This window comes from Nicotiana sylvestris, chromosome 1 (genome assembly GCF_000393655.2).
Source record: "Nicotiana sylvestris chromosome 1, ASM39365v2, whole genome shotgun sequence".
In the NCBI taxonomy this organism is placed as follows: Eukaryota; Viridiplantae; Streptophyta; class Magnoliopsida; order Solanales; family Solanaceae; genus Nicotiana; species Nicotiana sylvestris.
In genome coordinates this window covers 162,100,260-162,172,042 of record NC_091057.1, presented here as the reverse complement: position 1 = coordinate 162,172,042, position 71,783 = coordinate 162,100,260, and the positions used below count along the sequence as shown (strand labels likewise).

General features: G+C 36.5%; 6 protein-coding genes across 10 annotated transcripts in view; 3 read left to right on the top strand and 3 right to left on the bottom strand.

Moving 5' to 3' along the window:
- LOC104233750 (polygalacturonate 4-alpha-galacturonosyltransferase-like) overlaps positions 1–4,132 on the top strand; it is a 9,709-nt gene extending 5,577 nt beyond the window's left edge. For 3 of the 4 annotated variants that reach the window (XM_009787193.2, XM_070170424.1, XM_009787201.2), the window contains exon 11: positions 3,510–4,132. In XM_009787193.2, coding sequence (XP_009785495.1) covers positions 3,510–3,785 — 276 coding nt within the window. In that variant the 3' untranslated portion in view covers positions 3,786–4,132. Of the gene's footprint in view, positions 1–1,253; positions 1,495–3,509 lie in introns of all 4 variants that reach the window. The other variant, XR_011405975.1, reaches the window with a different exon arrangement.
- Positions 4,133–18,672: 14,540 nt separating this feature from the next.
- On the top strand, positions 18,673–21,222 carry LOC104222127 (gibberellin 20 oxidase 1-D-like). Its single transcript, XM_009773318.2, has 3 exons — positions 18,673–19,239; positions 19,568–19,889; positions 20,659–21,222. Exons 1-3 carry the CDS (start codon positions 18,692–18,694, stop codon positions 20,920–20,922), a joined length of 1,134 nt encoding a protein of 377 aa, XP_009771620.1. The 5' UTR covers positions 18,673–18,691; the 3' UTR covers positions 20,923–21,222.
- A 27,607-nt stretch (positions 21,223–48,829) lies between these two features.
- LOC104229909 (glyoxylate/hydroxypyruvate reductase HPR3-like) lies at positions 48,830–52,952 on the bottom strand. The gene is made up of 2 exons (XM_009782638.2): positions 52,186–52,952; positions 48,830–49,702 (listed from the first exon to the last, which is right to left on the bottom strand). Exons 1-2 carry the CDS (start codon positions 52,642–52,644, stop codon positions 49,181–49,183), a joined length of 981 nt encoding a protein of 326 aa, XP_009780940.1. The 5' UTR covers positions 52,645–52,952; the 3' UTR covers positions 48,830–49,180.
- Positions 52,953–53,107: 155 nt separating this feature from the next.
- On the bottom strand, positions 53,108–56,665 carry LOC104229908 (glyoxylate/hydroxypyruvate reductase HPR3). 2 transcript variants are annotated; one of them, XM_009782637.2, is made up of 3 exons: positions 55,367–56,665; positions 53,547–54,098; positions 53,108–53,431 (listed from the first exon to the last, which is right to left on the bottom strand). In XM_009782637.2, exons 1-2 carry the CDS (start codon positions 55,814–55,816, stop codon positions 53,577–53,579), a joined length of 972 nt encoding a protein of 323 aa, XP_009780939.1. In that variant the 5' UTR covers positions 55,817–56,665; the 3' UTR covers positions 53,108–53,431; positions 53,547–53,576. The 2 variants fall into 2 exon arrangements, with proteins under 2 accessions (XP_009780939.1, XP_009780938.1); XM_009782636.2 differs by having other exon boundaries at positions 53,108–54,098.
- On the top strand, positions 56,007–62,048 carry LOC104245355 (glyoxylate/hydroxypyruvate reductase HPR3). Its single transcript, XM_070170411.1, has 2 exons — positions 56,007–56,445; positions 61,531–62,048. The coding sequence occupies exons 1-2, from the start codon at positions 56,007–56,009 to the stop codon at positions 62,046–62,048; spliced, it is 957 nt and encodes a 318-aa protein (XP_070026512.1).
- A 197-nt stretch (positions 62,049–62,245) lies between these two features.
- On the bottom strand, positions 62,246–71,380 carry LOC104245354 (UTP:RNA uridylyltransferase 1). The gene is made up of 6 exons (XM_009800945.2): positions 70,451–71,380; positions 66,199–66,567; positions 64,761–64,984; positions 64,615–64,678; positions 62,838–63,034; positions 62,246–62,702 (listed from the first exon to the last, which is right to left on the bottom strand). Exons 1-6 carry the CDS (start codon positions 71,297–71,299, stop codon positions 62,492–62,494), a joined length of 1,914 nt encoding a protein of 637 aa, XP_009799247.2. The 5' UTR covers positions 71,300–71,380; the 3' UTR covers positions 62,246–62,491.
- Positions 71,381–71,783: the final 403 nt, after the last annotated feature.

Genomic DNA, 71,783 nt, shown 5'->3' with positions numbered 1-71,783 from the left:
AAGAGTAGATTCTGATGGACCTTTTTCAAAGCCTAGGCCAAGCAAATGGTCATCTATTCGACCATACCAGGCCCCAAGGGCCTGTTTAAGACCATAAAGTGCTTTTCTTAGCCTATAAACTTTGTCCTCTTTTCCTTTCACCGGCAAAGCCCTCGGGTTGCTCCACGTAAATTTATTCCTGAAGAAAACCATTGAGAAATGCCGATTTGACATCCATCTGGTACAATTTCCAGCCCAGTTGTGCAGCAAGAGCAAGAAGTAACCTGATTGTGTCAAGCCTAGCAACTGGTGCAAATGTATCAAAGTAATCTACACCAAAAATTTGTGCATATCCCTTAACTACAAGTCTTGCTTTATGCTTGTTGACTGTACCATCAGGATTTAGCTTGGTTCTAAAGACCCATTTCAACCCAATTACCTTTCTGTCTTGAGGTTGATCAACAAGCTCCCAAGTCTTGTTCTTCTCAATCATAAACAACTCTTCTTTCATTGCAGCTACCCAATTTTCATCATTCTTGGCCTCACTGTATCCAACAGGTTCACATACTGCCACATTACATCTCTGATATATATCAGAGAGCAATCGAGTTTGAACTGGTGAATGATCAACCATCTCATCCTGCCATGAGGCTGATGTTTGCTTTTCAGGAACCTTTCGTGTTGAGTCAAGAGAATTCAGGATAGGTTTCTTTGAGTCTTCCCAACACCACTCTTCATTCTCCATAAAATACACATCTCTACTGAAGATTATTGTCTCAGTTTGTGGTTGGAAGACTTTATATGCCTTTGAAACTGTACTATATCCAATAAAAATGCCTGGAGCAGATTTTTTGTCTAACTTATCTCGTTTAACCTGAGGAACATAGGAAAAACAGAGACAACCAAACACTTTAAGAAAATTTATTGATGGTTTAAATCCATGCCAAGCTTCAAAAGGAGTTCGATCCTTCACTGCTTTTGTAGGAAGCCTATTTTGGAGAAACACTGCTGTACTTGCTGCATCTGCCCAGAATTTCTTTGGCAAGTTCTTGCCGTGTAACATGCGTCTGGTCATTTCCATAATGTATCGATTCCTTCTCTCACTTACTCCATTTTGCTGTGGAGTATAAGGAGTAGTAAGCTGATGATTGATCCCTGCTTCCTCACATAACATGTTGAATTGTTGAGAAGTATATTCCTTTCCATTATCTGATCTTACCGACTGAATTTTACAACCGCTCTCATTTTTTACTTTTGTTTTGAACGTCTGAAAGACATTAGCAGCCTCTGACTTGTATTTGAGAAAGTAAATCCAACACATGCGGGTTAGATCATCAACAAAAATGATATAGTAAAGGCTACCTTTTAGTGAGGAAGTCCTTTGAGGTCCTGCTGTGTCGGTATGAATCAATTGTAATTTCTTTGAGGCTCTCCAAGTTGTCTTTGGAAATGGAAGTCTGCTTTGCTTCCCATATTGACAAGCACTACAGTTTGAAGAATTCATTTCCAACACAGGTAAGTCCTCAACTATTTTCAATTTCTGCATTTTGAGCAGCCCTTCATAGTGAAAATGTCTAAGTCTCTTGTGCCATATTTCCGTAGCACTTTCTTTGGCTGAAAAAACGACATGCTCCTCAAATGGATCTAATGAGAAACTTTTGCCTCTCATTTTTACTTTAAACAATTCTTGATTTGAAACATGCTTGATCAAGCAATGTTTATCTTCAAAAATTAATTTGTAGCCTTTTTCCATCAACTGACCAACACTTAGCAAGTTTTGGTCTATGTCAGGTACATAAAGCACATCAGAAATTGTTTTAATACCTGAATGACCTGGAATAGCAATTGATCATTTTCCTCTGACAGCAATATGTTCGCCACTACCTATTCTGACTTTAGTAATGGTCGTGGGCTTTAATTCCTTGAAGAGGGCCTTGTCATTTGTCATGTGGTTAGTGCATCCACTGTCAATCAGCCAACAGTCGCTCGACGATCTGCTTGAAAAACATGTAGCGACAAAGAGTTGATCTTCCTCCTCTCCATCAACAATCTTAGCGTCTGCTTCTTGCTGCTGACCGTTCTTGCAAATAACAGCTTCATGCCCAAGTTGATTGCATTTACTACACCTGGCATCAGGTCTTTTCCAACACTTGTATGGTGGATGGCCTTTTTTGCCACAATGCTTACAAGGAGGATAACTTCTCTTTGAGTTTCCTGCTTTACCTTTGGTGGTATTTGCTGAAATGCCATCATCATTTGTTGGTTGATTCTTCTTGTTCTTCTTTTTGTTTCTGCCACCATCTTGGTGTTTGGCTGGCAATGCTCCCTCATTATTTCCTTCTTCTCGCATAACCCTTCGTTGTTCTTGAGCCTGCAAAGCATTCAACAATTCTCCCAAAGTGATCTTGGATAGATCCTTGGTATTCTCCAAAGTAGTTATGGTTGCTTCAAATCTCTCCGGCACAGTTACGAGAATTTTTTCAACAATACGAGAATCATTAAACTCGGAACCAAGCAATCTTACCCTGTTTGCTATGTTTAGGAGTCTCTCAGGGTAATCTTTGATGGTTTCATTTTCTTTCATCTTCTGCATCTCGAAGTCTCTGATGAGATTTAGAACTTGCAATCCCAGATGGCTTTGGCTGACTTTAGAGACATAATTCGAGTGAAAATTGTAGAAGATACTGCTGAAAATAGACAAGCCTTTGCCTTTGATTTTCTGGTTTTCCGTCTTTATGGTTCTTAATCTGGGCCATAGTTGGATTGTTGGGCAGCGGAGGAACTTCATAATCCTCTTCGACTGCCTCCCAGATATCCAAGGCATCCAGATAAGTTTCCATCCTTACAGCCCAAATTTGATAATTTTCACCATTGAAAACAGGAGGTGCCATTGTTGAGAAATTTGATTCTGCTTCCATGCTTGCAAATCTGTCTTGTTGAGAGTGAGTTTAATGAACACCCACAGATCCCTTAAGAAAAGAAAAGCTCTGATACCAATTGTAGGTTTTGCAGAGAATGAAGAATAGGAAAATCTGATTCACTAGTAATTAAACAAGTTGAACATGAGTTTGAAGAACTTTGAATGAAAAATCAGGAATCTGATAATGAAAGCAAACTTACATCTTCATTAGAAACTTTAGACAAATTTATAGAGTTTACAAACTCAACTGAAAATAAAAACCAACTCCTACACATTAGGGATAACATAGAAACTAAATAATTGTTATGCAGTAAATAACTGCTACACAGTTTTAAGACACTTGGACTGCTGCAGTTCTTATTGCAGTTTTCTAACATCATCTATGTATTTCTATTTTTTATTCTATTTTTTAAGTTAAAATATGTAAAGTAATGTATGGACTACATAATAGTGTTTCTCCTTCCTAAAATGTTTTTACACCATGTAGATATTTATTCCCAAAAGAAAAATTGAAACACTGCTAGAACACAATATTCAGCCTAATATAGTATTGTACTTGATATGATTTCTTGCTAAGTTGGATTTTGGTTCTCTTCTGCCTTTGCATTAGAATGAAGAGAGGGTCCTCTGGAAGCTGGGAACTCTACCTCCAGGGCTGATCACATTTTACGGCCTTACACATCCACTAGAGAAGTCGTGGCATGTGCTAGGTTTGGGATACAATCCAAGCATTGACCGGTCAGAAATTGAGAATGCAGCTGTGATACATTACAATGGTAACATGAAACCATGGCTAGAGTTGGCAATGACAAAGTACAGGTCATACTGGACCAAATATATAAAGTTTGACCATCCATACATTCGCAGCTGTAAGCTTAGTGAATGAAGCATTGATGAGAGCTATAGTACAGTTGATCTACTCATTTAGCTCGTCTTCTATGCGACAGACTGGTCACATTTTCTATAATTTGGTTGTGACCAATGAGCTCTTCTATGCAGCAATTTTCTTGTCTCCTTCATGCGATGTGACCCAATTCTTTATTCTTCCCTATGAATCTGTGAGTCAAATGTATTCATCGTTCAGTTTCTGATGCCTTGTTCACCTGTAACGAGTCCCCTCTGCTTGGAGCTAAGCTCAACTGGGGTAACAAAGAGTTTGTAATTTTATTTACTCCAGTGTATTCTTTGAACAGCAACTAACTTATATTCTAGAATTAAATCCAAGTTTAACCACTTGAGCGGGTATTTTCCCTTTTTAGGGTCTAATGAAATATAGCCTCTTCATCATGTTTCATGATTCTTTAGGAGATAACCTTATATTGTAGGGGTGTTCATAGGGCAGTTTGGTACGGTGTTGTCACTTTTCGGTTTCGGTTTGTACAATTCGGTAACTTTTTAGAGTTATATTTTATTAACCAAACTTATAATCGTGATTCATGAAAATGATTTTTCTGCTTCAAGTTAAAAGAAGAAAAAAACTACATCAGAGAACAAATTGAACCAAAATGGTAGTGGTGTTTCATTTTAAAACAAGACTCTCAGTCTTTGGTTGAGAAAAAAGTAAAGAAAAGCAATATTATTAGAAGCCAAATGTCATGAACTTTATACAACAAAATGCAAAGTCTCTGTACACGCACACTTAGACTCTCTGTCTCTCTCCCTCTTTCTGAATTCTTCTTATGGTGCATCCACATGGTAGAGTTATAATCTCGCAATTTCGACACAGCGTAAAATTCTTTTTTTCCCCCCTCTTCTGTTTGATCACTTGAAAGGCAAAATTATATATAGTTACCCACAATAAGTGGAACTAGTAATTTAAAAAATAAGGCAAGTAACTTTTATGGGGACATTGCAAAACTTCACTTAATTTACGAGGCCTATGAGCTTCTTGTAGAGTAGAATACATGCTTTGAAATGTGGCCACCGAACAGGGATTCTTTTTTCAGTTTTGATCTGTTAGTTGGTTAATAAATAATACAATTATGGTTCTTTTGCAACCTTAACACAGCCAAATGTGATCATCATCATGTGGGGATAAGATAAGACTAAAGGTTAGGCAACTATGTTGTTATCCTTCGAAGTAGCGATACAAATGATTATATCTTGTGTTTTCGTGGTGAACAAAATGCAAGACAAATCAGTCTATTTCTTTGAAAGCCAAATTTTCCCTACCAAATAATCCCTAGTGCAAATCGAGTTTTGCGAAAATGAGCATGTGTCTATATTATATATTTGCAGATGTCACATCTTCTATATGGCTCAGAAAAGTTAACAAGAAAAACAGAAAGCAAACGTGATGGAACATGGGCTGTTGCCCTCTTTCTGTTTGGTACGAGCCACTCATATATCTTCCCCATCAAAATTTACTGCTCTATCCTTAACACACACACTTGTTTGACTCAAAAGATATCGAAACTTTTTTGATCAAATCAATCAAAGAAGTTGAAAGGGTAAATCTTAGTCAGACATAATAAATTCCAGATCAAAGAGCTAATAGTATGGATTGTATATAGAACGATATGGATATAAATGATCTTATTGAAAATTCAACATTGTGACTCCCATCGATCGATGGGGGAATAGCTTTACATCTTTTTCTCTCGATTACTTCTTTCTTCTCAGGATTACAAGAAGGGAGCTTCCCAGAGAGAAAAAGGGAAGAGAACCCCCTTGTTGGAGGGTTTTTCCACTTTATATAGGAGACATCGTTACAGTTTGCTTGGTCCGATGTTCTCTCACTCCAAGTATGCCTTGGTCGTCCTTCAGACGTTGCTTCTTCTGATTTGACGGGTGTCGAGGACGTCGGATGTAGAGCAGACCATGTCATCTTTTGTTACTCTATCGCTTGGGCGGGATGTTGGTCGACACGGCCGTGACAGTCAGATTTTGACCAATACAATACTAAAACAGTAACATACAAAGTTTTTTGTTGTCATTGGCAGAGCAGATGTGTAACAATGGCACATTTCATAGATATATTTCAAGAAGAACTGCGTCGTTTCCTCTTTAAGGTTTAATTTGTTTGCTCTTACGAAATGACGTATAGTGCAGATGGGTTTCAAATAATATCCTCTAGAATCAATGGCGGAGCTACGTTGGTGACCAATAACCTTTTACTGTTTTACATTACACACATATATATAACGAGGCCTGCACAAGCGGTGGAGCATGTGATTTAATTCGATACAACGCGCAACATTATCAGCCCTTGACATATGAACAAGAAAACCTATCCTTAATAGGATATATGGTACTGACTTTCATACAAGTGTTTCATGGCTATCATCATCAGCTCATGTCGTGAGATGTTTGGTCAAGTCCTATAACGAGAGAAACCCTCGTTTTGTGTTCTTGAGACATGTGCCTAAGGAGAAATTTTTGCAACCGAAGTGAGCTGAGAATATATATATATATATATATATATATATATATATATATATATATATATATATATATATATTGTTGAATTCACTTTATACAAGAGAAATTTTAAGTATAGTGGCGAAAAGGTTCATAAAATGCTATAAGTTGAGAGGTTGACTTGAAGGTGTATGTAGCACTTTGGCATTTTCAAATTCCTAACTCTTGCACCCCTACGTGACTACGTAGAACACCCTTTTGCATAAACGAAGTCACTTCCATGACCATAAGCGTTCATTTTTCTTGGACTTAATTGTTTCACGAAAATTTTTAAATATAAAATAAAGTGTGCGGGAAAGTAACCAAGTATGAGAATAAAGTGATCAGGACTTCAGGAGTCTTACATTATTGTTTTGTTCGCAAAAACATACAACAACGCGAAATTTGTACGCATCTTTTGAGGATATGACTCAATTATAAGAAGGTAAGAAACCAATAAAGTCCGTGATAGAGTAGCAAGTACTCTTTCATTCTATGATCTCTGCTGGTTTGAGTTTTGGGTATGCAGTCGCCTTTGTTAGGAGTGCTTTAAACCCTTCCCCTTTTTAATGTGGGATTTTCTGATACAAATTCAGATTTAATCAGGTCCCATTGCATACTGAACACTGTATAGAAAACCAAAAAAATTATTAGGCTTATAGCCCTATTGGCCAAGCTGCAAAAATTATCTTATTTTGAGAAGTGTTTTTTTAAAAATGCTTTTCTCAAAAGTACTTTTGGTGAGAAGCAGTTTGTGTTTGACTAATTAGTTTGAAAAACACTTCTGAGCAGCAATTAGTGTTTGACCAAACTTTAAAAAACTGCTTCTAAGTGTATTTTTCTCAAAAGTACTTCTCAAAAAAATGCTTTTGAAGATAAGCTATTTTTTTCTGCTTCTCCTAAAAACACTTTTTTTCCTTCCAAAAGGTTGGCCAAAATTTTTGGCGACCAAACAGGCTATTAGATTGAGATATGTCATGTCAATACGCTAATTTTCAAAGGAGATGTGTATCACTGTACAAAATATATAGGGGACAAAGACAAAAATCGTACAGACACATAAAGAAGGGGCTGGATACACATGAGCACATCTTAGCTTGTTTGATTTCTATTTTCTGTCTTTCTTTTTACTTCAAACCTATACCATGAAAATATATATGGGACGAATATGATAAAAGAACATCAACATGATGCTTCGAATTGTCAATACTATCTTTGTATTTATTTCTGTTTCGGCCATACAATTTATCATGTCTCGAGGGTATATGTACTGTCCCTGTATTCTTAAAATTGCTTTTCAAAAAGTCTTCTCAAACCGAAGTAGACACAATTTGTACTACATGCTACAGGTTACCCCACCATTAATATGATGTGAATTTTGAAAGGCTACATATTGATGATATGCTATAATTACATATTTTAGTCGATTATTACACTCTAATTTACTGCACTTTAGTTGAGTTTGCGCTTTAATCGCTACTGTTTTGCACTAATTGTGTGTTTTATGCCTTGTAGGTGTGATTCCGAGCTATATAGATGTTATGGAATGAATTTAAGTGGTTTTGAGCTTTGAAGTCTGAGTAAGAGCTCAAGGAATTAAGCCGGGATCGCGTTCGGGGATCAACGGATGATAAAACAACAAAACGAAAACTCGAAGAGGCATATTGCGCACTGTCTAGTAAAATAGACATCACTTTTTACTCAGAACTCCATTTGGGCTCCACAATATATGGCTGGAAAGATAACTCAAATGGCTACAACTTTCATGTTTTACGTTTTTTCAAATTCCAAACGAAACAGGGTCAAAAATCGCGACCGCGACAGAGGGCAGTCGCGGACAACTGAAGAATCTGAGAGGGTGTTTGGCCGCGGTTCCGGCGCGACCGCGGTGGAACCGCGGCAGGATGCGTAAATTTCAGGGACCAAGGTGCAAAACACGGGATTTTAAGCCCTAAACCCTATATTAAACCAAGGAAGCCGGCCAAGAAGAGGATTGGACATATTTTTGACATAGGTTTGACCTAAGGAGGCACAGACACAATAGGAGCAAGGCTTGGGAATTCTTCTACAAGTTTTTTTCTTTCCTCTTCCTATTTTTTATTGTTGGTTATGACTTTTAGTATTGTAGTTTTACATACTATTATGAATAGCTAATTTGTTATCTAGAGTTTTGATAGAACCTTTTGTAGGATAAATTCTTGTTATGTTTTTATATAATTGAGCCGTAGTATAATCTCTATTTGTTCAACTACGTTCTTATTGTAGTTAATTGAAGAGCTCTCAATTAGCTGTGCCTATTTAGTATGCATAACTCGGGAGAGAGTGCATATTTAGGTAATTGTTGAACAACACCACTCCCAGAGTATATGAGGGATCAATAACCGAGGATTTAAAGGCAGGATTAGGGATAACGAAGCCTTGGGTGCGATCTGAAGTGAGCTGTATCAAAAGCCAGCTAGCGTAGCTCGGGAGAGTGTCTAGTAAATTGTCGTGATTACTCGGGAGAGATTTACGATAATAAGAGTGCTCATGATCGGTAGAGAATACTTAGGCAAAATTATAGAAGACATAGCGGGAAGGATTCCGACAATTGGGGAAATCATAACTCTAGACCTCCTTAATCTTGTCTCTAACTCTTAGTATCTTTAGTTGTTAATTTATTATTTTAATTTGTTAATCAATTAGTTAAACACAAGAATCTAAATATCTATAAGTTAGGAACTGTTCAAGCTTGTCTTCTTGGTGATAGTGAACAGTTATAGCTAAGCCTTAGTTCTCTGTGGGATTCGACTCCGGACTTGTAAACCGGATTATATTTGCAACGACCGCATTGTCCTTTTTATAAGGCATAGTTGGGCGTGATCAAATTTTGGCGCCGTTGCCGGGGAACTAATGGTGTAGCTGTAGGTGTACATATTGCTAGGTTTCAAGTTTGAACTTTTATTTTTATTTTTTGTATTTGATTTTTTTTTGTTTTACTTGTTGATTTAAAAAATACATGGCATCATTGAATTATGAAATTTGATGTTGGTAATTCTACTTTTAATCTTTCTTACGAATATTGTGATGAAAACTACCCTTGGCAAAATTATCAAAATATTCCCGAGAGCGAGTTATGTGCACCAACTCAATCTTATGTGTGGAATGTGTGTGATATGTGTGGTGGTCAAGATGGTCACTTTCATGGTTGTGCTTATATTTCTTATCTTCCCCCAACCCCTTATTATGATGATTCTACGTTTTCTTGTGAGGATAACAGGAACAAAGAACCTAGGGAAGCTGACCTAAAGAAGATCGAAGATATGTTAAAGTGCATTATAGAACAACAAAGTAAAATACAGCTGCAGGTAGAAAGGCAAGATGAAACTATTCGCAACTTAGAGGCTCAAGTGAGTCAACTAGTTGAAGCTTTTAATGCTCAATATGTCAATATTATGGATAGTAGCCGGGAGCAATTTGCATTAGAGACGGAAATTGAGGTGCCAATGGAGGGATCCAAAGTAGAACCCCAACACTCTAACCATCTAGATTTTGAGGATGCCGATATCGTAGAGGAGATACTAGAGTCAACCAAGGATATTGAGGATACATATTTAGTTGACTCTATTGTCATTAGTGTTGAGAATGTAGACTGTCCCAATGTTCATGTAGTTGAGCGCATTGGTCCTCACTCCAAGCATTTTTCCACATTGTGTTTAGATGATGATATGAAAATAGAGTCGTCCGAGCCACTTGAGGAGTCAAGGAATGAGGAACAAAGTGCTTACATTCTGGAATTCTTCTTTCCAGAAAGTCGGGATTACACACCTCATCTAAAGGCCAAGAAGTGCAGAATACTACATTATTTTATTGGGCCAGTCAGATTCGTTCCACCGCCCCATGACCATAATCATAAGCTTGAATCAAAACTTGGGGTTCAATTCATAAACTCGAGGTAGAGGCAAAAAGTGATCCGCGTCGTACCGCGACGTTAAATCAAGCGCTTGTTGGGATGCAACCTAACTTTATTGCTTTTTTTATTTTTTTTTATTTTTTTAATTGTATTATTTTTGTAGTGTCAATTTTTTATTTTCTAGGAGCATGGAAAGCAAAGGTATTGGAAGGATGCAACATCAAATCAAATGGTTGAAACTAAGTGTGAGGTACCCGCACAAAGGACCAAACTTGGGAGAAGTCTGAGTACCCCATGAGCTGTTAATGTTTCGGCCTTTGGCCTACCGGAGAGTCTCTTTTACCCTTTTTATTAATTATGGTGTGCATTGGGGACAATGCACAATTTTAAGTGTGGGGTGAGAAGATTGTCTGGGTGACTTTCTATGCTATTTTAGTTGTGTTAGTTTAATTGAACAATTTTTTTTTAAATAGAAAAGATTGGACTTTTCCCGACGATGGATCTATTAGACAATTTTCTTGAGGGATTTAAGTCTAAAGAAAAAGTACAAAAAGATTTTCTTTTGTTAGGTAGTGTAATAATTACCCCTTGGTTTTTCTTTAAACCACGGTTCTTTTCCAAGGGTTTTATTTGAACCGGGTGTAGTTAGTTTTTTTGGGAGTAGGAGCCATTGTATTGTGTTTTGAAGTGAAGCAATATCTCTTGACTTTGTTATGCCTTGAGAATAGTGAGTACTTTGGTTGTGACGCTTAAGCTCAATTTTTGACTCTTGTATAAGTACCTTAAATTGTATGTTCTTAAAATTGCTTAACTACTTTGACTAGAGTGTCCGTGAATCCAATCCTGAGTGAGTTATGTGTCATGTATGTGAGAGGTTTGTTGTATTCTGTGCATTGCATGTGATGTCTAGAACTTGCCCCGTGTATTTGCAAAGTGAAATAGTAGTTTTATTCAGTCTAGGAAGTGATATAGGCATTTCTTTGTTGAGCCAGATATGTATATTGTACCCGCATAATTGTTATGTATCGTAGTTAACCCCTTTGAGCCTGTAATCCTGTTTTTTTTGAAACCACATTACAAGCCTTACCCATTTGTTTGAATTAACCATCTATTTGAACCATTGTAACCTCTCATGAGCACTTGAATTGTTAGGAACTTTGTAAAAGTTAAAGTGTGGGGTGGTTGATTTGGCTTTTGAGTGGAACCAATGAAATAAGGAGAAAGGTGCACTGATTTGAAAGAGCAAGAGCCACTTGAATTGACAAAGAAACGAAAAGAAAAAAAATAGTTGCATTGCTGTGAAAAAAAATATTCTTTGATAGTGGTGACTCTTGATATAATTGTGCTTAAATAATTTGGGAGTTGATGTATATTGATGTGAAGGTGGAGTTTGGCTTGACATAAGTATGGGGTTTGAATGTTAAAGTATATGTATTAAAGTGCTTAGGGAGGTGTAGTCACTCTTATATCTAAATGTATCCTACCCGTCCCGTAGCCTACATTACAACCAAATAAAGTCCTAATTGATCCTAGATTGAATGAGCTCCATTAGTAGAGTAGTACACTACGGACAAGCTTATGGTGCATCTTTTGTGGCATATGAATGTTAATTCTGAGAGTGAGTGAATTCTTTCTATCTTGAGTTCCTAAGTGTTCTTAAATTTTACTGTGTGGAACTACTCTCTTTTGTTGTGTGAGGGCACTTGATTCATGAAGGAAAGGTAATGTCAGTAACCGCTATGTTAGAGTAAGTAGGTGAATTGTGAATAATGCGTGGTACTTATGAGTCAAATCTTGAGGTGAAGATGTTACGCTTTTGTGTTTAGTCTATTTTAAATACTCTTGGTGTGATGAGTTAGGAGAATTGTTTAAAAAGGTCGTGTCTATAAAAAAAGTGTAGTTTGATTGCTCGAGGACGAGCAATGGTATAAGTGTGGGGTGTTGATGATAGGCTATAATTACGTATTTTAGTTGATTATTACACTCTAATTTACTGCACTTTAGTTGAGTTTGCGCTTTAATCGCTACTGTTTTGCACTAATTGTGTGTTTTATGCCTTGTAGGTGTGATTCCGAGCTATATAGATGTTATGGAATGAATTTAAGTGGTTTTGAGCTTTGAAGTCTGAGTAAGAGCTCAAGGAATTAAGCCGGGATCGCGTTCAGGGATCAACGGATGATAAAACAACAAAACGAAAACTCGAAGAGGCATATTGCGCACTGTCTAGTAAAATAGACATAACCTTTTACTCAGAACTCCATTTGGGCTCCACAATATATGGCTGGAAAGATAACTCAAAGAGCTACAACTTTATGTTTTACGTTTTTCCAAATTCCAAACGGAACAGGGTCAAAAACCGCGACCGCGGCAGAACCGCGGCAGAACCGCGATAGAGGGCAGTCGCGGACAACTGAAGAATCTGAGAGGGTGTTTGGCCGCGGTTCCGGCGCGACTGCGGTGGAACCGCGGCAGGATGCGTAAATTTCAGGGACCAAGGTGCATAACACGGGATTTTAAGCCCTAAACCCTATATTAAACCAAGGAAGCCGGCCAAGAAGAGGATTGGGCATATTTTTGACATAGGTTTGACCTAAGGAGGCACAGACACAATAGGAGCAAGGCTTGGGAATTCTTCTACAAGTTTTTTTCTTTCCTCTTCCTATTTTTCATTGTTGGTTATGACTTTTAGTATTGTAGTTTTACATACTATTATGAATAGCTAATTTGTTATCTAGAGTTTTGATAGAACCTTTTGTAGGATAAATTCTTGTTATGTTTTTATATAATTGAGCCGTAGTATAATCTCTATTTGTTCAACTACGTTCTTATTGTAGTTAATTGAAGAGCTCTCAATTAGCTGTGCCTATTTAGTATGCATAACTCGGGAGAGAGTGCATATTTAGGTAATTGTTGAACAACACCACTCCCAGAGTATATGAGGGATCAATAACCGAGGGTTTAAAGGCGGGATTAGGGATAACGAAGCCTTGGGTGCGATCTGAAGTGAGCTGTATCAAAAGCCAGCTAGCGTAGCTCGGGAGAGTGCGTCTAGTAAATTGTCGTGATTACTCGGGAGAGATTTACGGTAATAAGAGTGCTCATGATCGGTAGAGAATACTTAGGCGAAATTATAGAAGACATAGCGGGAAGGATTCCGACAATTGGGGAAATCATAACTCTAGACCTCCTTAATCTTGTCTCTAACTCTTAGTATCTTTAGTTGTTAATTTATTATTTTAATTTGTTAATCAATTAGTTAAACACAAGAATCTAAATATCTATAAGTTAGGAACTGTTCAAGCTTGTCTTCTTGGTGATAGTGAACAGTTGTAGCTAAGCCTTAGTTCTCTGTGGGATTCGACTCCGGACTTGTAAACCGGATTATATTTGCAACGACCGCATTGTCCTTTTTATAAGGCATAGTTGGGCGTGATCACATATTTATAAGAGAGATAACAAATATCCACCTATGTTATAAAGAATTTTTACATTATCATGTAATATTATCTTGCAGTAATGCTATTCCGATAGCTTGTTTGAATGGTTGTTACATATTGTATCGTATTGTTACGTTAAATACAATGTTTATTTTGATTGTTATTTAAATTTTATTGTATCGTATCATTAAATCCGTCATTACGTAACGATGAAAAGTGTTACTTTATGGAACGACCGATTTGCAAGTTTCTTATTCATATTGTTGGTGCATGACATCATAAAATGACGGTTCGAAATATTGTATACATCAAAATGATAAAGTACAATATAGTACAATACAATACAATACAATACAATACTATACTATACGACACATTATAAAACGATACATAACAACCATCCAAACAAACTATAATTGTAATATTACAAATCCCAATGAAGGTTTACCTGAAGATATTCTTTGAGTGATCTACTGATAGTATATTTTTTTTACATTGTCGGTATATATGTCACGACCCGGATTTTCCACCCTCGGGAGTCGGGATGGCACCTACTAATGAAAGCTAGGCAAGCCAACCATTTGAATTATTTACCTTTTTTCCATTTTTAATCCTTTAATAATTAAGAGCCAACATTATAATAACAACGGAAATTAAAAGCGGAAGACTGAAATGTAATATTTTAAAAAAATGCCAATACCAATACATACATAAACTACCCAAGACTGGTGTCACAATTTCACAGACAGTCTAGGAATAATACGAATAAGGGTCCGAAAGAGTTATTACAACACTGTCTCTGAAATACATAAAAGAAACATAATAAAAAGATAGAAGGAGACGCTAAGGCCTGTGAACACCTGCAGGACTACCTCGGATCTCCGAATGGACTGAAGGCAGCAACCCCAAACTTAAGTACCGAAAGCTGCTGCACCGGGATATGCACACAGTACAGAGTGTAGTATCAGCACAACCGACCCCATGTGCTGGTAAGTGCCTAGCCTAACCTCGGCGAAGTAGTGACGAGGCTAGGACCAGACTACCAAATAAACCTGTGCAGTTAAATCATATACCGCAAAAAATAAAAGCAGGAATGTACAATTAAGGATGGGAGGAAAAAACGTGCTGCGGGGAAACATCAAATAATAACAGAAGAACATCAGGTAAATATAAGGAACACCATAACTCAGTGATCAACCAGAATCAGAAATCAAACAAGTGCACGACATCACCCTTGATGCTCTTACTCTCGTCCTCACCATAAGAATCAATATAATCGGCACGACATCACCATTCGTGCTTTTACTCTCGTCCTCACCATAAAAATCAATATAATCAGCACATAATTGTACATTGTGTGGTACGACATTACCCTTTGTGCTTTTACACTCTCCCTTACAAAATCATACACGGCATCACCCTTCGTGCTTTAACACTCTCTCACCAAAACAATGCACGACATCACTCTTCGTGCCTTAACACTCTTCCTCACCCAAACAACAATCACAAAGAAATAAGGGCAAGAGGATAAAAAAATTTACAATTAAATCATGTCAACGGAACAATAGTACCACAGTCATATCCCAACAAGGGAAACAATATCAATAATAACATCCCGGCTAGGGAGACAACATTAAACAACAACATCCCAGTAAGGGAGACAATTTCATAATCCTCTTTTCTTTTTCACATTTACTTCACAAATCAATTCACAATTTGAGCCAATGCTTTATAAGGTTCAATTGCCAATTATACTTCCATAATTTATTTTACAACTTGAGCCAACGCTCTTCAATATTCAAGTACCAATACTACTTTCACAAGCTTTGCTCAACAATAGAAATCATCACGTAAGGCATGAACGATATAAACAGAGTCACATTAATCATAGTACAAGACTCACGGGCATGCATGACACCAACGTATAGATACTCGTCGCCATGACTATACGTCATACTCAACAAATAACACATAGCAAATAGGACACAACTCTTAATCCCTTAAGCTAAGGTTAGACCAAACACTTACCTTGATGCCACGAACACAATTCAAGCCTCAACTACCGCTTTACCTCTTGATTCTACCAACAATTCGCTTGTATCTAGCCACAAGTTACTTAACTATATCAATAAATACTAAATGAATCAATTCCAATGCATGAAAAATAGGTTTTCTAAAGTTTTTCCCAAAAAGTCAAAAATCGACCCTGGGCCCACACGGTCAAAACCCAAGTTCAAACCAAAACCCGATTACCCATTCACTCACGAACCCAAATATATAATTTATTTTGAAATCGGATCTCAAATCAAGGTCCAAATCCCCAAAATTTGGAAAACCTAGGTTCTACCTAAAACACCCAATTTCCCCCATGAAAACCCTTGATTTTGAGTTGAAATCATGTGAAAAGATGTTAAAGATTGAAGAAAACGAGTTAGAAGTGACTTACAATCGATTTGGAGAAGAACTTTTCTTTGGAAAATCGCCCAAGAGAGTTTATGTTTTGAAAGAGTTTGAAAAATGAAAGATTTTCGGCTAAGTTATGAATTTGCAGGTCGCAGATGTCGCAATTGTGACCAGGGTCCGTAATTGCGAACCCTTCAGAACCTGCTAACTTCGCAAATGCGAAGATTTTGTCGCATTTGGGACACTGAAGGAAATCCGGTCCACTTCGCATTTGCGACCAAGGCAGCCCAGGTCTTCTTCGCATTTGCGATAAGTGTTCGCATTTGCGAGCCAGGCTTCGCAAATCCAGACCTGCAATATACCAGCTAAAAACCTGCAACTTCCTAAGTTCAATTCCACTCCGTGGCCTATCTTAAACTCACACGAGCCCTCGGGGCTCCAAACCAAACATGCACACTAACCTAAAAACATCATATGGACTTGCTCGTGCAATCAAATCATCAAAATAACATCAACAACTATGAATTTAGCATCAAAATCAAAGAAAATCTCAAGAACTTTTAAAGTTTCAAATTTTACAACTAATGTTTCGAATCACGTCATATGACCTCCGTTTCTTACCAAATATTACAGGCTCAACTTAAATTACATATAAGACCTATACCGGGCTCCGGAACCAAAATACGGGCCTGATACCATCAAATTCAAACATATTTCATTTCCAAAAACTCATATATATTCCAGAAAATAATTTTTTTTAAAAAAATCATTTATCGGGTTTGGGCCCTCGGAATTCGATTCCGGGCATACGCCCAAGTCCCATATTTTCCTACGGACCCTCCGGGACCGTCAAATCACGGGTCCGGGTCCGTTTACCCAAAATGTTGATCGAAGTCAACTTAAATTCATTTTAAAGGCAAAATTTATCATTTTCAACAGATTTTCACATAATGGCTTTTCAGATACGCGCTCGGACTACGCACGCAAATCGAGGTGAGACAGGAAGTGGTTTTTAAGGCCTCGAAAGACAGAATTTATTTTTTAAAAAAGTGATACAATATATAAGTTAAATTCTGTATAATCACGTGCATGAAAATGAAAAGCCATTGATGCATGATGACGGTGGTGAAACAAAGTGTGGCTAGCTAGCTGATTGATTTGATTATTATGTCCCAGGACGATGATTTCAATCAAATAAAAGGCAATACTATAATTAGGCATTGGAGTTGAGATCTGAACTACCGCTCAGACATAAACGAGGAAGTCCAACGTATGGACAAAATTTTTGCATGGAAAGTAAGCATCCTATAGCCATAACATGCTCAAGAGCCATAAGTCACATAAGTCTTGGTACATATATTGGACAAAAACTTTTGCCACTCAATGTAGGACGAATTACCTCATATCCGTTCCAGCTACTTCATATTGGCTAAAGATTGAGAAACAAGAATTAAGGGAAAGAACAATGGATTGAAACAGATCAGATGAGGGAGAAAATCAAAGCTACAATGGTAACATTGAGAAAAAGCTGATCAATTATGGGATTGTTTCCGTAAAGTAAAAGAAATTAATCTAAATAGTTGTACATCCAACCGCTTAAATTAAAAATAGCCGACATATATATTTTATATATAATATGTGTGCAATCGTGCATAATCAATTTATAATCTATATATATAGATAAAGAAAAGTAAACCGTAAATCCAGCCGGACAAATACAAGAAACTATTAATTAGATAACTTGCTAATGTTGTTTGGAAAGCAAATGCTAACACGTTCATATCTTTCTACTGGAAGAAGAAGCAAGGTATGGAAAGAGCAGGAAAGGGGTAGATTGACAAAGTTATGAAACTTAGTGGGTATATGAGGCAAAAAGGCAATGGTATCATAAAAAGGTGAAGGAATGGACAACTCAAGATTCAAGTTAGTGAGAACGACGCAACAGTGACATATATTAAGATTCCAACTTTTCACTTTGCCGACTTCTCCAATGAAACTCACTTAGCTTTTTCCTAATCCCTTTTACCAAACACTTTTGAGTTTAGAGCATAGATTACCATTTCAAGGGCAAAGATATATATACCTTTTTCGATATTAAAAAAGTAAATTTTCGGAGCAAAGTAGACTAACTTTTACTTTGTCAAAACAAAGTTTGTGTATACACTACTAAAAAAACATGAATTAGCTACGAAAAATTCTTTAGCCAAACAATAAAATCCGTCGCTAATCCTACTTATCAATGAATTAGCGATATATATATATATATATATATATATATATATATATATATTATCAAAGTATTATGTTAGTTGCGAGCGATTTAGTTAGCTATGATCTTATTCCAGCTTTTTTTAATAGTGATATATATACTATATGATTGGATTATTTTGTATTTACCGACATGATCAAAACAAACTTTTATATTTCACTGATTATAAGTGATATTGTGTAATTCTTTTTACACGGTGAGTATATAGAAGTGTGACACTATATGATTTACATCCTAAACAAATGCTACAATTAATACTTGTACCTAATTCTAACAAGATTATTTTACGTACCCCCTCCCCTAAGCCCTCAAAACCAACCGTCAGAACCCCTCATGTCTATATATAGTTACAAATATGGTCTACAAAAAGTCCATTGTAACAAACATTTCCAATGATTTCTTCATCATATGCAAATGCAACAATGCATGATGAAACACAAAATGAAAAAACAACATCTCTTGTCTTTGATGCACTTTTCCTTCAAAACAATTCAAACATTCCTCAGCAATTCATATGGCCGGAAGGCGAAAAGCCATGCCCTGAGCCACCACCTCCATTACATGTCCCTCCAATTGACTTGAATGACTACCTCTCCGGCGACCCCCTCGCCGTCTCCAACGCCACTCGCCTTGTCAATCAGGCATGTCGAAAGCATGGTTTCTTCCTCGTCGTTAACCATGGTATAGATTCGAAGCTCATCAATGAAGCTCATAAGAATATGGATTTTTTCTTTGAAAAACCTCTTGTGGAGAAGGAAAGAGCCAAGAGAAAGCTTGGTGATTATTGTGGTTATGCTAGTAGCTTTACTAGTAGGTTTTCTTGCAATCTTCCTTGGAAAGAAACACTTTCTTTTCGATATTCTGCTGAGGTTCCTTCTTCACAGCATATAGTCCAAAGCTACATCTTGAATGTCATGGGCCAAGATTACACTCATTTTGGGTAAGATTTAGTGCAATATTAGCCAAAATGGTTATATTTGGCATAATTGTTAGAACATAGCACTATCTAAAAATTTAACTAAGTTTTAACGATATTTTACACTTACCATCTTTAATGTATCACTATGCACTATGCATGTCATGTGTATGGTGCGATACAAACTTGTGCTATCAGTGTCAGGGAGTAGGACAAATGGTCTAATAATTATTGTTTTATATATGCGCAAATATATGTCACTGTACACCTTCAACTTTTAGTGAAATCTATTTTTGGTTCCTAAGTTTGGACTAACTAGTGTTTGCTTACTATATGTTTGTTATACTTGTAGGAATGTGTACCAAAAATACTGTGAAGAAATGAGCAAGCTTTCCCTTAAGGTAATGGAGCTTTTAGGGGAGAGTCTTGGAGTGGGAAGAGCATATTTTAGAGAATTTTTTGAAGGGAATGATTCAATAATGAGACTGAACTATTACCCTCCTTGCAAAAAACCTGATTTGACTCTAGGGACAGGACCTCACTGTGATCCTACATCTTTAACCATCCTTCATCAAGATAATGTTGGTGGCCTCGAAGTCTTTGTCGATGAAAAATGGTACTCTATTCCTCCCAATACTAATGCTTTTGTGGTCAACATTGGTGATACCTTCATGGTAAGTACTCCAACTCTTTAATTCCCAATAAGTAAATAAATCAAGGATTTAACTTTTCTACACTATCACTATATATTTTTACGTAGTTTAACTTATTGTGGCAGGTAATAATCTATTTTGGTGCATGTCTAGGTTTTTAATCGTAGTACTTTTTATGAACAGTTTTCTATAGTTATTTTTAGTTGACTTGATATATAGTGTAAAAATTCTTTTATATTGATAGCGTTTAAAAGTTTAACTAATAAATAAATAAAATTAGGAGATAGGAAGGATCGTTATTGTTTTCACAACAATACAATGTTTCACTCAAAACCTTGACAAATTAAACAAGTATGAAAGTACAAAAAATCATGGTCCTAAAAGACCAACAACATGAGAGACAAAGGCATGGAAATGTGAGCCGCCCTCGCATTTGTCCGCTATACATTTGGTCCCAACACTAGATAATACAACATAGTTAAGCGATCATAACATGCAATGTGATGTAAAATGTCAGTCTTTTTTCAAGATGTTAACAGATATACAGATAGAAAGATCTTTTCTTCAGTTTGCCTGCCTAGAGCGCATAAAAAAGCCTCTTGGCCGGCCGCCGGCTAACTCGTATTGTTCCTCAATAGCTCAGTGATAGAGCGGTCGGCTGTTAACAGATTAGTCATAGGTTCGAATCCTAACAGAGAATTTTAAGGCGAAATCTACTTAGTTATTTGATGACAATGCATGCATGAGATTGAACTAATGAAGTTTTTATTGGAATGTGATTTTATGTCAGGTTATGTCAAATGGGACATACAAGAGTTGCTTGCATAGAGCAGTAGTAAACAGTAGAAAACCAAGGAAGTCTTTGGCATTTTTCCTATGTCCAAAGAAGGACAAGATAGTAAGCCCACCAAAAGAGTTGATTACTAGGAATGTACCAAGGAAGTTCCCTGATTTCACATGGCCGGTTTTTCTTGAATTCACTCAGAAACATTACAGAGCTGACAAAAAAACTCTTGATGCTTTTGTGCATTGGCTTCTTCACAAAGGCTACTAGCTCAGATATATATAATTACAACTACATATCAATATGTCCTTTCTTCTTTTTTATTTCTATTTGTACTACCTACTAAGGTTTTGAAGAAAGGAGAAAGAATTAAGCCAGAGGAAAAGAGCAAATAGCTGTCTAAAGAGAATATTGTTGTAACTTATACCTATGAACTAGAGCAGCTAGCTTCTTGAAATTTTATAAGATTATCAACTTATATATATGGCTTTTCATCTTTTTCCTTGTTTCTTTGGTATGAAAAGGCAGGACAGAATGTGTCAAAACATTCAACTCTTTATGATATGAAAAGGCAGGACAGTTGATCATTTTGAGTTATAATACATCATAAATGGTCACTATAAGCATACTATTTATGCCAATGTACTACCTTCAAAAATGTTACATAGCTGCTAATCTTAAAAATATGGCTAAAAGGTTTTCAGATCAGTTTCATTTCCTATGAAAATTGGTTATTTTGCCGTCCAGGTGGGGGAGGGGAGAAGGACTGCAAACACTCATCGTATGATCATATCCTCCAATAATTTTCCCCAGTACGTAGTTCTCATATGGAATATAGTTACCTGCACTCAATGTTTCATGCTATTCGAGGCGAGATTACATATTAAAGTATCATGATTAAGTGATAAAAGTTCATGTGAACACAAATGTCATGCCCGTGTTGGTTTTGTGTAAACATTAGTACTCCGTCAATTTCAATTTATGTGAATCTATTTTCTTTTTAGTCTGTGCCAAAAAGAACGATCCATTTCCCTATTTGGAAATAATTTACCTTTATGAAATGATTTATAACTACACAAAATATATGTACCTCATTTTACACCACAAATTCAAAAGTCTTTTCTCTTTTCTTAAACTCCATGTTATATGAGTTCACGTAAATTGAAACCGAGGGAGTAAGTTTTTTGTGTCCTAGAAATATTAGAAACACAAATGCTTTATGAGACCATTCTTCACTTTCAATCCGTTCATGGACACTTTATGTCTAAAGTGTAACCTTTTCTAGCTCTCCTGATCCAAGTCTTTTGCCATTGTACCACATCCAACAACTCCCATTAATTCTGATCACCCCTTGGACACCCTTGCACGTCAACTCCCCCCCCAAAATTCATTTTTAAACAAAGGAAACAATAAAAGACAGTCAACTTTAATATTAGATTAACAACTAACTAAGGATTTAGTGTTCATTAATGTTTTGGTTCAATGATACTGAAGTCTTACAAAAATACATTCAGACATATATAGCAAAGGCATATGAACCTTTATGGTTAAACTCCATTCAATTTTGAAGGAAAGTTTTAATCACCTGTGGCTGTGATGCTGTATTTTATAAATTCTTAAAGGTCAATGGTTGGTAAATTTTATCATTGTACTGTTATTTTGGCTAAATTCGGATTATAGAGGAAATTTGTCTCTGTTAGGATCGAAAAAGTCAAGTGTCATGCGGAAGTTAGTAAAGCAACAATTAAACGACGATAAATCAGACAATAAAAGAAAAATACCAAAAGAGACACAAACATTTAACGTGGTTCGGTCAACTGACCTACGTCCACGGCGGAGATGAGCAATCCACTATAAAAAAGAGTACAAAATATCGAGAGAACAACCTCACGAAGAGGAAAACTCTTCGTGTTTCCAGTCAAAGAGGGGCAGCTGTAAGCACGTGATTTTTGACCCTCCCCGGGAATTTTTACGTCCTTAAGCTTAAATATCTAATTTAGGACTAGTATAGCCATTTTAACTATTTTTACTTTATTTCGTTGCAAAAGAAATTTCAAAAAATATATATATAAATTTTAGTTTATGTATCTCTCATAAACTTGAAAAATACAAAAAAAATTGTACTTTATTTTTGTACTTTATAATTTCGAAAATTACAAAAAAAATATATAATTAAGGTTTTGTAGTCATTTTAATTTGGAAAAAAATACAAAAAATATTACCTCATATTTTATCTTAATATTTAGAAACGAAAATTACAAAAATAGTTTTATTAATATTTTGTAGCTATTTTAAATCCTTAAAAAATATTTAAAAAGATATAGTTTTGTTAAATACTAGTCTTATTTTTGGTAGTTATTTTGCTTACATAGGACTAGTTAAGCAACGTGTTCCTATTTCTCGGGTCCTGGCAAAAGAATAATATTCGGGTTTAAACTACCCGGTTTTAGGCCTAATTTTCGGACCTAGCCCATAATAAACCGTGTCCAGGACACGTGGGAAACCCCACCACGCGTGGGGGACATATGCCTCGAACCCCACCACGCGTGGGGCTCATTTTTATGGGCATTGAAACACGGACGAGGAGGGATTTTGAGGATTTTTAAAAAAAAAAAAAAAAAAAAAAGAAAACAACGTACTGTTTATCTTCTTCTTCTTAAGAAGAAGAAGCAGAAGAAAACGGGGAGGAGAAAAACGAAAAAAAAAAACGAAACCTAGAGAGAACGAACCAACGAAAAACCCCACGTCCAACCACCCCCGTCACCTTCCCCAGCTCCCTCTCCGCCACCTGACCAGCTCCCCCATCGGCTCCCTCATCCCCTCCGATAACCCCCCCCCCCACACGTACCAGCTCCGTCGAGCTGCTGCTCGCTGCATCGCCATCCCCACGAACCAACGAAAAACCCCACGTCCAACCACCCCCGTCGTCGCTGCCCCCAGCTTCACTCCTTCTCCACCATAACCAACACCCAAACACCATTACCTCGTCCCCAGCTGCTCGTCGAAACTGCGTCGGCATCCTCACCTTCCCGTCGACCACTGCCCATCGAACTCCACAACTAACCAGAAAAAACCCTACCCATCAACCACTGTAACCAGCCCCCCCCCACTCCCTCACGTCGTCATTGGCACCAACCACCCGTAGCAGCGTCGACCACTCTCCGAACAACCATCCCTCCTCCTCCTAGTTTCATCGTAGACCCCATTGCTACGTTGGTCGAGCGGCAGCCATTGTCTTTGTTGTTCGTTTTCAGCATGTCCGTCAAACAACAGCCCACGATCACCTACTGCCCAGCATCGTCCAAAACCACTGGCGTACACCACCAAACAGGTCCGTCAGTAAGGTCGAGTTGAAGTCGAGTTCCAGTCCAAAGTCCAAAAGTTGAGTCGAGGTCCGGTTCGTCGAGTGTGCTCCGGGGTTTTCGTTGTCGTTCCGCGTCCAGTGAGGTCTGGTTTGAATTCCGTCGGGGTCGTGTTTGTCGTCCTGAGTTTGTCGAGGTTCAAAGGTTAGTAAACTTCAAGCATTAGATAAGGAAATGTTACGTTGAATGTTCGAATATGCAATATACAAATTGATGTGATAATGTTCTGCTTATGTTTTCACCATATGCGTTTTGTTCATTTTTGGTGTTACGTATTTTTGTTTATTTGATATCATTTAATTAAGTAGGGTTAGTTGTTCCATGACACAGTGTAACGTTAATTTGTTCGTCTTTTCTCTTGCTTAGTTCATTCGGACAAAACTAGCATTACTTGTTGTTATTACTTCCAAAACACTCATCTTGCTAGATTCCTTTTATTAAAATTGTAACGAGTTATGAGATTTTAGTTGTAAAGAAGCTGTAAGGTTTAGTATGGTTAAAAGCGTAAAAATGGCATCCCTTTAAAAATATAAAAAAAATAAATAAATAAAAAAATAAAAAAAATAAATAAATAATAATAATAAAAAATAAAATGAGACGAGCCTCGCCAAATAAAAGGGACAAATTGCGGGGCCCTCACAAAGTATATGTATTAAATACTTAGATTCCGGGATGGGTCGTTTAGCAAATTTCACGGCCCTACCCCAAAATAATAATGCGCTAGTTGTTTTAGGCGCGCCTTTAATAATGTTATCTCCCTAAGCTCGGGTGCACATTTATGTGACCCAAATCCAAATCTCAACGGAGTCGAAATATGTCTCTAGTCACGGGCGCACTGATTGTGGCGTGGCCCGAGATGCATTTCCATGACGTTGCAAATTCTTTAAAAAATAAGAATGAGATGAGCCTCGCCGAATAAAAATACAAATTGCGGGGCCCTCAGTAAATACTTGTTTAAAATTACTTAGAATTCAGGAGGGTCGTTTAGCGAATTTCGCGGCCTCCGCAAAAATAATAACGCGATAGTCTCTTTAGGCGCGTGTTTAATAATTCACTTTCTTAAGCTCGGGTGCGCATTTCATGCGACCCAAATCCAAATCCTAAAACATCAAATAAAATATGTTTCGGATTGTGGGTGCATTTCATGTGACACAGTCCAAAGATATATTTTAAGCGATGTTCACATTCTTATAAAACAATAATAATAAAGCGGTTAAAAGATAAATTTGCACATAAGTTCATATTGTATTAAAAATCAGATAAATAAGCCAAATATAACAGTTGAGCGACCGTGCTAGAACCACGGAACTCGGGAATGCCTAACACCTTCTCCCGGGTTAACAGAATTCCTTATCTAGATTTCTGGTACGCAGACTGTAATATAGAGTCATTCTTTCCTCGATTCGGGATTAAAATTGGTGACTTGGGACACCCTAAATCTCCCAAGTGGCGACTCTGAAATAAATAAATAAATCCCGTTTCGATTGTCCTTTAATTGGAAAAAACTCCCCTGCGCCCCCCGGGCGCGGAAAAAGGAGGTGTGACAGCTCTGGCGACTCCGCTGGGGATTGGGACACCCAGAACCACTGGTTCAGGGTTAAGAATTCGAGCTTAGAATAATTGTTATTATTTGGCTTTATTTATTATCTGATTATTACATGTTTTGAGCCTAATGTGCTAAATGCTGCTTTTACCGCTTTGATATTATTTGAACTGTATATAAACTGTGCCGAAACCTTTCTCTTCTTACCTCCGGGGATGTGCTTACTGGTTGAGACTCCCTATTCTGTTAGTGTCATACCCTAAATAAACGAGGCTCGGAAAGTTTCTAAGCCGGCTGGCCTTTTGGTTCCCGGAAAGGAGCTCCTTCCTCAGCTCGAGTTGTCCGCTCGGGTACACTGTCTAGAACACCGACCCAGGTTTTTGAACCTAGTATAACAAAGCCACATGCCGGATCCCTAGTAGGAACGTTTATTTGCATCATGTGCATTTGACTTAGGGGACTCAACATAGGGGTTGGGTCCGTCTAGGACAAGCAACCTGAAAATAATAGACAATCTTTCGGCATCCTATGTGCTACATGTTGTATTTAGTCAAGGGCGTATGGGTCATTTGGTCATTTCCAGCATGATGTTATTTTAATCAAAGCATGGGGAACATTTGTGGAATCCAAGAAGCCTTGGAATTCCCTATGTCCCCCACGCTTGCTTTTTGGGAAAGCACATGGGGAACATTTGTGGAATCCAAGAAGTCTTGGAATTCCCATATGTCCCCCACGCTTCATATGTTGGGAAAAGCGCATGGGGAGCATTTGCGGAATCCAAGAAGTCTTGGAAATCATTATGTCTCCCATGCCACATTTTTGAAAGAAATAACAAATATAAAAAAATAAAATTACAAATAAATAAAAGCATTGGAAAATTCAAAAAGATTTTGTATGTTGTCATCATTTTCCACATATAAGAAAATCTTGAAAAAAGGAGAAAATAACAGCATAGAAGTCCGAGTAGAGTCGAAACTCTGCCGAAATTTTAAAAATGAAAAATGTTTTGTTAGTTTGTTATATTAAAAGCAAAAGAAAAAAAAAATAAAAAAAAAAATCATCATCATTGTTCCTTCTGTTTGTTTTAAAAAAATATTAAAGAAAATAGTTTGTTTTGCCATTAAATGAAAATGAAAATGAGTCTGTTTTTTTTTTTTTAAAAAAAAATGTTTTATTTTGTTTTACTTTGTTTGTCTATGAAAATGCCAGAAATAAAAATAAAAAGAGTTTTTATTTGTTCCAAAAATAAGTATATATATAATCTAAAAAAAAAAAAAAAAATTCAAAAGAAAGTTCAAAATTCAAAAAAAAGATAAAATAGATAAATAAAAATCCGAAAATATTTTGATTCTTCTTTAGAAAATTCAGAAAAAAAAAACATTTTAGAAGCCTTTCTTTTATTAAAGGTAAAATTCCAAAAAAATATTTTCTTCTTCTTCTTTAGAATAAAAAAAAAAAAAGCAAATGAAATTCAAAAATATATTTTAGAACTGTTTATTTTAAAAAGAAAATCAATCAAAAAAAAAATGCTTCCTTTCTTCTTTTAATGTAGTTCATTGGACCGAACTACGCGGGTTTGATTCTCACCGGATGTGAGATACGTAGGCAACCCTCATCGGGTCCAACCCCACCTTCTCAAAAAAGAAGGAATGTTTTATGTTTTTCGTTAATTCGTTTGTTTGTTATAAATGAAAATAATAGAATAATAGTCTATTTGATTGTTGTGAAAATAATAATAAAAAAAAATATAGAAAATGGAAAAGGGTCCTCTCAAAAATATTTTGATTGCCCGAACTACGCGGGTTTGATTCTCACCGGATGTGAGATACGTAGGCAACCCTCATCGGGTCCAACCCCCATTTTGCAAAAAATGTCCTAAATAAATCGGGTGATGTCCAACCCCACCTTTTTCTAAAATAACAAATAATAAAAACATGTCAAAATTTTAATTTTGTCATAAGTAAGTCGGGTGGTGCTGTTTTGTCAAAAATAGCCGAATGTTCCCGAAAGGGACGCCGGAAGGCTGACTTTGCATAAAACGACCACTTTTGGGTCATGTTTAAGATTTGGTCCGGTTGACCCACACAGCCTTCAAAATCTTCGTCCCCGAGGCGCTGAAGGGCCGTGTTTACAACGCCAAGTCTTTTATTAATTTGAAAAGAAAAAAAATCAAAGAGTCAGCGGTCAGGGGAATGCCGTCTTTTGTCATAATAAGCCGAGCCAGCTTCGGCCGCGTTTTAAACCGTTCTTGTCGAGATAGCCTTAGAGTATCTTTCAGTTGTCGAAAGGTTATTTTCGTAAAAGAATGGACAAATTTGTAAAGTGTCATAAAATAATCCTCCCCGGCCTCAAAATTTATATGAAATTTGGAAGGGGCCACATTTGCAAAAAATAACCGTCTGGTTGCATTAGCAAATGGAAGAAGGAAGTTGGCCATTTTTTTTTTGAAGTTTGTAAAACTTTTGATTAAAATAGGCGGGTTGTTTGATTTTCAAGTTTGTAGGTCATCTTTAAACCTTTGAAACCCAGTTTGTTTTAATATGAAAGTGAAAAGAAAAAATGTTCATTATTGTTTATTTTATTGGCCCGAACTACGCAAGGTCTGATTCATGCGGGGTCATGATACGTAGGCAATCTCCATAAGATTCGACCACAATGAAAAAAAAAGAATGGAAAAAAGGAATGAAAAAGAAAAAGCGAGAAAAAAGGAAAAACAAAGGTAATAAATAAATAAATAAATATATATATATATATTGATAATAATAAGGACCGGCTGAGTCCATTCTAACATATTTTGGTTTTGAATTGTGAAGAAAGTTGAGGTGGTTGGTTTGTGCCTCAAAGAAAATGACAACTAACGTCGAAGCTGTTACAAGTGCTCCAGAGACTCAAAGTGGGAAGGTTCCTCGTCATGAGTCACAATTTGTGACACAACAAGAGCAGTACCACTCTCCTGAGTACCACTCGTACTCGTTTGATCTTGCTGCAAAAACTGAGAAGCCTGCCCGAAAGATGGTACAGGAAGAAATGACCCGAAGAGTGAAAAGCTTAGAACAATGGTTGGAAAACATGCAAGGGTTGGCAGGCCAAAAGAGTGTTGCCTTCAAAGATCTATGTATGTTCCCCGATGTCCACTTGCCGCCTGGTTTCAAGACTCCAAAATTTGAAAAGTACGATGGACATGGAGATCCCATAGCCCACCTGAAAAGGTATTGCAATCAACTGAGAGGGGCAGGAAGAAATGAAAAATTATTGATGGCTTATTTTGTGGAAAGCCTTACGGGAGTAGCCTCCGAATGGTTTATGGATCAAGACACGTCTCGCTGGTATGTCTGGGATGACATGGCACAGGCCTTTGTCAGACAGTTCCAATACAACATCGACATTCCCCCAGACCGCATGTCCCTTTCAAACCTGCAGAAGAAACCAAGTGAAAGTTTCAGGGAATATGCCATAAAATGGAGAGAGCAAGCAGCTCGAGTTAAGCCACCCATGGATGACTACGAGCTAATTACTGTCTTCCTTCAAGCGCAAGAGCCAGATTACTTTCAAAACATGGTGTCCGCAGTTGGCAAAACCTTCTCGGAAGCAATCAAGATTGGAGAAATGGTAGAGAATGGTCTTGAGACAGGCAAAATTATAAGTCAAGCTGTTCTTAAGGCCGCAACTCAGGCTGTCCGGGTTGAGTCAGATAATCTTAGCGGCACAAATGAGGAGATTGAAGAAATCATGATGACATCAGGGCCTAGAAGAGGTCCCAGGAGTACATCTCGAAGGTATGAGCAGCCTCCTCAGATTTTCTATGGCTCCCCTGAGCAGTATTATCCACCTCAGGACGCTCAATACTCTGTCGCTCCACCTCAATATGTTGTCCAGCCACCAAAGCACCCCAGGAGGCGAGCACGAGCATCACAAAATCTCCAGAAGTCTCCACAAAATTTTCGGGTGCCCTATAACCCACAGCCAAGCCAGTGGTATAAAGGTGAACAAAGGCTGAAAGATAATTTTACACCAATAGGAGAGTCCTATGAAAGCTTATTTGAGAAATTAAAGAATCATGACATGATTGCACCTATTCCTCCAAATCGTGTGGACCCACGTGCAAGAAGCTTTGACCCTTCTAAAAGGTGTGAATACCATTCCAATGTCCAGGGGCACAATGTTGAAAGCTGTCGGGATTTGAAAAGAGAAATAGAAAGAATGATCCAAGAAGGGCGGATTGTGATTAATAACAGTGACATGGAGCACTCGAACCTCCTCGAGAAATTGCCTGCGGAGGTTGATGAGGTTGAAGCTGGTAATATTGATGCAAGGCTCAGTGGCTAAAAGGCCAATTTTGATAAAGTGGGAGGACGTTTTATTCCTTGGTCAGCAAGAGAGAAGCTTGTGGTGGCTTATTTTGTTGTCATTTCTGTTGTCCGGATTATTAAGGTTGTAATTTGGATTTTGTCCTGTGTCAAACCTTCTTATCTTTCCATTTTGTCATAGCAATTTGTTTAAATTTTGTCCAGTTTGTGTTAGGATTTTATTCTGGTTGTTTTGTTTGTTTTGTTATTTAAACCATTTCACCGGTAGTCTAAATACAAAGTCCGGTCTTTTGTTAGTTCCAGTCGTCTTTTGTTTAGTCCTTTTATCATTTCATTCGATGCCGATTCTAGGAACATGACATGCGCACACACTTTGGGCCTAGTCTTTAAAGTTAATCATAAAACCCTGGAAAGGCAATCTGACCATTTAAAGAAAATAAGGACGGTTCGAGATTATTCAGAGCCCGAGTCATGTGGAACTGGGGCAAGTTAAGCACAAAGAAAACCGTTAAAAGCAAGGTTCGCCAAATTGGCATGAGGGTCGGTCTTGATAATGAGAGTGTCGCCCAACGGTGCTTAGAAATGACAAAGGAAAAATAAAATGTTTAACATAATTGTCAAGTCCAGCACCATCAGAAGAGACTACAAATTTAAAGTGTGTTGTTTGCACTTGGCATGTTTTGAAGACTGGAATGACGAAGGCATTTTGTTCTGCTACCCAAACACTTTATCCTTCGTTACCCTTTTTGAGCCTTATTTATTTTCTTTCATACCCCTCGTTCGGAGTTAGTAGCAACGAATAAAATACGCAAGCATGGCGGGTAAGAGAAAAGAAAGAAAAGAAAACAACAAAATAGGAAAAGAAGAATGAAAGAAAAAGAGAAAAAAAAACGACGAAAGAAAATGAGAAAAGAAAAAGAGAAAAGAAAAATGATAATAAAAAGCAAAAAAGGGAAAGTCAAATGAAAAAGAGGAATTGGGAACTACGTTTGACCTGATTCCTCAAAGAGGATACGTAGGCGCTTCACGGCTCGGTCATAGTTTTGGAAAATTTCAAAAAATATCCCCAAGCAAGAAAACTGGGGCAGAGGTTGCGTTTGATGTAAATAAATCTAATTCCGAAGGTTGTAACTAATAACCCAAAAAAAAAAAAAATTTTTTGAGCCTTTTATACCCTTTATTTCTAGCCTTATCCAAAACCCACATTACGGTCCAAAGAAAGACCTTCTGACCAGTCTTCAAAAGATGTCAAGTCAGACAAATAAGATTCTTACCGGCGAACATAACATTCTGTTTCCACAACAGAAAGGACTCTAATCTCCAACAAAAAGAGTCATGCCGGCAACACTCCAAATTCCCAGCTGGAAAGTGATACAAATGAGAGAGTCTTATTGGTGAAAACCTTCACAGGCACCATAAAGCGATAAAAGCTGAGAGAAAACCAAAATGAGAGAGGCTTGATAGTGAAAACCCTTCGGGCACTACAAGTTGAATAAGAGTGAGAATCAGATGGGGAATCGCCAATTGAAGATCTTGAAAGAGGATTGACGGTAAAGGATAGGCCACATACGCATGTCTTGGCCATTGGAGTCGGTATCTGCATTTGATAGGGTTTTTATTTATAGTTTCTTTTGTTAAAGAGTCATGTTTTTTTTTCCTTTGTCTTTTTATCCTGTTCCTTTTTATCTTTTTCCTTTCATAGAAAAATCCCCAATAGAGTCTGTCTGGTCAGAACAAGTATGAAATGACTTCGAATAGGCCATCAGCTTTCCAAAATGAGATCTGACTAGTACATCCAAGTGGTATAGTCAGCGAGGAACAAGCGCGAGGCCAGTGTCAAAATATATATCCCCAGCAAAAGGCCCATGAACAAAGCAAGGAAAGCAGTGAGCATGATTCGGCGAAATCCATACTAGACTAAAAGGTCGGGGAAATGCCAGTTGCCGAGCTATGACACAAAAGAAGAGGGATATCCCCAGCAGAAAGGGATTGTACACAGCAAATAGAATTGTCCCCAACAAGTTGTGCAACGCAAAGCAAGGAAGGAAAAGAGGAAAAGCCATCCCGTTGGGAGTATCACAACCAACCACCATGTTTTAAACTAACAATTTTGTTCGATTTGAAACAGGTAAAGGAAAATGGCATTGATGCCAGAACTGCATGCCACAAGGGATATTATCAAACTGGGGCAGAAAATTTTCCTTCCATTTAGAAAATTTCCTGGAAGTCAGGTACCCCCAGCTGATAACATTTTACCCCCCAATAGGTAAGTAAATCAAGGGAGGTAGTCTTTGAAGGAAGAAGCTCTGCTAAAAAAAAAAAAAAAAAAAAAAAAAAACAGGTTTCATTAATAGGAGACGCACTTCCTAGGAAAAAAGATAAAAGCCATCCCCATCTAAATAATCCCCAACAGTTTCGAGGGAGGACAACACAGGTAAGTAAATAATTCAAAATAAAAAAATTAAAAAAAAGAGAAAGCGAAGGTTTCATTAATAGGAGACGCACTTCCTAGTTTGAAATCGTTAGAGTTCACCCATAGGAGACGCATTTCCTCCTCGTTTTGTTTTAGTTTTACCCATAGGAGATGCATTTCCTCCTAAGTTTAAGTTTACCCATAGGAGATGCATTTCCTCCTAAGTTTAAGTTTACCCATAGGAGACGCATTTCCTCCGAAGTTTAAGTTTTACCCATAGGAGACGCATTTCCTCCTAAGTTTAAGTTTTAGTTTCACCCGTAGGAGACGCATTTCCTCCTAAGTGGTTGTTAAAGATAACAAACAAAAAAAAAAAAAAAAACAAAAATGACCTAGTCTGATGAACCTTCTCCTAGGATCAAAATCTTAGTCCGATGAATTTTTCTCCTAAGATAGAGACCTAGTCTGACGAACCTTCTCCTAGGATCAAAATCTTAGTCTGATGAATCTTTCTCCTAAGATACCAAAAAGAAAAAAAACCTAGTCTGACGAATCTTTCTCCTAAGATACCAAAAAAAAAAGACCTAGTCTGATGAACCTTCTCCTAGGATCAAAATCTTAGTCTGACGAATTTTTCTCCTAAGATAGAGACCTAGTCTGACGAACCTTCTCCTAGGATCAAAATCTCAGTCTGATGAATCTTTCTCCTGAGATACCAAAAATAAAAGACCTAGTCTGATGAACCTTCTCCTAGGATCAAAATCTTAGTCCGACGAATTTTTCTCCTAAGATAGAGACCTAGTCTGACGAACCTTCTCCTAGGATCAAAATCTCAGTCTGATGAATCTTTCTCCTGAGATACCAAAAATAAAAGACCTAGTCTGATGAACCTTCTCCTAGGATCAAAATCTTAGTCCGACGAATTTTTCTCCTAAGATAGAGACCTAGTCTGACGAACCTTCTCCTAGGATCAAAATCTCAGTCTGATGAATCTTTCTCCTGAGATACCAAAAATAAAAGACCTAGTCTGATGAACCTTCTCCTAGGATCAAAATCTTAGTCCGATGAATTTTTCTCCTAAGATAGAGACCTAGTCTGACGAACCTTCTCCTAGGATCAAAATCTCAGTCTGATGAATCTTTCTCCTGAGATACCAAAAATAAAAGACCTAGTCTGATGAACCTTCTCCTAGGATCAAAATCTTAGTCCGATGAATTTTTCTCCTAAGATAGAGACCTAGTCTGACGAACCTTCTCCTAGGATCAAAATCTCAGTCTGATGAATCTTTCTCCTGAGATACCAAAAAGAAAAAACCTAGTCTGATGAACCTTCTCCTAGGATCAAAATCTTAGTCTGACGAGTTTTTCTCCTAAGATAGAGACCTAGTCTGACGAACCTTCTCCTAGGATCAAAATCTTAGTCTGATGAATCTTTCTCCTAATTTTTCTCCTAAGATAGAGACCTAGTCTGACGAACCTTCTCCTAGGATCAAAATCTTAGTCTGATGAATCTTTCTCCTAAGATACCAAAAAGAAAAGACCTAGTCTGATGAACCTTCTCCTAGGATCAAAATCTTAGTCTGACGAATTTTTCTCCTAAGATAGAGACCTAGTCTGACGAACCTTCTCCTAGGATCAAAATCTTAGTCCGATGAATCTTTCTCCTAAGATGCTAAAAAAAAACATTTTTGAAAAAAAAAAAGAAAGAAAAAAGAGTCATTTTCCTAAACCCAGGCGCCCACCTGTATAACGAGAGGAATACATTCCAGTTTTTATTTCAAGTGTTGAAATTGGGAGCCCGCCCATAATAACAGAGGTATACATTCAGTTCTTACTTTCAAGTGTTGAAATTGGGAGCCCGCCCATAATAACAGAGGCATACATTCAGTTCTTACTTTCAAGTGTTGAAATTGGGAGCCCGCCCCTAGAACAGAGGAATACATTTCAGTCCTTACATTTCAAGCATTGAAGTTAGGCGCCCACCTGTATAACAAGGGAATACATCCTAATCTAGTATTTAGTTCACTCTCAGCACTGCATCAGTAGTATCAGTGGGCTACGATTTTGCTAACGACTCACAAACCTTCCCAGTGCAAACTGGGTTAGGAAATTTTGTTTGTTTTGTTTGTTTTGATTGTCAGGGGCCTGCCTGTAGAGCAGAAGATTGTTATATGTCAAAGATTGAAGAAGTTAGGGGTCCGCCTGTAGGAACAGCGGGATCGTTCAAAGTCAAGCCGTAACCCATTGGAAGGCAGAAAGCCACAACAAAAATCCCCTGCACTCAATCCAAGATAGAAGCAACAAGAATCTCGCCCCAAGAATGCGAGTCAACAGTCTGAGAGGGTCAACAAAAGCTAGTCACAAAAACAAAAAGAAAAAAAAAGAAGAAAAAGAAAAAAGAGAAAAATGAATGAATCCGAAGCACGGATGTGGAGAACAAATGTGATCTGCTCAAGAACTAGCGCCTACAACTAGCAAGTATCAAGGTTCAAATCCAAAGTCTGTATGAAGCACCATTCAAGACTCAAGACCAAGTTTCAGAAGACTTAAGAGATAGGAATCCTTGTAACTAGTAGTTGATAGGCTTAGTTAGTCTTTTTCAGTTTTCAGTTTTGTTGTAACGACAGGACCGCGGACCGGAACCTCAACGGAACGGCACCTCGATCGGCTCTTCACCTCGGTACCCTCTACTATCTCTCTCATTCCCGAACTACACGTGGCCTGATTCCTGTATAACCAAGGATATGTAGGCAGCTCAGATACCAGGGCCCGGTCACATTCCCTTCCTTTCCTTAAGTGTAGTCCGTCCAAGTAATGGTCGGGTCAAAAACACGGCTAGTCGTTCTTTGTCGGAAAACTCTTCGTGTTTCCAGTCAAAGAGGGGCAGCTGTAAGCACGTGATTTTTGACCCTCCCCGGGAATTTTTACGTCCTTAAGCTTAAATATCTAATTTAGGACTAGTATAGCCATTTTAACTATTTTTACTTTATTTCGTTGCAAAAGAAATTTCAAAAAATATATATATAAATTTTAGTTTATGTATCTCTCATAAACTTGAAAAATACAAAAAAAATTGTACTTTATTTTTGTACTTTATAATTTCGAAAATTACAAAAAAAATATATAATTAAGGTTTTGTAGTCATTTTAATTTGGAAAAAAATACAAAAAATATTACCTCATATTTTATCTTAATATTTAGAAACGAAAATTACAAAAATAGTTTTATTAATATTTTGTAGCTATTTTAAATCCTTAAAAAATATTTAAAAAGATATAGTTTTGTTAAATACTAGTCTTATTTTTGGTAGTTATTTTGCTTACATAGGACTAGTTAAGCAACGTGTTCCTATTTCTCGGGTCCTGGCAAAAGAATAATATTCGGGTTTAAACTACCGGGTTTTAGGCCTAATTTTCGGACCTAGCCCATAATAAACCGTGTCCAGGACACGTGGGAAACCCCACCACGCGTGGGGGACATATGCCTCGAACCCCACCACGCGTGGGGCTCATTTTTATGGGCATTGAAACACGGACGAGGAGGGATTTTGAGGATTTTTAAAAAAAAAAAAAAAAAAAAAAGAAAACAACGTACTGTTTATCTTCTTCTTCTTAAGAAGAAGAAGCAGAAGAAAACGGGGAGGAGAAAAACGAAAAAAAAAAACGAAACCTAGAGAGAACGAACCAACGAAAAACCCCACGTCCAACCACCCCCGTCACCTTCCCCAGCTCCCTCTCCGCCACCTGACCAGCTCCCCCATCGGCTCCCTCATCCCCTCCGATAACCCCCCCCCCACACGTACCAGCTCCGTCGAGCTGCTGCTCGCTGCATCGCCATCCCCACGAACCAACGAAAAACCCCACGTCCAACCACCCCCGTCGTCGCTGCCCCCAGCTTCACTCCTTCTCCACCATAACCAACACCCAAACACCATTACCTCGTCCCCAGCTGCTCGTCGAAACTGCGTCGGCATCCTCACCTTCCCGTCGACCACTGCCCATCGAACTCCACAACTAACCAGAAAAAACCCTACCCATCAACCACTGTAACCAGCCCCCCCCCACTCCCTCACGTCGTCATTGGCACCAACCACCCGTAGCAGCGTCGACCACTCTCCGAACAACCATCCCTCCTCCTCCTAGTTTCATCGTAGACCCCATTGCTACGTTGGTCGAGCGGCAGCCATTGTCTTTGTTGTTCGTTTTCAGCATGTCCGTCAAACAACAGCCCACGATCACCTACTGCCCAGCATCGTCCAAAACCACTGGCGTACACCACCAAACAGGTCCGTCAGTAAGGTCGAGTTGAAGTCGAGTTCCAGTCCAAAGTCCAAAAGTTGAGTCGAGGTCCGGTTCGTCGAGTGTGCTCCGGGGTTTTCGTTGTCGTTCCGCGTCCAGTGAGGTCTGGTTTGAATTCCGTCGGGGTCGTGTTTGTCGTCCTGAGTTTGTCGAGGTTCAAAGGTTAGTAAACTTCAAGCATTAGATAAGGAAATGTTACGTTGAATGTTCGAATATGCAATATACAAATTGATGTGATAATGTTCTGCTTATGTTTTCACCATATGCGTTTTGTTCATTTTTGGTGTTACGTATTTTTGTTTATTTGATATCATTTAATTAAGTAGGGTTAGTTGTTCCATGACACAGTGTAACGTTAATTTGTTCGTCTTTTCTCTTGCTTAGTTCATTCGGACAAAACTAGCATTACTTGTTGTTATTACTTCCAAAACACTCATCTTGCTAGATTCCTTTTATTAAAATTGTAACGAGTTATGAGATTTTAGTTGTAAAGAAGCTGTAAGGTTTAGTATGGTTAAAAGCGTAAAAATGGCATCCCTTTAAAAATATAAAAAAAATAAATAAAAAAATAAAAAAAATAAATAAATAATAATAATAAAAAATAAAATGAGACGAGCCTCGCCAAATAAAAGGGACAAATTGCGGGGCCCTCACAAAGTATATGTATTAAATACTTAGATTCCGGGATGGGTCGTTTAGCAAATTTCACGGCCCTACCCCAAAATAATAATGCGCTAGTTGTTTTAGGCGCGCCTTTAATAATGTTATCTCCCTAAGCTCGGGTGCACATTTATGTGACCCAAATCCAAATCTCAACGGAGTCGAAATATGTCTCTAGTCACGGGCGCACTGATTGTGGCGTGGCCCGAGATGCATTTCCATGACGTTGCAAATTCTTTAAAAAATAAGAATGAGATGAGCCTCGCCGAATAAAAATACAAATTGCGGGGCCCTCAGTAAATACTTGTTTAAAATTACTTAGAATTCAGGAGGGTCGTTTAGCGAATTTCGCGGCCTCCGCAAAAATAATAACGCGATAGTCTCTTTAGGCGCGTGTTTAATAATTCACTTTCTTAAGCTCGGGTGCGCATTTCATGCGACCCAAATCCAAATCCTAAAACATCAAATAAAATATGTTTCGGATTGTGGGTGCATTTCATGTGACACAGTCCAAAGATATATTTTAAGCGATGTTCACATTCTTATAAAACAATAATAATAAAGCGGTTAAAAGATAAATTTGCACATAAGTTCATATTGTATTAAAAATCAGATAAATAAGCCAAATATAACAGTTGAGCGACCGTGCTAGAACCACGGAACTCGGGAATGCCTAACACCTTCTCCCGGGTTAACAGAATTCCTTATCTAGATTTCTGGTACGCAGACTGTAATATAGAGTCATTCTTTCCTCGATTCGGGATTAAAATTGGTGACTTGGGACACCCTAAATCTCCCAAGTGGCGACTCTGAAATAAATAAATAAATCCCGTTTCGATTGTCCTTTAATTGGAAAAACTCCCCTGCGCCCCCGGGCGCGGAAAAAGGAGGTGTGACAAAGTTCTCGACTATAAAATAAGAGGGTTACAAAATTTCTCCAAATAGGCTACACAACAAGTGCCAAACACGGAGCAACAATAGCAATAAGAGCAACGACAAATCAATTGAAGAAAGAGGATGAGTCACAAAACTGGAGCTGCTGTCCGGGGCTCGAAATCAGATGCTATATACACCAAGTCCGATCTCTACCATTCAAATCAAAGATCAAGATATTACAAACACTCAGTCAAAATTTCAGCCCGATCCAAGGTTTAACAAATAAGATAACGGGATTTGAAGTTGACTGGTCGGAATAAAATCTGCAGCGAAATGAATACTTTTCTTCTCTCTTCTCTCTTGATGAAAACTCTCTAAAAAACCACTCATATGTGCTTAAGTCTTTCAAAGACTTGTGCCAATAAGCATAAAATAATTCTCCAAGATTGTTCTATTTATAGATCATGGGTGGTGCTTTCTCTTAAAGCCAAAACCAACTCTAAATAGGAACAAAAACCGAATCCAATTCCGAATAGGAATGGAAACCAAAAGAGAATAGGATTAGGCCATTGGGCCTTTGGCTGGACAACATGAGCATGAGCCCAAAAAACTCCCCTCCAGCCAAGGGGCCAAATGTATCTTCAAGTAGAGGAACTATTGAGAGGCTTCATGCTTGCCAATTTTCTACAAAATACATGATTATCTGCAACCACCGCCTTTGTCAGCATATCTGAAGGATTTTCATCAGTGTGTATCTTTTCAACCTGAAGTAATTTCTCTTCACGACCATTCCTATCCAATGATCTTTATGAGTATCTTGCATGGCTTTACCATAGCTCTCAAGTTCTCTCATGCCAGTCAAAAGTACGTACTCATCAAGAGGATAACACATGAATTTTTGCTTCTCTCTTGTAGATATTCTAAGAGAGGTTTCAAGAGCATTCAAAGTAGTTACCTAAGCAGGAATTGGTTGTTGATCAACCACAACTTTATCAACTGGAGCATCCATAACATCTATACCATGATGATCATTTGATCTTGATCGCTATCCTCATTATTGTCTGGGGTTCCTTCATATGCAATAGGTGCCTTAGCAATATAAATTGGATAAATATCAACTAAGCTCTCATTACTGTGAGAGTCTAATCATCTTTGTCAATATATATCTTCAATAGTCTGGTCTTCAAAGAATATTGTATCACGATTTCTAATAAGTTTATTGTCAACTGGATCATGAAAATGATACGCAAACTCATCTTGACCATAACCGATAAAGATGCACTTCTTAGTTTTGACATCCAGTTTTGATCTCTCAGCTTTAGGAACATGCACACAAGATTTACACCCAAAAACTCTCAGGTAATCATAAGAAACATCTTTGGCAAACCAAACTCTGTCTGGACATCACCATCCAAAGCAACATCAGGAGACAAATTGATAACATAGGTAGCAGTGTTAAGTACTTCCGCCTAAAATGTATTTCGAAGTTTAGCCTCTGAAAGCAAGCATCTAACTCTCTCAACTAGAGTTCTATTCATCCTCTCTACCAAACCATTCAATTGAGGCATTTTTGGCGGAGTTTTCTGATAACGAATTCCTTGTTTCTTGCAATAGTTATCAAATAGATCACAATATCACCACCATTGTCAGTGCGAATATATTTTAATTTCTTCCCTGGCTGTCTCTCAACTAAGGCTTGAAATTTCTTAAACACGCCAAGTGCTTGATCTTTAGATTTCAAAGGATACACCCAGAGCTTACGAGAATGATCATCAATGAAGGTCGCAAGGTAAAGTTCACCACCTTTTGACTTTACTTTAAAAGGACCACACAAATCAGAGTGTAGTAGCTCTAATAAATCGTGCTTTCTTGAGGGAGGATGACTATGAAAAGAAACTCTTTTCTATTTGCTAGTTGAACAATGGATACACCTTTTCAGCTTTGCTTGTTCACTCCAGAAAGCAAATTTTTCTTAGACAAACATGTAATCCCCCTCTCACTTATATGACTCAATCTTCTGTGCCACAATTCTGATAAAGTGTCACTTTCCACCAGATTTATGAAGTCATTAAGAATAGAGCCCTGTGTCACATATAAATGACCATACTTGACTCCTCGAGCCACTACTAACGAGCCCTTGGTGAGCTTCCATTGGCCATTAAAGATGGCATTATGGTAACCTTCATCGTCTAATATTCCTTAAATGGAAATTATTAGTTTTTAAACAAACGGTGCCAACACCAAATACCTTAACTTCACTGGCATTGCCCATCTTTAACACTCCAGATTCAATAGGGATATAAGATGAGAAAAAGTCTTTTCTTGGTGTGACATGTGAGGTAGCTCCATAATCTACTATCCAGCTCGTCTCATGGGATACCAAATTCATGACATTTTCATCATAAGCAAAAGGAAGATCATCTCAAACAATAGCAACAACATTGTTCTCGTTATTTTCAACTTTCTTTCCCTCTCTAGTGTCTTGCTTCAACTTGTGGCAAAACCTTTTGATGTGTCCTTTTTTTGCCACAGTGGTTGCATGTAATATTATGGTATTTGGACCTTGACTTACTTCTACTTTTACCTATATTCCTCGAGTCTCTTGTTCTATCTCTCCCCCGGTCTTCTGTAACCAAGATATCTGCTTATGAGGACGAACCCTGAAATTTTCTCCATACTTCCTCGTTCAACACACCACTCTTGGTATATTCTAGGGTCACCTTGCCTCCAGGAGCTGAATTTGTCAAAGAAACACGGAGAGTTTCCCAAGAGTCTGGCAGAGTATCAAGAAGCCAAAGTCCTTGTATCTCATCATCAAAATTAACTTCCATTCTAGACAGCTGATCAAGGACGACCTGAAAATTATTTATGTGATCAAGGATAGGGATGTCTTTCTTGTATTTAAAGGTCATCAATTGGTTTAGCAGAGCAACTTGTTGTTCCCAGTTTTTTAAGCATAAAGAGTCTCTAGCTTTTCCCACAATGATCTTGCATGTGTCTCATTCACAATATGGTTGCGAACATTATCTTCAACGCATTGTCGTATATATCCACATACTTGTTGGTGCTCGAAATCACAATCTTCATCAGATATACTCTCGGGTTAATGAGCTAAAAAAATGGGTAGATGCATCTTCTTCACGAACAACAAGAATTTCATCTTGCTTCTCCAAACATTATAATTTCTCCTATTTAAACATACCATCTTGCTCATATTCACCTCAATTCCGTAACAACCTGGATAAATAACCAAGGCACTGATACCACTTGTTAGGACCGAAAAAGTTAGGTGTCATGCAGAAGCTAGTAAAGCAACACTTAAACGACTATAAATCAAACAATAAAAAAGAAATACCAAAAGAGACACAAACATTTAACGTGGTTCAGTCAATTGACCTACGTCCATGGTGGAGATGAGCAATCCACTATAAAAAAAAAGAGTACAAAATATCGAGAGAACAACCTCACGAAGAGGCAAACACAAGTGATACACTAACACTTGTCCCGTAAATTTTCCCCCCTAAACACGACTTTCAAACCCTGTATGACTACATTGTGGATGTTACTGAATGAGAAGGAAGGATCCTCAATTTATAGAAGTCCACACCTTTTCCTACAAGAAAAGGGACTCGTCATTTCCTTCTAAGAGTAGGAAAACTCAATTATGGTAAACATGTTGCACTTTTCTTCAATAGATAGGAAAACCAAATATGATAAGAAAATCGGGACAACACCTACCAATGCCAACAAGGAGTTAGTGCGAATAGTATTATGACATTTAGTTGACCACTATGTCTATTGTCAAAGAATTTGACTATCCAACACAAAACTGCAATAAGTGGAGAACCCGTAAGTGTGAGACTAGATAGTTGTGCTTTTAATTAATTCGCCAATCAAGTGGGAACTTCAATATTCCAAATGTCCAACCCCAATGAAATAACTTTGAACTGAAATGACTAACTTTTCATTAAAAAGCTAAGGTTAGTGGTGAAGCGTCGAGCATCTTGGAGAGTGCAGCATCTTAAGGCCAATCAGAAAATCATGACAAGAAATTTCGAGAAAAAATCAGAGAGGAAGATAAAGTTCCACCATTCCATCATATGAATTTGACTGCATTCAAGTTTGCAAGAGGGGCATTTACTCAGTTGCTTCATATCACAATATTATTCTTCAATTGACCAATATATATGCTATATACCCTTTACTGTTTGCTCTACAACAAGGTAAATAGCCAGTAATCTTTCAAGTTTATGATAAGGCAAAGATTTATATTGAAATTTAAGGTTTGAGTCGGAGTTGTTTTTGGTTCAGGTTTAGGAGAAACTCGACAAGAAATAGTTACCCTTAAGACAAAATGCATCTTTCCTTTATTTAGATTTAGGTACCTTGATAACAATAATGATTGGGCATACTACTTTTTTATGTACGTAGACCAATATGGCTTCTTTTATGTCTGACTTATAACACCTTTCTATCTTTCATTTTTAGGTGATTCGTTTGTTCTCTTATTTGAATGGAAAGAAATTTTCCTTTCTTTCTCTACTTTAATTTTGTCGAGTGAAGGTTAAGATGAATATGTGATTAGAAAAAATTAAACTTATCACCTTCGTCAAAAAGCGCAAGTAGCATATGTTGAGGATAAAATAAGAGCAGGTAGTTTGAGATGATTTGATCATGTCTTACGTCGATCTTCAGATGCATCGGTCCATAGGTGTGAAACCACAGTAGATGAAGTGTTAAAAATGGAGGAAATAGACCTAAAATCACGTGAAACGAATTTATCTTCAAAGGCCTACAATCTCTTGGTATCAATGCAAACTTAATGAAAGATAGGACATATATTGTGGATGAATACAATCAACCATCTCTATAACAACTCCGTTTGTTTCGATATTTTTTGGCTTTTATAGTGAATGACTGTCATACACCTATAATAACATTTGACGTTTAAATATTTTTCTGGCTGTTATAGATAAAAATTATCCAAAATTAATTATTTTTCCTTTTTAAATGTTACACATAAAAATAAGAAAATTATTTAAATTTAAAATCTCAAAAGATATGCATATTTTACTAGTTAAATATTGAAGACAGCTAATACATTATTAATAAATTCATAACTAAACGTATAAAAATTTAAACTCAATGCCAGACATTTTAAAGCTACCTAAAAAATAAATTCTTGCAAGATTGATGGAAGAACTTTATAATTGTAGCTTGTTTTGTAGATTCGTTCTCTTACTAGAGATATAACGCTTGAATTGGCGAAAGTTCGTGTCCAAGTTTTCAGCAAAAAGGTATCCAAAAGCTTTCTCCAATAGTTAAATTTTCTATCTAAATATTTTTTGAAACTTGTCCAATGAAAAAGATATCATGTGCAATTCTTCAAATCTTATATCTTATGCAAGATAAAAACTTTGTTTAATTTAATAGAAAAGATTGTGTGCATATTTTTAGAATTATTATTAGTAATCTTAAAGATTCAATATGGTTGTTATAGAGGGGTAATTTTACAAAGAGCGTTCTGCTATAAATATAGTTGTTGTTGTTATAGGTAAAAAGTTGTTATAGAAAGGTAAAATATAACTAAAAAAATCGATTCTGAGAAAAACTTGACTTTTATAGTGAATGACTGTTATATAAGGATATTATTATATAGAGATGTGACTGTAACATCTAATAATATTAATCAATTGAGATTATGTTTTAATTATGTTAGTACTGCTACTTTGTGCCTTATGCTTTCTAAGAGTTTTTTAGTCTAATATAGGTTTTAATACCAATTAAATTCTACATCTATTTTATTTTATACAATATAGATCTTAATTTGATAAATATGATTAATTAGGATTCATATAGCGGACCACGACTTCAATAATCTCTGGCTATGATTACCAATTCCCAAGTAACTAAATAAAAGTAAGAAAAAACTACCTATTCTGGATAAGAAAAACTTGAAAGCATTTTCACATCCGAAATCAGTAAGCCTTATTTCCTAGAGCTTTTTTCACTTTTAGTCTTCGTCAGAAATTAATTATATTTGATAACGAAAAAAGTATATAAAATTTGTATATAAAATATATAATGTGTATATATACAAAAATTATTCACTTACTAGAAAACCCTAGCGTGCAAGAAAGTCATATTGAACCAACAAGAGTAATATATAAGACATGTTATGTGCACGTGTTGAGAAAAAAACGAGTGCCGTTAAGTTTTATTTGGGAAAAAAATGGACAAACTGCTCGCTATTCACTAATCACTACTACTATCGTCTATCATATCATATAAGTGGAGCCACAACAAGTACAACCCCAATAAAGTGCTTTTAGTTGTAAAATAATTGTAGGAATTATGAAAGGTTTGAGCAAAGACAAGCACGTCAAATTCACACGATTGATACTGGACTAATATTTAGTGCTATGAAAGTGTGAACGAGATAGGTCATAATACTAGTACGGTCTAAGATATATATACTGGAAGCAGTGTAATTCTTTTCCTTTTAAACATTATTTAGTGTAATTTGACTTATTATTGCAAGTTATTTACTCTTTTCAGGTTGTAAGATCATGCTTGTTTTAAACAGTTACCTATTGTTTACATGTAACTTAACATAATAAAAAAAAAATTGATGAAGCATAATGGTGGAACAAAATTATATATTGTCAGTTAAAAAAATAATAATTGAACTTCTAAGAAATTTATGTACCTAATCAGCTCGTTGGTATGCAACAGTTGAGACGTTTGTGCAGTGGAAGCATGTGTGGACCTTATGAAATAGTCGGATCAAGACTCTTTAGAAACTCTCTTTTCCTGACATGAGTATATGTAACTAATTTAAGTATTTCATATATAAGAATATGCACTCTTTTGCTAATTTTAGATATATTTCAAAGAACTGTATGAACACCTATAACACACATGAATGTGTCAAGACAAATATGTTATCCAAATGACGTAGATGAGGTCTATACTGTGGCAAGATACTATTCTACCACTAGACCATTGGTGTATTTTGTTTTAAAACTATCTTTTATTTTATTTATACTCTTTAATTGTATTTTCGCACGAAAATAATCGACTAAAGTTGGTCGATTTTATTAAAAAATAAAATTACTGACCGAATTTGGTCGGTTTTTTCAAATGACCGGCTAAATTGACCGACCAATTTCGGTCGGTTTTTTTAATATTAATTTTAATTTATTTTAAATAAAAAATCGACCAAAGTTTGTCGGTTTCTTGAAATACAAAATTTTACGGGACTCAAAAATAGTTTCCCGCATTTTTGCGCCAAAGAAAACTGACCAAAGTTGGTTGGTTTCGTAAAAAAAAAAAAATATTTTGAAAAACAGACCAACTTTGGTCGATTTTTTGGCCGGTTTTTTTATGGTCGGGTTTTACCGAATTTTTAGTCGTGTTTGCCAATAGTTTGGAAATAGAACGAGTAACAAATTAATACAAAAGCATAGTATGTTAATGTGAGTACTAGTTAGCAAAATGCCTAGGGCGCTCTTTCATTCAAGGGTTGCACATGTCCTGTCTGATAGTTCCTCATACTCATTACTGTCACTATGGCACACTGTAGAAAAATATCAGCTAGTTTGTGAAACTTGATTTTTTTTAAAATAAAGTAAAAAATACTAGAGCAATTTATAGCGTTATACTTTTGTAAGGTGAATTCATACACATATACCAAAAGATTTTTAAGCTAATTATAAAAAGAAATTTGAAACATCATTTACCTTCTGAAATGTTTATTTAATGGACAAGTGCATGACCACAAATATTAATGTCTACTCTTGTAAATAATTTCAACCCTAATCAGATGTAAAATTGTAATATGGATTTTTCAATCATGATTTCAATTGATTGCTTTTGGAGACTGTATCTGATAACTACACACTCCAAATCACATGCAACTTTTTATTGTATCCAAGAAATTAGCAAAACAACTCAATGATCTTGGATTTCTTTTTTTTTTTTTTTTTTGAAAAAACATAATTAATTATAAGATATACACAAACAGGGGCAAACAGGGGCGAAAGGGTGTTCATCCGAATGCCCCTCACCGAAAAATTACTCCGTATATATAAGGTAAAATTCAATTTATACCTCTATATTATATTATATTTTGAATCTTTTTGACACAATCCAAAAGTATAGCTCAATAGTCAAGGGCGTTTAATATCTTTGTTAGATGTTGATTCAACTCCCACTAGCCACAATTTTTTTTAATTTTTTCAATCTTTTTCTTTTTTGAATCTCCTTAGCAAAATGCTTGTCCCTGCCACCATGCACAAGTACAAGTTTCATTAAAATCTTACTTTAGCTATTTTGCCTTTGGTCTTTGAAAACGTACGGATAGTCTTAGGGAGTTTGGTTAAAAACTATAACTCCACAGTTGCATCAAATTAAAGTTCTTATTCAAGGAGCAACATTAGGTAGAAGGTAGGATCAAGTGTTGGAGCAATTCACAAGAAAAGCTTGACATGTCAAAAGTGAAACATTTGTCCCAACTTTTGTTTGTAATTCTGTTGGCTAACCAAAGAAAACTGAAAACTTTATTATGACAAGGACAGGGACAATAATTAAGGGCTAAAGATTTAGTGAATATGATAAATTCACAGCAGCAAACAACAGAGGAGTTAGGTTAAACAAAATTTTGTAGATGATCATGTTAACCTAAGCATGAAAATGACGTATGTTTTGACATTATTAATTAACAGTCAGACATGCAATAATTCAGCAAAACAGACAAGTAAAACAGCACATAACATAAAAGTAATGGCAATTTTCATGAAGTATTTGAGCGTTGACATGGTATGAAACAAAGATAAAGATGCTTCCTTGTTTCTAGTTACAATAGTTTAAAAACCTATAAACAAATAATTAGTAGAATTTCAAGTCATTATCAATCCACGTATCTAATTTGTTCCGTTGTGCCAAGTAAAATAATCATAATACATTGCCAAACTTAGCCATAACTCAGGTGACACTATTAAATATGTTTGGTTTCAAATATGTAGTTTGAAAGGCACTTACAAATAAATTAATGTTATTGACGAACATCAAATTGAGCCGATGGTCTATCGAAAACAACATCTCTATCTTTATAAAGTTGGAGTAAGGTTTGCGTACACACTATCCTCCCCAGATCTCATTTATGAGAATACACTGGATTTGTTGTTGTTGTTATCGTTGTTGTTGATGATGGACATGAAATTCTTCAAAGTTGTAGTCATGTTATCCATGAGATAAGAAAGCATTATGTTGAAGATATATCCTTATTTAGAAATCCTAATAAACGAATTTGGGAACATAATTAAGGATGTCCTAATTTACTCTAAAAAGGATAATTTGGATTATTAGAAAGGCGAAGAAAAAAATCTTCTTTTGGGAACAAAAGAAAGAAAGACAAAAAGTCATAAGAGGAAAAGAAAAGAATAACTCTTTCCTTATTTTGGTAAAGGGAGGAATAGACGTACCGTTGTAACAAATTATTAATGTTATAAAATATAACAAAATTGTTTCTAATGGAGACACTACATTAACAAATTAATCTAAGGAGGAATAAAGTGTTACTTACAAAAACGTTATAACTATTGAATATGATCAAGGGACATACTAGTCTCGATATGCCTATATCAAAAAAAAAATCATTAGGTGACACACCAGCTTGAATATATATATATATAACATATCCATAGTACTTTACTGTCTTGTGATCTACTAAATAGCATGCTATTAAGAGCAAAATAAAAATTTTAAAACTGAATAATCTCTAAATATAAAAAGGTTTCAATCTCTTTGAAACAAATCGAAAAAGAAAGAAGATGATTGAAGAGACAACATATTTTATTTTATTTTAATCTTTCTTTTCTGTGTGTGTTTTGGATAAGTACAATCCATTTAACCATAGGAAATGATATTTATTTAGCCCATGTGATCAGGTGATGAATACTTCAGCAACAGTAACAATCCCAGCATATGCCTATGCTAGCCAGCATTTAAATGGCAATGCCCCTACAACTGGTCGCTTTTGTCCTAGATCTTTAGAGTATATATGAACTTTTTATTACAAGGGTAACGTAAGCATTGCATAATTTTAAAAGAAAAAATGATATTGTATAGTCGCTCCTAAAATAATAATCGAAAAAGAGTATATTCTTTTTATATATATACACATTCTATATATTATATACAAAAATTATACACTTTTTCGACTTCTAAATATAAATAATTTCTGGCGCGGACTAAAAGTAATAATACCTCAACTTTAAAATGTGGTCCTATGTAGTAAAGACCAAATGTTGCCTACTTTTAAGGTCCAAATGATAGAGGCCTTATGGCTTTGCTAACATCTTCCTTAACGAATAAAACCATTCAAGTAGCTATACCGAGCTAGTCTAACCCTCAACAAAACAATGTAAACTGCAATTTTTTAATAACAGTGGTGTGCGGATTAGATTGTGCTCATCTTGACTATTCTGCTGGACAACTGTTACCTCCTATCAACATAACATAGGTACAAAAAAGAGAACAGTATACTATCAATTTATCTCCACTTTGAAACTAAATGAAATCTGAACTGTTCCACAACATCTATGATTACCACTAGCTTTGATTTATAGGTTTATTAAATCAATCGATATGTTATATGTCAAGGGATGAAATCGTTCTGAAAAAGAACTCAGGAACGTTGGGTAGGATAGAGCAAGATATCAAATAGTTCAAGTTATTTTCAACCCAAAAAGTGAGGAATAGTTGCTACAGGATAAAATAATCTGATGTTTGAATATCGAGCAGCAGATTAAAAAATTTCTCAAGCACAAGGACAAGTCATTTGCACGTCTGCATGAGTGCATGTAATGGCAAAAAACAAATGACTTCCTTTCTGCAGAGTTGTAGCTGAATCATTTTGCTTCCTCCCTGGATATAGCATAGTGGTTTTGCATTTGTAACGGAACACAGAAAATACTTTCCACTTTTGCAGAGAGCATCCAGAATGAGACGTTGATAAACATCAAGGCTGATCTTATAATATACGTTTCAAAGTTGAAATAATACCTTTTAGTCATCCAAAACTGGAGAAAGCAAAGGTTTGTTCAAGAAGAAGGCTTCCAGATTCCCTGATATAAGTTCATATAAATCTCGAAAAGAATTCTCTGTACAAGCAGCAACATGCCGTGTCAATACAACGTTATCCAATGAAAAGAGATCCTCGGGAACATTAGGTTCATTCTCGAAAACATCCAACCCAGCACCTGCAATCTCTCTCTGCACCAAACATTGTACCAACTCCATCTCATTGATTACGGATCCTCGTGCAATATTAATGATAACTCCTCCTTTCCCAAGTGCCAATAAAACCTCCTTATTGATCAAGTGACGAGTTTGCTCTGTCAATGCACAACAAATGACAAGGACATCGCATTTGGTCGCTAGTTCATGAACGTCAGGATAGAATGGGTAAGAAACAGGCTTTTTCTTCCTCGACTGGTATGATATAATGCATCCAAATGCTTCAAGTCTTTTTGCAACTTTTAGACCGATGCTTCCCAGCCCAACAATTCCTACTTTCCTGCCTCCCACCTGCCATCATCAATCATCATTCAAGAACTAGCAATTAGTAATGCAAAAGTTATCCACACAAGCTTTGTACTAGACCTAAAATCTTAAACAAGGTGTACTGGTACTAGCCTATTGCAACAAATGTTGTTCCAAACTTAAAGTCCAGTAAGGGGCATGGAATAAATCCAAAATACCTCGATGACTGTCCACCCACCCAAACCCAGCATAAAAAGAATTATGAACAGCCTCATCGATGTCAAGTATAGACGCCACTCTCTTGCAAAGAGTTGGATTTTGTCCAGAGGGTTACCAGTGAGTATTGCAGGTTAGCCAACTCATGACAGCATCCCACACCTAGACTTAGTTCCAAACCAGGGACAACAGATGCACGTGACTTTTCATTTCCCGCTATGTAGAACTCTATTAAGGATGAGGAAAGATATAAGGCAAAGTAATCCTGACAGCCTGAGATGACATTAGTAATCAAACGCATTACTGACTATGAAGACTTGTTATACAGCCTTGTTAATCCTCAACTCTGTAACTGCTCTACATGGAAACATAGTTTTATGCAGCAGAAACCAACCTTTGCTTAAACAAACATTATAAAAAGACAACTACAGTTCTCTTCATGCTCGTTCCAAGCTCGAAGTCCCATTTCTACAAATAAGAATCCCCTTCCGTACATGATTTCTTCTTCATATAGATAGATATAGGATCTATGGGGAAATTACTTAGAAGTACATTTTGCATAAACTATAATGATCTTTTCCTTGTCTCTGATTTCTTCGGAAGAATTCTGCTGACAATTTTCTAACAAAAAACAATAAAAATTAGAAAACTGTCTTACAATGCAAAGATGTATTTGTGCTACTCCCACTCTATAAATGGGGCACCCAAATTTTGAACCTCAAATTTGATCATTAATAACATTTTAGGAAATGTTTCTAAGAAGGATATTGACTCATATATATCTCAAAACTTTCCTTGCACCTTTTCTTTCAAAATATATCGGTTTTCAAGTCTGGGGATATCAACCATTCAGCTATCTCGTTTATGTGAAAGACTTATTCCTCCGAATAGAACATGGACATAGGGGTGGATACCCCACTATCTATAGAAAGATCTCAGGTGCAAATCCACTGATCGATGCACACATGTCTAGCATGCCCATTTGTAAAATAGTGCAGTTTTCTTTTTTGGCACTTTTAGTGTGCTATAGTCCATTGATATTTAAGCCTTCCCCACTTCAAATGCCGAGCTCCTGCTACGATACTGAATAATTCATTTTTGGACTGGCATGTAGGCAAGGAATATAGATATCATAAGGGACACCAGTTGCGTTCAATTTAAATTTAGCAGTTAGCCCCACACAGTATCCATCTCTTAATTTTGCAACGCGTGCCTGTGGATGTCCCATTGAGCTAACTAAGCCATCATATGACAGAGTACACATATTGAGGAGCTCAAACAAAACCAAAATGGGCAAACAGGTGTGTACCTATTAACCTTAGGCCCCTTTCTACGTTGTTCTTTACTTTTGCGGTTTTGCCTTTCATGTGACAAATTTTAACTGAGTTGTTGCAGGAAGTATAAGAGAGAACCCTTAAGCATTCTAGATGAGGAAAAGTTTCTGATTAGACAGTAGGAGAAGTGGAGTGATCGGAGAAGCTAAATATATTATGCTACTACTTCACTTGAATCAATTATGAGTGGGAAACTTTCGTTTCCTCTGCATCAACATTGAATGAAATTTTCACGTTTGGGATATAAAATCTTTCTTTCCTGCTTAAGGGAAATAGATATTGTAGCCCGACAACTACATTTTCACTAACTTGTTCTTTTCAGTCAAAGAAACAACTTGTTATGATGGATAATTTTCCGAACCACAAATTTAAACATATTTTCTTTACGGACATGTTAAGCAAAACAAAAAAATATGCATCAGTATGCAAGAAATTCACTTGCTTTCTAATTTTTTCCTAAGCCGAGGTAATTATTAGGCTTGGGTCTTTGAAAATGGAAAGGAATGTAAATCCTACTTGTGCCTGATATAAATGCAGGTCGCTAAGGTAGCTATGATTCTCGAAACCATATCACTAATTCATTTGTCAAATACTTAATTTCCACACTGATGATCTCTGACATAATATACATGAAACTTCTAAATGTAACTATGAGTAAATCACCATATGAAATAAGAAGAAAAGTTTAAATATCATACATAAAAAGTCAATAAGATGATAGTATCAATTTCACTGGTTATGCAGGCTCAGTAGCATTTTACGAGCTCCGTCCAGTGGTTAGTGTGTTCCCTATTATATCTTCTATATTTAGAAATAATTTAACTTTACACTTCCCATTTTTATGCTTTGAGAAATGTATTGTCACAAAATATGTGACAAATCCCATTTTTATGCTTTATTTTAGAGCACAAGTCAAACATCACATAAATTGGGATGGAGAAGGAACAAGTAACTTACAGAAGAGCAAAGTGGCATTACCTTGGAACAGAGGGGGAAATCCCCATGAAGAGGCCAAAGACCATTCTTAACAAACCGATCAGCAACAGAAATCTTTCTAAGAACATCAATCAACAATCCAACAGCAAAATCAGCTACATCCTCTGAGAAAACGGAAACAGCGTTAGCAACTGAGATTCCGCGGCGGCGACACTCGAGGAGATCAATATGGTTAACGCCAGCGCTGGAGGTAACGATAACGCGGAGCGAAGGGAGGAGGCAGAACAAGGAGGAAGAAATCTTGCCAACGAAATCTTTAGGAGAAGAAATCATGGCTTGTACGGATTGAGCATGTGTGGAAATGAATTGTTCCAATGGAAGTGAAGATTCCCATGGTTTAAGGAATTGGAATTTGTGGGATAACTGTTCGCCGTAGATATTGAAAAGGGTTGGCTGGCCTAGGACTATTACCGCCGGCAACGCAGTGCTGGGTTTTGCCATTGATGAGTTTGAGAGTAACTCGAGTATGAGTTTGGAGGAATATTCTTCTCGTTTTGACAACTGAAAGAATATTTCAGTTTGTCAAGACAAATTAAAGCAATATATGATGATTTCTTGAATTTTCTGCTTTTGTTTTTTCTGTTTGGTTTTTTCCTGATTACAGGAATATTAGGTCAAAGGTCCTTCATGCGGGAAAAACAGTAAACATGAAAAAATAAGTCCAAATGCCAACTCATGACATTATACATTAGATCACAACGCCACCCATGAGATAAGCAAGCAAACATTAGACAAAGGATCAAATAACTGGTTTATGGATATGTAGCAGCTGATAACTATTTAAGAAACAGCGTGCTTCAGTGTTTTGATTATTGCGAAGGAAATACATGTAAATTTTAATGGAGTAAAGGTGATTGCCAGATTGCCATGACTATATATTAAAGCTAAGAATTAGACACTAGTACATACATGTAACATCGACAATCAACTGAAAATTCTATTTTCACACTCCAAGGAGAAACCCCTTAATATCAGATCACAGAGAAACTACACTTTAAAAATAGAAACTCATATTGGCAGATTTTTATGTCTAACATCACCGAAATAAAACACTGAAAGTTGTATACGACTAGCATTTGCATGTGCACATGTATAATGGCATAAATAAACAGCTTCTTTCTGCAGACTGTAGCAGATGAATCAAATTGCTTCTTTCCTAGCTGTAGCACAATCATTTCGCATTTGGTATAGAGAATGCTTTTCCATTACACGATTTGCTTCCTCTAGTCTGCCAACAGGTTAAGAATTTTTTAGTCCAGCGGGACAAAAGGAAAATTCATACTCCAGTTTTGCTAAGAATATCCAGAATGAGACGTTGATAATATGAAGACAGATCAGGATACGATATAGATCTCCCAGTTGAAAAGAATTTCTCAGTCATCAAAAACTGGAGAAAGCAAAGGTTTTTTCAAGAAGAAAGCTTCCAAATTCCCTGACATGAGTTCATATAAATCTCGAAAAGAATCCTCGGTCAAAAAAGCGACATGTTGAGACAGTACAACATTATCCAAAGAAAGGAGCTCTTCAGGAACATTAGGTTCATTCTCGAAAACATCCAAGCCAGCACCTGCAATCTCTCCCTGCACCAAACACTGCACCAACTCCATCTCATTGATTATGGCTCCTCTAGCAATATTAATGATTATTCCTTCTTTACCGAGTGCCAGTAGAACCTCTTTATTGATCAGGTGATGAGTTTGGTCTGTCAATGCACAACAAATGACAAGGACATCACATTTGGTTGCTAGTTCATGAACGTCGGGATAGAAAGGGTAGACAACAGGCTTTTTCTTCCTCGACTGGTATGATATAATGCAGCCAAATGCTTCAAGCCTTTTTGCAACTTCTAGGCCTATGCTTCCCAGCCCAACAATTCCAACTTTCCTGCCTCCCACCTGCCATCATCAATTACCATCAAGAATATGCAATTAGAAATGCAGAAGTTATCCACACAAGAAAATTTAGTAGACCTGAAATCTTAAGGATAATGAACAATCAAGGAAACCAGTTGATGACAGATAAGACCATGGCACACATGGTACTAGCCTGTTGCAACAAGTACTGTTCCAAACTTAACCAACTGAAGTCCAATCTTAGCTTCAAGAAACATTATACAAAGACAACCACAGTTTCAGAACTATCATAATCTTACACCAGTATTTATATTAAAGCTAAGAATTAGACACTAGTACATAAACTATCATAATCTTACACCAGTATTTGCCAAAATGGGCACCAAATTTTGAACTTCGCGTTATTATATAATTCAATTTGTTACATGCTTTTAAATTTTATATTTAAAGTGCAGGTCTCAAATTTAAACAAAGAACGTTTAGGAAATAATATGAGAAGGACTTTGACTCATATATCTCAAAACTTTCCGTGCATATTTCGGCGTGCAATAGTCCCTCGACGTCTAATAGCTTTTTCCCACTTCAAATGCCAAGTTCTTGTTTTGATGCTAAACAATTCATTCTTCGATTGGCCAGGAAGCAAGCGATATAGTCATTGTCAGGGACACTAATGCATTCATTTAACTTTGTAAGAATTCGAACATAGCTTTGACCAAATATTATATGCAAATATAGAAAATTATATGCAAATCAATGTTTGTTTTACAATTTTGTCCATTATTTCAACTTCAACTAGAAATAGAGAATTAGAAGTTGAAAGAATTGTTTGAGAAGTATTTCAAGTCAAATAACACGTCTCACTTACAAAACTTCATCTTTTTTCTAAGTTATATTCATGTGCAAAAAAATTCCAAATGATCTTTTCCAACTTCAACTTCAAATACTCTTTTTTTCAACTTCAAAATCTTGTTCAAACGATTTAACTCTTAGCCCAACACATTACCCATCTCTTATATTTAAAGCAAGAGGAAGTCGAAGTCCTACTGAGCTAACTAAGCCATGATAGAACATAGTACCCAAATCTAGGAGCTTAAACATGCCCGAATAGGGCAACCTATGAACTTTAGGCACATTCCCAGGTTATTCTTGTTTAACCAAAATGGATGATTTTCGTAACCACATATATATGTGAGAGTTCTAAAACGCAACTATGAGTTGAACAACAATTACCAAATCGTAACAAGAAAAAAAAAATTACAATCCGCACACAAAATTTTAAGATATCAATGGAGAAAGCTAAGTGACAGTACCTTGGAAGCAAGTGGGTAGTCCCCATGAAGAGGCCAAAGTCCATTCTTAACAAACCGATTAGCAGCAGATACTTTTCTTAGAACGTCAATTAACAATCCAACAGCAAAATCAGCTACATCCTCCGAGAAAACGGTACCAGCGTTAGCAACGGAAATTCCGAGGCGGCGGCACTCGTCGAGATCCATATGGTTAAGGCCGGCGCTGGTGGTAACGATTACCCGAAGAGAAGGAAGTTGGCGGAGCAACGATGGAGTAACGCAGGTCGTGCCAGTGCAAAACATAGCCTGTACGGATTGAGCGTGTGTGGAAATGAATTGGTCCAATGGAAGTGAAGATTCCCATGGCTTTAGGAGTCGGAATTTTGAGGAAAATTGGTCGCCGTAGAAATTAAGAACCGATGGCCGGCCCAGTACTATCACCACCGGCAGCTCCTTCTTCGGTTCTGCCATTGATGAATTTTGAGAGTAACTCACTGAGATTGGACGATGCTCCTTTTTGTTTTGGGGCCACAGGGTCCCACCAATAAAAGAAAAGCTAGGGACAAATTGATGAGTTTGATTTACATTAAATTATTTTAGTTTAATTTCCAACCATCAAAAGACAAAAATACAAGCATTTGATCAAAATCTGAAGTAGAAAATGGAGCTGCCAGAGCTGTTAGTAATTCATCCAGCTCCAGTATTCATCATCCACCAACAACAATTCTCCCAAAAATTCAAACTCCTCAAAGCTTACGAATCTCCACTCTCTACTAAACACTTTTTACAGACCCACGCGCAGTCCACTAAGGCACTCATCTGCTATGGCAAGAGCCCAATCACTAGCGACATACTCCGCCGTCTTCCTTCTCTTAAGCTCGTTGTCACTGCTAGCACCGGCTTCAACCATATCGATCTCCCTGAGTGCCGTCGCCGAGGTATCGCCGTTGCTAATACTGCTGATGTCTTTTCTGAGGATACTGCTGATATCGGTGTAGGTTTGTTGATTGACGTACTTGGGAAAATTAGCTCCGGTGATCGGTTTGTTCGCACCGGAATTTGGCCTAAAAATATTTACTATCCTTTGGGTTCCAAGCTACAACAATATTCATTTTCACCATAAGAAAATCTTGTAGTTGTATTTTAATAGTTTGTACGTGCATACTACTTTGGATGCTATATTGATGTCCATGTTATGAATAACTTAAAGATTAAATTTTCTATTTTATGTCTATCATCTTTACTTTTTATGCCTATAAAAGGTCATGTAATTGCAATGAAAAAATTACACCAAAGTGAAAGAAGAAAATACTTCTCCCTTCTTTCTATCTCTTCTTATTTACATTTTATTGCATCACTTTTATTTTATTACACGTTATCAGCACGAAGCTCTAATATTTTATTAAGTTTTCACTATGTCAAATTTATCAAAACTTGAATTTGTGGCACTTGACATCACCGGAAGGAACTATTTATCTTGGGTTCTTGATGCTGAAATTCACCTTGACGCTAAAGGTCTTGGAAATATTATTATACAATGAAATGAAGTATCAAATCAGGATAAAGCGAAGGCCATGATTTTCCTTCGTCATCATCTACATGAAGGGTTAAAAACTGAATATTTAACCGTAAAAGATCCACTTGAATTATGGATTAATTTGAAGGATCGATATGACCACCTAAAACTTACGGTATTACCAAAAGCTCGGTATGAGTGGATACATTTAAGGTTGCAAGACTTTAAAACCGTAAGTGAGTATAATTCTGCTATCTTTAAAGTAAGTTCTCTATTAAAATTATGTGGAGACACTATCACAGATGAGGACTTATTGGAAAAAATATTTTCTACTTTTCACGCTTCAAATGTGGTGCTATAACAACAATACCGTGAAAAACGTTTTAAGAAATATTCTTAGTTAATCACATGCCTACTTATAGCTGAGCAGAATAATACTCTATTAATGAAAAATCATGAAGTTCGTCCCACTGGGTCAGCTCCATTTTCGGAAGTGAATGATGTAGCAACGTATGATAAGTTTGAAAGAAAACAAAATAATTATCGTGGTCGTGGACATGGTCGTCATGTGTTGCTAGTTTCTACATTTCTAATGTATTTCTTAATGTTTTTTTCCTGCTTGTCTTTCATATTTCTTATGATGTATTATTTGTCTTTTTTATGAAGAATATGAAAATTCCCCAGTCTTCAGTTGGACTCAAGATTAATAAAGATGATATATGTCTTCTGGATAGTGCTACAACACACACTATTTTAAAAGATAAGAGATATTTCTCTTATTTGGTAATGAAAGAAGCGAATGTTAATACAATATCCGGTAGTACAAGATTAATTGAAGGTTCTGGAAGAGCCAATTTATTACTACCAGGAGGAACAAATTTGGCTATTGATGAAGCACTATATTGTAGTAAATCTCAAAGAAACTTATTAAGTTTCAAAGATATTCGCCAAAATGGCTATCATATTGAGACTACAAATGATGAAAAGATTGAATATCTTTATATTACTACAATAATGTCCGGTAAGAAATATGTGCTTGAAATGTTACCTGCTCTTTCCTCCGGCTTATACTACACAAGTATTAGCAGGATTGAAACACATGCCGTAGTAAACGAGAAGTTTACTAATCAAGATAATTTTATTATTTGGCATGACCGGTTGGGCCATCCTGGTTCTAATATGATGCGTAAAATAATTGAGAATTCACATGGACATGCAATGAAGAATCAGAAGATTCTTCAATTTAAGGAATTCTCTTGTGCTGCGTGTTCTCAAGGAAAATTAATTATTAGACCATCAACTATTAAAGTTAGGATGGAATCCCCTGCATTTCTGGAACGTATACAAGGTGATATATGTGGGCCCATTCACCCTCCATGTGGACCATTCAAATATTATATGGTTTTGATAGATGCATCTACAAGATGGTCACATGTGTGCTTACTATCAACTCGCAATATGGCATTTGCGAGATTGTTGGCTCAAATAATAAAGCTAAGAGCACAATTTCCAGATTATGCAATTAAGACAATTCGTCTTGATAATGCCGGTGAGTTTACATCCCAAGCCTTTAATGATTATTGTATTTCAACTAGGATAACAATTGAGCATCCGGTTGCTCATGTTCATACACAAAATGGTCTAGCAGAATCATTGATCAAACGCCTCCAATTAATTGCTAGACCAATGCTTATGAGAATAAAACTTCTCATTTCAGTATGGGGTCATGCTATTTTGCACGCAACAACACTTGTGCAGATAAGGCCCACAAGTTATCATAAAGTCTCCCCATTGCAATTGGCTTTTGGTCAGGAGCCAAATATTTCCCATCTTAGGATCTTTGGTTGTGCGATATATGTTCCAATTGCTCCACCACAACGCACAAAGATGGGTCCTCAAAGAAGGTTGGGGATATATGTTGGATATGAATCTCCTTCTATTATAAAATATCTAGAGCCGATGACTGGAGATTTATTTACGGCAAGATTTTCTGATTGTCATTTTAATGAATTAGTATATCCAATATTAGGGGGAGAAAATAAACAACTGAAAAAGAAGATAGATTGGAATGCATTATCACTGTCTCATTTAGATCCTCGAACAAATCAATGTGAACAAGAGGTTCAAAAGATTATTCATTTACAAAATATTGCAAATCAATTGCCAGATGCATTCACTAACCTACCAAGGGTGACTAAGTCACATATTCCAGCTGCTAATGCTCCAATTCGAGTTGATATCCCGACAGAACAATTAATTAAAGCAAATGAGTCTAAGCCATGCTTGAAACGTGGTAGACCAATCGGTTCTAAAGATAAAAATCCTCGAAGAAGAAAAGGAGCAAGTGATCAAAGTGAACATAACACAGAGGTAGTGGCTCAAGAAGAGCCCCAAGACGTAACAAATGATAAGACCTTAGGGGAGGTCCAGGTACCTAAAAATAATGAAAATGAAGAGATATCAATAAGTTACGTCTCAACCGGGAAAAGATGGAACCGAAATAATATTGTTATCGATAACATTTTTGCTTATAATGTTGCTGTTGAAATAATGCAACAAGATGAGGATCTTGAACCAAAATCTGTCAATGAATGTAGACAGAGAAATGATTGGCCAAAATGGAAAGACGCTATCCAGGCAGAGTTAACTTCACTTGGAAAACGTGAAGTCTTCGGACCCATAGTTCGAACACCTGAAGGCATAAAGCCAGTAGGGTATAAATGGGTTTTTGTGCGAAAACGAAATGATAAAAATGAAGTCGTTAGATATAAAGCACGACTTGTGGCACAAGGGTTTTCCCAAAGGCCTGGAATTGATTATATGGAGACATATTCTCCTGTAGTGGATGCTATCACCTTCAGGTATCTCATAAATATGGCAGTGCAAGAAAAACTTGATATGCATCTAATGGATGTTGTTACAGCCTATTTGTATGGATCATTAGACAACGAAATTTTTATGAAAGTACCTGAGGGATTTAAAGTGCCAGAAGCATATAAAAATTTTCGAGAAACTTGTTCAATAAAGCTTCAGAAATCTTTATACGGATTGAAACAATCAGGACGTATGTGGTACAATCGCCTGAGTGAATACCTGTTGAAAGAAGGGTACAAGAATGATCCAATTTGTCCCTGTGTCTTTATAAAAAGGTCTGGATCTGAATTTGTTATAATCGCCGTGTATGTTGATGATTTAAATATCATTGGAACTCCTGGGGAGCTTCCAAAAACAGTAGACTGTTTGAAGAAAGAATTTGAAATGAAAGATCTTGGAAAGACAAAATTTTGTCTTGGTCTACAAATTGAGTATATGAAAGATGGAATATTTGTCCATCAATCGACATACACCGAAAAGATTTTAAAGCGATTCTATATGGATAAAGCACATCCATTGAGTACCCCGATGGTTGTGAGATCACTTGATATAAAGAAAGATCCATTCCGACCTCATGAAAATGATGAAGAGCTTCTTGGTGCCGAAGTACCATATCTTAGTGCAATTGGGGCATTAATGTATCTTGCCAATAATTCCCGACCAGATATAGCTTTCTCAGTAAGCTTATTGGCAAGATTTAGTACTTCGCCAACACAAAGACACTGGAATGGTATTAAACATATATTCAGATACCTCCAAGGGACCATTGATATGGGTTTATTTTATTCAAATGAATCCAAGCCATCATTGATTGGTTATGCAGATGCAGGATATTTGTCTGATCCACACAAAGGTCGATCTCAGACAGGCTATTTATTTACAAGTGGAGGTACAGCCATATCATGGCGTTCGACAAAACAAACTATGGTTGCTACTTCTTCAAATCATGCAGAGATAATAGCCATTCACGAAGCAAGTCGAGAATGCGTTTGGTTAAGATCTATAACTCAACACATTCAGCAAACATGTGGTCTTTCTTCGAAAGAGAATATTCCAACAATATTGTATGAAGACAATGCTGCATGCATAGCTCAATTGAAAGGAGGATATATCAAAGGAGATAGAACAAAACACATTTCACCGAAATTCTTTTTCACTCATGATCTTCAGAAGAATGGTGAAATAGATGTACAACAAGTTCGTTCAAGTGATAATTTGGTTGATCTGTTCACTAAGGCATTACCAACCTCAATATTTGAAAAGCTGATATATAAGATTGGAATGCGTCGTCTTCGAGACATTAAGTGATTTTTCATCAGGGGGAGTAACTACACGCTGCACTCTTTTCCTTAACCAAGTTTTTGTCGCACTGGGTTTTCCTGGTAAGGTTTTTAATGAGGTAGCAAGCAATGCATATTATAAATAACTATGTACATCCCAATATTTTTTTTGTAAGTTTTTAGTGAGGCACATTATCTTACATGGACATCCAAGGGGGAGTGCTATGAATAGTTTGTACATTGGATACTACTTTGGATACTACATTGGATGCTACATTGGATGTCCATGTTGTGAATAACTTAAAGATTAAATTTCCTATTTTATGTCCATCATCTTTACTTTTTATACCTATAAAAGGTCATGTAATTGCAATGAAAAATTACACCAAAGTGAAAGAAGAAAACACTTCTCCCTTCTTTCTATCTCTTCTTATTTACATTTTACTGCATTACTTTTATTTTATTACAGCAGTAAATTTATTAGGTCCAATTTTATAATTTTCTTTTAATTTTGGGAGGTAAGCATGTGGGAATAGTTGATTTAGGCAACATTGGTCTAAAAGTTGCAATAAGGCTAGAGGCATTTGGCTGCAAAATTTCATACAACTCTAGGCAAAAGAAACCAGTTCCCTACAACTTCTACCCAAACGTTTGTGAACTTGCATTGACCTGTAACATCCTCGTCATATGCTGTACATTGACCGTCGAAACTCGTCACCTGATTGACAAGGATGTTCTAAAAGCATTGGGAAAGGATGGCATTCTCAACAACATTGCTCGTGGACCCATAGTTGATGAGAAAGAACTGGTGAAATTCTTGGTTGAAGGTGAGATCGCAGGTGCAGGTTTGGATGTGTTTGAGAATGAACCTAAGGTTCCTCAAGAGTTAATTGCATTGGATAATGTTGTTCTTACACCACATAGAGCTGCTTTCACTGAAGAAGCTTTTCGCGATGCTTTCCAACTTGTTCTGGCTAACTTAGAAGCATTTTTCTCGAATATACCATTGATTTCTCCAGTAATAGATGAATGAATAGAGAGCTAGAACTGGGTCTTTTCAGGTTCAGATTTGACCTCATGTCAATTCCTCACAAAGTATACATGTATCATCATTGACTAATTAATTTACCTCCAGCTAAAATGCAAGTTCTACACTGTGGTTCCTTCAGCATACAAATCAAGTACTATGGTTATCATCCACGAATCTAGAGTGCCAGCATACAAATCAAGTTTACCATTGCAACAATTCCATGCCTTAATAATACGCAACATAAATATGTACCACAGAATTCTAGGAGAATGTTCTTTACATACAAAAATAGACACCTAGATGATGATCAAAAGCACCTAATTCCTAAATACATTTAGGTGAAAGCAAAAACGAGAAGAGAGAAAAAAACGAACTTAATAACGAATTTACATCCAAAAGGGCATCCTTATTATTATGGAACAGTTTCCTTGAGGAAAAAGGCAAACTCAGCTAGGTATATAGGGCTCAAAGAGCTTGACACAGGGGTTCGGGTCACACTGCATTATTTCAGCAGCGCGTTCGAACTCTTCCCTCAGTACTCTTATGCTGAACTTGTCTACCACCCTACCAAGATCATGAGAAACCTCAAAAGGATCCTCAATGCATATCAGATGGCGGTCGTTCCCAATCCTCCTAGTCCAGTCTTTGGCTCGCTTGCTGTACATAACGATACAGGAAGAGGAGTAGTAAGCAACCCAAAACAGAACCATTATATGACTAATGCCATTTCATTTTGAAGATCTTCAGAAAACAAATAATCAACAAGACAGTTGTTTAGCTGCAATGACCTACCTCAATATGCTTCCAGTACGAACAGAAATAACATCATTTGCATAATCATGACAATAGGCCCAGTAGTTGAAGAATGCCCACACCAACCGAGCAAGACTTTCCCCATTGTGGGATCCAAAACCACAAAGCTTTTCCACTTTATCAAAGTAAGCACATTCAACGTTGTCAACGGTAACAGAGTAGGTTGGCTGCATTCCCTGATAAGCGAATAGGGGAAATGAAAATGAAAAAAGAATAACTATCTTCATATAAAGTAACACATAGATAGAAGTCCCCTTCCAATTACACATTTGCCTGAATACCACCCTCCCCCCTCCCCTCTAGACTTAAGTTTTTTGGTTTCTCTTATGAGTTAAGAAATATATAGCAGGAATAGATCAAAGACAAGACTAGGGGTGGCAAACGGGCAGGTTATAGGTGATGCCAAAAACGGATTAAAAAAAATCTGACCCGCCATATTTAATACGGATAGAAAATGGGTTAACCAGTAGATAATATGAATATCCATATTATCCATAGCTTCTTGAATATGATCACTTCTGGGAGGATTCCTAGTCTCCCAAATTTGAGGAACCACCAAATTGAGTTTTTGCAAATGTAAAAGTTAAACACATTGATTATCCATTTTTTAAGTGGATAATATGAATCTTATCCATATTTGACCCATTTTAAAAGTTCATTATCCAATTCATTTTTAAGAGGATAATATGGATGGTTAATTATCTTTTTAATCCACTTTGCCACCACTAGACAAGACCTTGATATCCCAACCAGTTTGCAAGCCCGAGAAGTAACACATGTAAAGGGTAAATATTCCAACCCAAAGACATGACACATTATCGTTCCAAATTATCGGAGTTATGACAAATTAATAAATTGATTAACTTTTTTCAAAAGAAATTGATGAACCAAATGAAAGTAAATGAACTACACATAATTTGTAGACAGGAAAAAAAGAAGGAAAACAACATGCATGTTTCATATTACTTTATGGTAAATGTTAAAGCTAATTGCTCATTCTTTTCATTTGCCCATGTGCATAAAACATTTATAGTCCTTTTTTCTCCAGAAGGAATCATTTAAGTTCTTTCTTGATCATACTTTTTAAATCCTACCTTTTAGAATACAGGACAGAATCTTGGTGTCTTTTGCTGAGAGGGTAAATTAACTAGTACAAGATGCTGAGAATTTTAAGGCATGAACAGCCACAGCTCATAAGTTCCAAATGCATCCATGCGGACAATCATACAGGGAAACCAAGAAGAAACAGTTTTGTTCTTCACGGAAAACTATACATGCTTAACTGAAGGAGCACGTGAAGGAAAGAAGAGTCACTGTACATATGACCAGAATAGATTGAGCAAAAGTAATTTGAGCTCAATCAAAGTCAAACAACTATTAATTTGCAGAGTCATTGTCTAGAGGAAAAGATTTACCATCAGAGGCGGAGCTAGTATTCGAAGTTTATGGGTTCGGGATTCTAGTTTTTTAATTTACTGGGTTCCAAGTTAATAACTTGTACATATTCAATGAATTTCATAAAAAAAATACAGAATTTAAACCAAAGTTAGTAGGTTCGACCGAACCCATGACCAACACACTAGCTCCACCCCTGATTACAATTGATGAGGAAAGTCATTCACACTCAACCAAACAACACATAGTTCGCACATCCTTGCAGTGATGGCTTACTGACAAACAGTTCAGGTAGTTTAAAAATCTTACAAGTTTCACATGCAAGGCATATATCATAGCACAGGAGCTAAAGAAAACACACCTGTAGGCATGGAAGGATGGCAGGTCTTCGCTGCTGTAGAAAGTGAATGCACATTAGCACATACCTGGAAGAAGAAAATAAAAGTTAGCCTACTGTACAAGAGAATGAGAGAGGAAAAGAAAATAATTGAGAAAATGTAGGCTTACGCATAGCTAGATAATGTCCCCTGGTAAGTTACATTTACCCCTCTCGACTTAGCCCAGTGTTTGACGATAAATGCCAACTGCCTTAATCGCACATCTATGTGTGCATAATCTCGAAGCAGCTTTGTGTTAACAACAGCCAAAACATTATTCACACATATATCACATGATATCCCAGTTTCTGGATCCATAAGCTTGACTATAGGCACCCTAGCACGCGTTAGCGCCTGTACGGGAACTTAGTTAGAAACCATACTGAGATGTGTGTTACAAGAAGATTAACCAGATAACAAAGCTGAACACGCCCCATAGGGGAAGTGTACCACACAACCTAAGGACCTCATAACAAATCAGAAGCACATAAGATTCTAGATCCACTCTGGATTGAAGTATCGAACATGGCAAGTGGACTTGTCCAGCCCACCAAGGGGAGGCCAGGGACCACCCAACACCCTGTTCTCCACTTGATGAATAGAACCTGCCTCAACCGGGATTAGTCATGGCCTTGATGCGAACTGTCTTGTGGCCCAAAAAATTGGTCGGATCCACATTGAAGTTTTCACATTGACCTCTATATATGGTTGAATTTTCAATTGTTTCGAGAAATGCACTCGTAAATTGAATGGATGATCAAACCACCCAAGCACAACTTTGGTAGCTAGATCTCGGACGAATACACCCAAAAAAAACACCTAAAACCAACACGCAACTCGCAAGCACAAAATTATGCCAGTCTAAGGTTTCAATCTTCCACCCCCAATATTTAGCCAATATTTACATATCCATTAAGTGTCATCGTTCTGAAGTCAAAAGTAATGAGAGTGAAATGATAATAGAATTTAGTCGTAGACTCATAAAAAACATAATTTTAGTTTACAGATTCAAGAAAGTTCTAATTCAGACGATAATTTAAACAACTTATTGAATGAATCGTTCATTATTTTTCACCTATAGATTCAATCAGGCTCAATCCTAAAGCAGTTGCAATTAGCTATATGAATACCGCATATGACTTCTGCCTGTTCATGTATTATGTTTTTGAAATGAAATTAATCATTCTATAAAACTAGAAAATTAAATTTGTCCTTCTATATCCTTCACTCTCCAAGATCTATAGGGCTACAGAGTTTTTTTTTACACAGTCGTGTCCAATTTTCTTTGTTTCTTTTTTTTTTTTTTTTTGAGAGGGCGATTTTCTTTTATTTTCTTCAGTTTGCAATATGCAAAACCATAAATAACTAATTAAATAAAATAAAAAGTAGCCTTGGACAGACCCCCCCTGGCAAATCTTGGATTGGTCCTCCCTCCCCTTTGGCTGAGACCAACCCTAGCGCCCTCCAAACCCCTCTTTAGAGGCCAGTCTGGCATGTGTTGTGCATCATGTATCTGGATAGTGCATAAATGAACATCAGTAGGTGTGTAGCTAAGATTTTTGGAATACCTGCACATCCTGGAGATTGTCTGACTGTAACATGTCAGCCAACTTCAACAATACCTCTGATTTGTCCATATTTGCATCCTCAATTGCAAGGCAAATATCAATATCGCTCTTCGAGAAACCAAAAGAATTGGCACAAGATCCATAAACATAGAGCCGAGCGCCAGGCCATTCCTTGCTAACAATTTTATCCAAAAGTGCTAATAACTGCTTCTGCTTTGCCTTTTCTTCTTCTGGAGGTATTAAGGACTCATATATAGCTAGCAAAGCAGCATTCATCCTATTAATGTCACTCCGACATGCAATCTGTCTTTTCAACATTCTCATCCTCTGACAGAGTATAAATTCTCCTCTCTTATCTGATCGGTAGTCCTGATGAAAGCAGCACAAAAGTGAGTCACTAACACTAAATTTGGCTTCAAGAAGAATATGAGAAAGGGTAGAGATATTAACTGTTCTTTTTAAAAGGGAGAGAGATTAACTGGTTTATTTCGTCTTTATGAGATATTAATGATTTACTTCCAATTGTTTGGCGCAATTGGAAGAAAGTAAAAATATCATGCTTCCTTTTTACCCCTCCACTTTCGCTCCGCTCCTCTTTACCCCAACCAATCATTGCTAAAATCTTTGGAACGTTGTAGCAGAGACACCAATAGAACACAATATGCTAGAGAAGTAGAATACAGTAACACAATTTTATAAAGACTAGTCTTAGGGTATGCGCTTTGCGCGTGTACCCCATATTAATGAGAACAATCTTTTTTTTAAAACAGTCAACATGCATAATATTTAAAAAAAAGTGTTTGAGTTATAAAATAAAAATTCAAGACTAAAAATCATAAAAATGATAAATATTAATCTTGTTTAGGGTTTCATGTCCCCTCTAGTGATTGTTTTCTTCAGTTTGCTCCTGTATTTGTTTCTGATCTTGTTAACTCAGTAAGAACTAAAGAGTGACTGTTATAATTTCTTTCTTTCTTTGTTCTACTGTACTTTAAGTTATTTACTTTACCGAATTATTTTTTAATTTCTCAAGTCGAATGAATGTAAAAAATAAAGAAAAATAATTGACAACTCATTTAGAATAAGCTTTGTCTTTTACTGTCTCAGCCTCTCTTTTTTTTCCCTTCAAATCTGCAATTTAATGCCAAAGAACTCTTATAATATACTATAATCGAATCTATTTTCTTACTTCTTCCACTATCCAAGCTCTTTTTATTTGGAATAAAAATGAACCTTTTTATTCCCAAATCTGTCAAATACCAAAAGATTTAATTTATAATTTGTGTTATTGATAATCTTTCAAGAATTATGATTAAATATATCAAAAATCCAATGGGAAATAGCCATCATGATATCTCATGAAAATAATGAGAACATAATTTCAGTTCAAATGAATGTTACTCACTAGTTTCTTTCCATAATTTTTTTAATTTAACGGATTAACTATCTTTACTCCCTCGAGGTAGGGGTAAGGTCTGCGTACACACTACCCTCCTCAGACCCCACTTGTGGGACTAGGTTATTGTTGTTGCTGTTAACGGATTAACTATATGATAGTTACTAAGTATTTACCGAGCATGTGGAAGTTCTTTATTAAGAGTTATAAAGTCTACTACTTTCAATAAAGCATTTTATTATGCTTGACAGATTCAAAACCAAAAAAATAAGAAGATAAAAAATTAATTACCTCGGTTTTGACGAAGGGAAGGAAAAATAACAATAGGAGTCCAAAATAAGCAGACGCTAATATTTTGGTTACGAATATTTTCGTTCATAAAGATTACAGAAGTAAAACTTTTAATTAATCAAACTTTGACATGATGGAACGAATTATGCTATGTTATATAGTTCAAACAAATACATGTTTTATATAGGTAAAATTTTAATCAATTTTTCAAAGTATTAAATATTGGTATTTTAAACATTAATAAGTAAAATATTATAGTTAATTTTGAAATCCTAAATATTAACAAGTTAATCAAATGACAATTTTGTCATGTAAAATATATTTTAAAGGGCAAAAAAAGGTGAATGATATTTGCTAAAGGCCTTCGTGCTTTTAATTTAGTATAGAAATAAATAGATAACTTAAATTCTTATAAATAATGTGTTTGTGTTATAAAATAAAATAAAAAAATAAGTTCCTAAAAAGGATGAAAATTAATCCCATATCGGTAGCTTAATGTAGGAAGAAATCTTGTCTCATAAAGGTATATTATTGTGGTATGTGAGAATATTTTTTGAAAAATTATTGTTATAGTCAACTATAATTATAATTTATTGTGAGATTATTTTTTGAAAAATTATTGTTATATTCAATTTACTAATATTATAAAAAAAATTGATGATTTAAAGTTTAATATTAGCTCAGCCCAAAATTTAAACAAGGAAATAATTTAATATATAATATTTTAGTTGAACCACATTGAATAAATATTACTGAGATTTGATCAGCAAAATAAATCATATTGAAACTCAGTTTTAGAAAAAATCATGTAGTTGGTGTGATCAGTACTCTCGAAAGAAATTTCAAAAGCTTGACTCTTAACAAGACGGGTTCGAACCGTGGAAACAGTCTCTTGCTAAAATGCAGAGTAAGGTTGCGTACAGTAGACCCTTGTGGTCCGGCCCTTCCCCGGACCCCACGCATAGCGGGAGCTTAGTGCACCGGGCTGCCCTTTCTTCTTTTTTTAACTCTTAACAAGGTAACTTTAATCTTTTTTCTTTTATTTTCTTCACTTCTACAAAGATTAATGATTTCATCTCACAAGAACTATTATTTCTTGATGTATGTTCATGTATATTTGCATATTGTGGAATTTATACATGATTCAATAGTTTTTATTGTTTATGTAATTACATTTTGCATATGTATATGACAGATAATATTTGAATCCAGATCATGTCAATCAACTTCAGCTTTAATAATATTCCCTATTAATCGTAGGCTACAGTAACAATTAAATTTAGGAATATTTATTAAGCACTTTTGATGTGGTGTAAGTTTGACTATAAGAATCACAATTAATTTTAAAATCCTGAGTATTAGGACTTCCTAACCTAGTTCAATAAGGAAATATTTAAGAACCAAATTTTAATTGATTGTAAAATCCTAAATATTAGGGAAGTAGCATAAATTACCTATTTGTCTAATGTGAGAGCTGCTTTTAAAGGGGTAAAAAAGGCGAACGACATTTCGCTAAGGAGCTTCGTGCTTTTAATACAATATAGATATAGATTGTGCAAGAGACATCCAGACAGTCCAATTTACCAGATATTAGGATGGAAAAAGAAAATAATTAGAGACAAGGAAAGTATTCCTTGACTAGCCAAAAAAAAGAGGGAAGTACTTATGATGTTCAATCCACTTTGAAAAGATGCGTGGGTGAAAAAGCTAGATATTTTTTTTCTATAATTTGTCATTTTCTAGCTTTCGACAATACGCTGGTCAGAATTGTCTTCGATAAAGCATATATATTTTGATACATTGACAAATAGGGGTAACATTACCCACAAAGTCAATTTTTCACATCTCAACTGATGTGCTTCATTTCAGATTAAAACTCCACAAGACTAGTATACCAACCATCCTGAAACTCTAATTTATGTCAAGTTAGCTCGACACACTGATTCATGTTGTTAAGGCAATACCACCCAAAATCAATCTGAATTTCCAGGTAAATATTTTTTTGCTCCCAAGGACTTTGATTCAAATTGTGAAAGCAGAAACTGAAGAGGATTTTTAGTAGCATTTAACATACACCTCTATATGCAATGAGTTAGTAACTCAGCTAGTCAGTGCATATGGTTGCTCACAGTCAAGGCTATCAGCCTCGCATATATGTGCTGCGAAAGCCAGATAACATGTCAATTAGTTATACAAAATCCAGTCATTGCATGGGAAGGAAATCAATAAGATGTATTACGACTATAAGAATTACATCACAAATTGTTAGACATTGTACTATAAAAGAAAAGGAGGTACTTGAAACAAATTTTCTTTTACAAATATAAACTGTGAAGAAATAATCTTAAATCCTAATCTGCTGATGAAACTTTTAGCATACATAAGGGCACAAGACCATGCATTGTAAGCTACGAATATTTTCAGTGCATGTATGTATTTCCATTGTATATTAACAATTCAATTTCTTTAAACCACTGTAACACACAAGGAAGGCTAAATAATGACTAAGGAGGCACATTACCAAATCCAGCACATTAAATCTGAATAAATGAGGGTACTAAATACCTTATCACGAGAGCCATGATGTTTCTTTTTATCACTTCTCTCGTTTGATTCATCCTCGAGTCCAAGAGAACTGATAAGCTGTTCTCCCAAATCATCCAATTCACTTTGACCTCGAGCGGAACCTCTACCTAGCTTATCCCTCATCCCACTGCCAGTTTCTTCTCCACTCTCAGCTTCCTCACCTTGTAATTCCAACATAGAATCCTCAACATCAGAAGCCAAAACAGAATGAAGTTTACTTCCTGCCAGTGGGCCAGGCGAGTCCAGCTGACGAAAAATCCCTCGACCATCCGAAACAATTGCATAATTCTTACCATTCCTGGGAAGATACTTACTTTCCCTTTCATTCTCATGATTCAAGCCAATAACCCTATGGTTCGACTCAACGAAATTGCTCTTCTCCTTATCCACATTATGCTCAAAGCCAATGCTCCTCGCTTTGCCCGAAAAACCTGGTGGTGGCACCACCCCTCTTACACTCCCACTCTGAAACTGTCTTCCCCACCCCAAACCCCCACTCTCACCCCCACCTCCACCACTAGTACTATTCTGTTGCTCAAGACCCCTCAAATTTCCCAAACTCTCGTGCTGTTTTCGACCCGAACCAATAACATTGTCAAGCTTACCCTCCACACCATTCAACATCCTAACATTCCCTAATCTTGATTCTTGGTTTTTCTGTGCAAAATTACCAACTTTACCAGCTAAATCACCATTGAGGCGATTATTTAGTATACCCAAATCGCCTCGAATATCTCTACGTAACGAACCAAAGGTCAAATTTTGATCTAGCTCATGAGTTGAATTATAGGGCATAGCATTACCACCGAAAATTCCCAAATTGCCCATGTTTTCCCCTACTGATCCAAATCCAAGTGGGCCACCAGCATGCTGAATTTGACCAAACCCACTTGGGTGGGCAGGAGGAGATGAGAAGATTATCCATACCGGGTATAATAAGCTTATCCTTTCAGTACCCAGTTATGGATAAATATTATCCCCGGTAGAAGATTATCCATACCGGGTATAATAAGCTTATCCTTTCAGTACCCAGTTATGGATAAACATTACCCCCGGTAGAAGATTATCCATACCGGGTATAATAAGCTTATCCTTTCAGTACCCAGTTATGGATAAATATTATCCCCGGTAGAAGATTATCCATACCGGGTATAATAAGCTTATCCTTTCAGTACCCAGTTATGGATAAACATTACCCCCGGTAGAAGATTATCCATACCGGGTATAATAAGCTTATCCTTTCAGTACCCAGTTATGGATAAATATTATCCCCGGTAGAAGATTATCCATACCGGGTATAATAAGCTTATCC

What these genes read in the sequence shown, in the direction of transcription:
- LOC104229908 (XM_009782636.2), bottom strand. Translation starts at nt 55,816, where the DNA reads ATGGCAGAACCGAAGAAGGAGCTGCCGGTGGTGATAGTACTGGGCCGG. An exon ending in ACTACCCACTTGCTTCCAAG is followed by an intron (nt 54,099 to 55,366) that starts GTACTGTCACTT and finishes TGATGATGGCAG; the next exon opens with GTGGGAGGCAGGAAAGTTGG.
- LOC104229909 (XM_009782638.2), bottom strand. Translation starts at nt 52,644, where the DNA reads ATGGCAAAACCCAGCACTGCGTTGCCGGCGGTAATAGTCCTAGGCCAG. An exon ending in ATTTCCCCCTCTGTTCCAAG is followed by an intron (nt 49,703 to 52,185) that starts GTAATGCCACTT and finishes TGATGATGGCAG; the next exon opens with GTGGGAGGCAGGAAAGTAGG.
- LOC104222127 (XM_009773318.2), top strand. Translation starts at nt 18,692, where the DNA reads ATGATTTCTTCATCATATGCAAATGCAACAATGCATGATGAAACACAA. An exon ending in CAAGATTACACTCATTTTGG is followed by an intron (nt 19,240 to 19,567) that starts GTAAGATTTAGT and finishes TTATACTTGTAG; the next exon opens with GAATGTGTACCAAAAATACT. An exon ending in ACATTGGTGATACCTTCATG is followed by an intron (nt 19,890 to 20,658) that starts GTAAGTACTCCA and finishes ATTTTATGTCAG; the next exon opens with GTTATGTCAAATGGGACATA.
- LOC104245355 (XM_070170411.1), top strand. Translation starts at nt 56,007, where the DNA reads ATGGAGCTGCCAGAGCTGTTAGTAATTCATCCAGCTCCAGTATTCATC. An exon ending in TCCTTTGGGTTCCAAGCTAC is followed by an intron (nt 56,446 to 61,530) that starts AACAATATTCAT and finishes TTTTAATTTTGG; the next exon opens with GAGGTAAGCATGTGGGAATA.
- LOC104245354 (XM_009800945.2), bottom strand. Translation starts at nt 71,299, where the DNA reads ATGGGCAATTTGGGAATTTTCGGTGGTAATGCTATGCCCTATAATTCA. An exon ending in ATCATGGCTCTCGTGATAAG is followed by an intron (nt 66,568 to 70,450) that starts GTATTTAGTACC and finishes TGCTTTCATCAG; the next exon opens with GACTACCGATCAGATAAGAG. An exon ending in CGTACTGGAAGCATATTGAG is followed by an intron (nt 62,703 to 62,837) that starts GTAGGTCATTGC and finishes CGTTATGTACAG; the next exon opens with CAAGCGAGCCAAAGACTGGA.